The sequence below is a fragment of the Polistes dominula genome, unplaced genomic scaffold (genome assembly GCF_049000335.1).
Source record: "Polistes dominula isolate Pdom_NZ unplaced genomic scaffold, Pdom_raw_medaka contig_49, whole genome shotgun sequence".
NCBI classification, from domain to species: domain Eukaryota; kingdom Metazoa; phylum Arthropoda; class Insecta; order Hymenoptera; family Vespidae; genus Polistes; species Polistes dominula.
This window is the reverse complement of record NW_028300914.1, coordinates 4,376,761-4,437,191: the sequence shown is the minus strand read 5'-3', so window position 1 is coordinate 4,437,191 and position 60,431 is coordinate 4,376,761. Positions and strand designations below refer to the sequence as shown.

At 29.7% G+C, this 60,431-nt stretch overlaps 8 protein-coding genes and 4 non-coding genes across 15 annotated transcripts; 3 read left to right on the top strand and 9 right to left on the bottom strand.

Moving 5' to 3' along the window:
* Positions 1-4,434: 4,434 nt before the first annotated feature.
* Positions 4,435-6,740, bottom strand: LOC107065078 (uncharacterized). The gene is made up of 2 exons (XM_089169864.1): positions 6,729-6,740; positions 4,435-6,227 (listed from the first exon to the last, which is right to left on the bottom strand). Exons 1-2 carry the CDS (start codon positions 6,738-6,740, stop codon positions 4,569-4,571), a joined length of 1,671 nt encoding a protein of 556 aa, XP_089025990.1. The 3' UTR covers positions 4,435-4,568.
* Positions 6,741-9,947: 3,207 nt separating this feature from the next.
* LOC107064927 (uncharacterized) lies at positions 9,948-13,567 on the bottom strand. The gene is made up of 2 exons (XM_089169743.1): positions 12,510-13,567; positions 9,948-12,317 (listed from the first exon to the last, which is right to left on the bottom strand). The coding sequence occupies exons 1-2, from the start codon at positions 12,519-12,521 to the stop codon at positions 10,782-10,784; spliced, it is 1,548 nt and encodes a 515-aa protein (XP_089025869.1). The 5' UTR covers positions 12,522-13,567; the 3' UTR covers positions 9,948-10,781.
* A 2,594-nt stretch (positions 13,568-16,161) lies between these two features.
* LOC107065075 (uncharacterized) lies at positions 16,162-21,484 on the bottom strand. Its single transcript, XM_015318394.2, has 3 exons — positions 19,704-21,484; positions 18,392-19,469; positions 16,162-18,313 (listed from the first exon to the last, which is right to left on the bottom strand). The coding sequence occupies exons 1-3, from the start codon at positions 19,731-19,733 to the stop codon at positions 17,577-17,579; spliced, it is 1,845 nt and encodes a 614-aa protein (XP_015173880.2). The 5' UTR covers positions 19,734-21,484; the 3' UTR covers positions 16,162-17,576.
* A 287-nt stretch (positions 21,485-21,771) lies between these two features.
* LOC107064940 (uncharacterized) lies at positions 21,772-22,921 on the bottom strand. The gene is made up of 2 exons (XM_015318139.2): positions 22,765-22,921; positions 21,772-22,237 (listed from the first exon to the last, which is right to left on the bottom strand). The coding sequence occupies exons 1-2, from the start codon at positions 22,777-22,779 to the stop codon at positions 21,869-21,871; spliced, it is 384 nt and encodes a 127-aa protein (XP_015173625.2). The 5' UTR covers positions 22,780-22,921; the 3' UTR covers positions 21,772-21,868.
* Positions 22,922-24,651: 1,730 nt separating this feature from the next.
* On the bottom strand, positions 24,652-27,961 carry LOC107065074 (tRNA N(3)-cytidine methyltransferase METTL6). 2 transcript variants are annotated; one of them, XM_089179816.1, is made up of 10 exons: positions 27,398-27,961; positions 27,153-27,298; positions 26,939-27,082; positions 26,686-26,859; positions 26,331-26,492; positions 26,094-26,131; positions 25,858-25,895; positions 25,598-25,659; positions 25,321-25,388; positions 24,652-24,862 (listed from the first exon to the last, which is right to left on the bottom strand). In XM_089179816.1, exons 1-4 carry the CDS (start codon positions 27,773-27,775, stop codon positions 26,703-26,705), a joined length of 825 nt encoding a protein of 274 aa, XP_089035942.1. In that variant the 5' UTR covers positions 27,776-27,961; the 3' UTR covers positions 24,652-24,862; positions 25,321-25,388; positions 25,598-25,659; positions 25,858-25,895; positions 26,094-26,131; positions 26,331-26,492; positions 26,686-26,702. The 2 variants fall into 2 exon arrangements, with proteins under 2 accessions (XP_089035942.1, XP_015173879.2); XM_015318393.2 differs by lacking the exon at positions 26,094-26,131.
* On the bottom strand, positions 24,937-25,001 carry LOC149033334 (small nucleolar RNA SNORD44). Its single transcript, XR_016175823.1, has one exon. It is a non-coding gene; the product is annotated as a small nucleolar RNA SNORD44 (small nucleolar RNA).
* On the bottom strand, positions 25,726-25,808 carry LOC149033333 (small nucleolar RNA snR60/Z15/Z230/Z193/J17). Its single transcript, XR_016175818.1, has one exon. It is a non-coding gene; the product is annotated as a small nucleolar RNA snR60/Z15/Z230/Z193/J17 (small nucleolar RNA).
* LOC149033332 (small nucleolar RNA snR60/Z15/Z230/Z193/J17) lies at positions 25,963-26,045 on the bottom strand. Its single transcript, XR_016175819.1, has one exon. It is a non-coding gene; the product is annotated as a small nucleolar RNA snR60/Z15/Z230/Z193/J17 (small nucleolar RNA).
* LOC149033331 (small nucleolar RNA snR60/Z15/Z230/Z193/J17) lies at positions 26,200-26,282 on the bottom strand. The gene has a single exon (XR_016175820.1). It is a non-coding gene; the product is annotated as a small nucleolar RNA snR60/Z15/Z230/Z193/J17 (small nucleolar RNA).
* Positions 27,962-29,967: 2,006 nt separating the features above from the next.
* LOC107065064 (D-beta-hydroxybutyrate dehydrogenase, mitochondrial) lies at positions 29,968-45,372 on the top strand. Of its 3 annotated transcripts, XM_015318378.2 has the most exons (7): positions 29,968-30,185; positions 30,370-30,385; positions 40,255-40,469; positions 42,693-42,921; positions 43,944-44,096; positions 44,431-44,638; positions 45,048-45,372. In XM_015318378.2, exons 3-7 carry the CDS (start codon positions 40,263-40,265, stop codon positions 45,208-45,210), a joined length of 960 nt encoding a protein of 319 aa, XP_015173864.1. In that variant the 5' UTR covers positions 29,968-30,185; positions 30,370-30,385; positions 40,255-40,262; the 3' UTR covers positions 45,211-45,372. The 3 variants fall into 3 exon arrangements, with proteins under 3 accessions (XP_015173864.1, XP_015173865.1, XP_015173863.1); XM_015318379.2 differs by lacking the exon at positions 30,370-30,385; XM_015318377.2 differs by having other exon boundaries at positions 29,969-30,385.
* A 2,310-nt stretch (positions 45,373-47,682) lies between these two features.
* Positions 47,683-50,360, top strand: CPR11 (cuticular protein 11). Its single transcript, XM_015318148.2, has 4 exons — positions 47,683-48,027; positions 49,719-49,782; positions 49,846-50,067; positions 50,153-50,360. The coding sequence occupies exons 1-4, from the start codon at positions 48,007-48,009 to the stop codon at positions 50,299-50,301; spliced, it is 456 nt and encodes a 151-aa protein (XP_015173634.1). The 5' UTR covers positions 47,683-48,006; the 3' UTR covers positions 50,302-50,360.
* A 3,483-nt stretch (positions 50,361-53,843) lies between these two features.
* Positions 53,844-54,984, top strand: LOC107064926 (cuticle protein 19-like). The gene is made up of 3 exons (XM_015318124.2): positions 53,844-53,855; positions 54,435-54,669; positions 54,748-54,984. Exons 1-3 carry the CDS (start codon positions 53,844-53,846, stop codon positions 54,912-54,914), a joined length of 414 nt encoding a protein of 137 aa, XP_015173610.1. The 3' UTR covers positions 54,915-54,984.
* Positions 54,985-60,431: the final 5,447 nt, after the last annotated feature.

Here is a 60,431-nt window from a genome sequence, read left to right as displayed (position 1 = left end):
TTTATTTTTATTCTTTTTAATTATATGGAACAGTGATCAATGTAACAAATCGACTTTAAACTAACGAATTAATATTTTTTTTGTTTTTTATTCTTTGACATAATCTTCGTTTAAATCGTACTTAAAATGTCTTTTACCGTATAAAACTATTCTAATTATTCTTCTAGAGCTATTTAGTTCATTAACTTGGTAATTAGATGAGTACCGGTATTTCCATGCTTTATTCGCTAATTTCGATAAGTATTATATATATGTATACATGTACGTATTACTAAATTAAATGTTACTTTGATTACATTTATTTATGCTATAAATACATTGAAATAAGAATGATAAAAAGAGGTTTTCGATTTCTTAGTAATTTTATTTTATTTAAGATATATATACCTCTAATTTGTATGTTTTTATATGTAATTTGTCTATATGTAATTTTATATCATGGAAATATCCCATTATGTGTTTTGTCGAAAATTACTATTCCAATAATACAATTCTGAGTAATTTCGTGTCGTATTGAATGAAATAGACCGAACAAGTCGATATCTACTTTCTTTAAACAATAGTAAAAGATATCTCATTGTTTTACGATATTATTAATACTTTTCTTATAATAAACGTCTATGCGTGATCTCCGTTAATTATTTAATCTTTCTAGAAAATAACATTTCAATAGTTTAACATTATAATTAAATTTTAAACGAATGTCAAATTTAATATTAATTCTTGCAGTATAAAACAAAAGTTATTACTTCTTTTACAAAAAAAATTATTTACATAAATAAATTATATATCTATAGTTTTTAAATGAAAATTTGAAAGTAACTTAATTTTTTATTTATTTATAAAACTTAATTGAATGTAAATGAAAAAATTAATGTTTAATTAAAAGTAAATATCGTACTTGAAATGATATAATCAAAACGTTAGAAATAATACATATATGCATTATCATAATAATAATAATACTGGTATTAGGCAAATAATCATTTCAACGTGATCGTGACATAGACAAATAATCAGTGCGGAACTGTTAACATTGACACGATTTGAAAGTTAAAGTCTGTCAAGTTTTAACTGAAATCTTTGAAGAAATGGAATAAAGAAAATGCTTGTCTTCTTGTGTCAGATAAAAAATCAATAGTTGTACTTCTATAGAGGTGCGAAATGAAAGGTAAAAGAAAGGTATGAAGGAAAGGAGGCCTCGCGATCGGAATACCACTCTCTATGGTGACGGTCAAAATGATTATTTTCGGACCTGCGTAAAGGAAATAAATCGATGAACCCTCTCCCCATAAAAGATTTAGATTTTTTTTTCATTCTTTTTTCTTTATTTTGTTTTCTTTTATTTGTTAGGTAAGAAAAGCCTTGGGGCAAAGATATAGGGGAAATCAATAAATTCAAAACCGACCCTCTACTTTCTACCTCAGAATTATGGGTGTGTGTGTTAAGAATCTTCCATATGGATCGCAACGTTCCAAATTAGCATCGATTAATCACGGAAACTTTCTCGAATCTTTACCGTACATTAGAGTAACGTACAAAAATGGAAGAACTTTAGAAATGATCGCGAACTTTTCACTTTTCCAGATTACTGTCTTTTTAAAAAATAATATCATTAAGAAAGGAACAAAAAAGAAAAGGAATACATAAAAAGTTTGACATTTAATCGAACTATTTACATGATTTTTCAAACCATAAAAGAATCTAAAAAATACTTTGATTTTTACAAATGTTTTCTTCGATGTAAGGAAAAATCTTATATTAGACGAAAAAATAATTTTCTAGAACCATAAAAGCTTTTATTTAATTATTTCCATATTTTTTTATTTTATAGAACTAAAATAGAAATAATATTCTGATTATAGTTTGCATGAATATTCTAACTTTCATAATTATTTCCATAACTATTGAAGCTTTTATTGAACAACATTTATATATTTTTGTTTTAAAAAAATATAACCAAATATTTCAATGCTCCAAAAATTAATAAAATCATAACACAATGATTTTCTATTAAATATACAAATGTAGAATAATAGTTATAATGGTAAAATAAACCAAACAAATACACAGAGTTTTGAATCGTTCAATCGATCTGTCGATCAAAAAAAAAACTTTTATTATAAAGCTTTGAAAATTTTTGAATGAAATAAACAAAAATCGCAAAAAAGTCAACAGATATCGATTGGTAAAACGTTTCATAAATATGAGAAGACATATAAAAAGGTACAAAATATTTTTACGAAAGAAACAAAAATGAATAATAGTTAGCTAGTTGTGATTTACATATTCTGATATTAATCATATATGGGATGTAATATATATATATAGTATCCGTTAAAAGGTTCGTTAAACGATAGCGAACTGAAGCATACTATTTCCTCGTGTTAAGAGTTCGTCGATGGTCCTTACGCATACAAAAGAAATTCACGGCTTGATACTTCGGAAGAACTTTTCACTTTCTCCGATTCGATCGTAACGAACAACCAACAGGATCTGTTGGGTCCATTCAACGTCTCTTGGTTGGTTCTTTTCGTAAATAGGTAGGAATAATAACTGGTAAAGAAGCTTTCGAGTTGGTTGCCTACATATAGGGTGTTCTAACATTTATTTTTTATTTTTTATATAACAATTCTAAAATATTATATTAATAAAATTATAGAAAATGTAAATGCAGGTAAAATTTTAAACTGAAAAAATATTTTATACAAAATTATTCTTTTTAAAATAGAAATATAATAAAAATATATTCGAGTATTTTATTTTATTTTTTTTTTCCTTTGATTATGTGAATTAAAAAACTAGATTTTTACTTGCTGAGATGTTCTGAATTAAAAATAACTTTTATAATATAGAATTTTGTGAGAATAGATGCTGGTAAAATTTGCAGTTCAAATTTGTAGAACACTTTTTTTCTGATTTTAATTGTCAGAATTTAATTAATCATCGCGCGTAAAAGTAGGAACACCCTATATGCGGAGACGTTTGCATGAGATCGAGATCAGGTTCAACATAGCAGTAGCCGAGAAAGTAAGAGGCTTGGTCCATCCAACTTTATTTAAAACCTACCGGTAGGTTAAACTCGCTCCACTTGAAAATGTGCAGAAAATAAAGGAAGAAGAAAAAATGTTCAACATAACGAAGGAAAGGCTGGCGTTCTCACTCACCTGCCTACCAGGATATATGTACAATCTAATATACGTTCTAGATGATCTACACATTCTACCGGAACGGTTTACAACGGTCTCACTTCCCCTTTCCATATTCTTCTGTTATACTATGCCGCACCCATGCGAATTAACGATCAACTCCTTTGATCCAGATCTCTTCCTTTCTTCTTCTTTCTACTTTACCATGACTACTCTCACTTGTAGATGTTAAGTTATTATATTTTATATTTTTGTTTTTATTAATATCAACATTTCTAATCTTACCTTTGACCTTTCATAATGTAATATTAATTTTATAGCAAGACATTTTAAACATATTAGAAAATATTCATATTTATTAAAGTTTATTTCTGTATGTCTTATAAGTAATTTCTAATATTATTTTTTAATTTCTAATATTTAAATCTTTTCAAATGTAGCACCAAAAATTTTTATTCCAAAAATAAGTACTTCATTTTAGAATAAACAATTATTTTAATAAAAAGTTTTCCAAATTGTCAGGCTAAATATTATTTATAAAAGTTAATCTTAAAAATAATTTGATTCCAAAATTTGTTACATACTTTGTATAAAAATTCAAGTACCCTTCATCTGAAAAATATTTTCATCCAAGCTCAGACAAGTAATTTAATTACAATGCTTACCTAATTTTATTGCCGAGTAATCTGATTATTGAATTAAAAAGGAACGAAATAAAATGGTCATATTATCATGACTAAAAGAAAAACAAAAAAAAAGGAACGAAAGAAACAACGAAAATGGTAACAAATGATTTATTACTAATGACTATAAAATAAAAACAAAACTTATACATAAATCAACAAACATCGAAGGTACATAAATAGGAATAACAGTCGGTCATAGGTCAACGTAAAACGCGAATCTAAAAATGCAGTCTCAAATAAGCCTCTACCGATATATAATAATCGATTATTTTTTAAAGACAATTTCATAAATCATTCATTTTTATCAATATAAACCTATGTGAATGACACAAGCCTCGTTTCATTTAATTAAATACAAAAAACTAGTTTCTCTCGGAAGAACACTATAGTCACATTAATAAATCTCTACAACCAACAATAATAGGGGAAAAAAATCGATATAGTAAATGATTTATACCTAAACGTATGTTAATCGTGTGTTCATTCATTAAATTATTAATAAGATTTGATAAATAATCTATAAAGAAAGTTAAAATTACTTCTGACTTTCTTCTAAACCAGTAAAATCTTTTTACACAAGAATTTCTTTTTTCGTATAAAAATATCCAAGAAAAATAAAAACGATTTTGTATCCACAAACGATAATACATTGTTTTGTACTCGCTTTAAACTAACTTTTAAAATAATTTTCTTAAGATTTAGAATCTTAAATTGAAAAGTAAGAAAATAATGATTACCCTTTGTTATTTTGTTTCGCACCAAATTCACCATCAGTCGTTCCATCATCGTATTCTTGACTTCCTTGTTGATTCGTTGTTTGTTGAGGATGATAACTAGCATATTGATAGCTGTACGATTGTGGTGTTTGTACGGTAACATAATTTTGATTTTTATAAGAAGTTGTTGTTTGACCCTGATCATAATCTTGTTCTTGTTTTGTATCGCTGTTCAAAGTACTATCATAATTATGATTGGCTAGTTTATCTTCGTTCTCGTATCCATCGTAACTGGACGATTGTGTAGAGACTTGTGCTTTGACGGATTTATTTGGTGGAATATAACTTCCTTGAGATTGTTGTAAAGTCACCACGGTTATAGGTTTACGATTATACTGATCTTCAGAATATTTGACACTTCTTGTTAAAGGATTTTGATATATTGAGCGAGGAAGAATTGATCCTGAATTAATATTTCCAAGATTGTTAGAATTAATGGCATAACTTAAACCATTCTTAACGATTGGATTGGACGCAGTAACAAACGTCTGAGTATTCCTGGTATCGTAATCGCCCAAACCACCATAAGAAACTTCGTTCGCTTTAAGCAGCAAATTTTGTTTTGTATCATAAGTGGGATATCGAATAACGTGCCTTGCTGCATTTTCAGCTAATAATTTAGCTAAGGTTTGTCTCATCAATTGTTCCAATTGCTGAGTTTTAGCATAAGTTGCTGCAATAGAATATTCAGTATCACTAGGTTGTGTGCTAAGTTTGATTATTTTGTACGCTCCAGATCCAGAATTTTGTTCTCGAGCATCGTTGTTCGTTTGTTCCAATTGATTGTATGAACTGGCAGCTTTGTAACTACTGGATTGACTATCAAGATCTTTGGAATTGGTAGAAATATAATTTCCATTATCTACGTATTCGTTATCAGAAGAGTCCTGATTTTTATCCTCGTTTTTAGATTTAGATTTCTTACTCTTATTTGAATCCTTTTCATAGCTTTCCTTATTATCCGAACCGGAGTCCTTAGAGTAATCAGGATGGGGAAATGGTGGTGGTGGTGGTGGGGGTGGATAAAGAGCTGGAGAATAATAAGAAGGATAATAATAAGGTTGTTGGTAATAGTAACTTGAAACAGGTACGTATGGTGGTGCTTGATAAGCTGATGGACCAGCAGTGTAAGGATTAGAGGTATAAGAAGGTGGATAAGCAGTGGTGGAATAGGGTGAGGTTGTATAAGCTGTTGATGGGATTGAAGAATGCGACGTAGAAGAAGCGTAGGGATTTGTATAAGTATTGTAAACGTTATAAGGTAATGTTGAATAGGAAGCAGTTGTTGTCTGAGGATTATTAGTATAATAAGGGGAATAAGATGAGGAAGATGATGATGATGACGAGAATGTGGTTTTCGGATAAGGATCGTAATTTGGATAATAAGGATCTCTTTGATAATTACTACTGTAGTTTGGCGTATAAGAATCTCTAGCATCCACTTTCGGTGCATACAGTTCCGCACTCAATTGTGTTTCCGTTTCTTTGTCAACTCCCCTTTTCATTAATTTAGGATTGTAAGGGTATACTGGGAATATTGGTAAAAAGGGCTCGTTGTTTGGATCGTTGCTTTTTTGATGGCTCTGCCCAAATGCCAACGAAAATAACAAGAGTATCTGAGAACAAAAAGTATCAATGTTAATATAATAGATTTTTTGTTTTTTTTTTTTTTTGTGTTTTTTTCTTCTTTTTTCCTACTCTAATTAAACACAAGAAATAGAATAAAATCGAAATTTTAACGAATTGATTACGGAAAGCCTTAATTGGGCCAAGTTATACAGAAATTTAACAACCCTCTATGATCCCAAAATTGAATCAATTTGTTTAAAGATTTGATTTAAGAAAAAAAAAATAATAAATTCATAATATTTTATTTATTCGATTGAATATAACAAGTGTTACAAATAATATTATTTAAATTTGAAAGTCATCAAAATAAAATCTATAATTTTGTGTGATCTTAAAATTTTATATAGCAAAACTTGGCCCCAATTTAAAAAAAAAATAACACATACACAGATCGTATAAAAATTACAAATTCGTATAAACAATTGGAAAAATTTAGGAACAAAATGTGACAAGAATTTTTTTTTGATGAAAGACATAAAAATACCAACCAGTAATCCCATGATAGCAAAAGTGTCTATAACAACAGTCAATATAAAAGACAATCGATAAAATAAACAAAAAACACCTCGATATATAGTAAGATCTCTTCTATACGATAAAAGATCATCCAATGATCTTTCGGTCTATTAAATCAACCCTTATTTACCCACACCTTTCTATATTATAGGATTGAGATCAGCACGAGAGTTCGACGACTAATGACAGATCGATAGACATTGAATTTCTCCTTTATACCCGTACGCTTGAAAAATACCAAAAACTAGTTTAACTTTTCTCTGCTCTTATATGTGATACGTATTAAATTTATACACACAAACATACACACACACATATACTTAAAGAAACGCACACGCCCCATTCCAGGTAGAGTGAAAATATAAATCGGATACTTGTCCCGATAAGCGTACCTGGGATAAGAAGAAGAAAAGGAAGGATGAAAAAAGAAGAAACAAATGAGACCGCGGGAAAGGGAGAAGGGGGAGGGGAGAGTGGTAAGTCAGAGTTGGGTGGAAGTGGCTGTGGGATTGTGGTAAGGAGAAAAGGGGGGGGGGGAATCAAGCTCGAAGGAACTCGTCCTCGTGGCCAGGGGGGACAAATCGTTCGCGAGTCACGTGTGCTTGTTTTGAGCTCGTTGATCTGGCTCAGCAAATCGAGAGGAAACGTGACGGAAAGAAAGAAATAAATAAAGAAAAAGAGAAGGAAAGAAAAGAAGAGTGTATCACGTGAAAGCTTTCTTTTACGGAAGACACGATTCTTCCTGAGAATTGTTTTCGTTTTAAAAAGAAAAAAAAACGTCTCATAATTACTATACCGTAAACGTAACATTTTGCAAAAGAATGGAATAGACTTTAAAAGAGGGTGAAAGGAAGAGGAGAGAGAGAGAGAGAGAGAGAGAGAGAGAGAGAGAAGGACGGGATGATAAAGTGAAGAAGGGTTAAAAGGCTAGTTTATCGTAAAACACGCGAACGTTAAGTTAGTCAACGACGAATGACCCCACTGTTCCAAAGGAAAAAAAAATAAAAGGGTTTGGTTAGAGGAGAAGAGGGAAGAGTGTTTGGGCTTGAGAAAAAGAAGAAAAAGAAAAAGGAAGATGATGATCAATCCGAAGAAGAATTGAAAAGAAATCGTGAATCGAGGAAGTTGAAGAGATTGTCCTTCGAGAGTGGACTCTATCTTTCCTTTTTTTATTTCTTTCTTTCTTTCTTTCTTTCTTTCTTTCTCTTGAAGAAGAAACCTTTCCAGTTCCTTACTCACAAGATCGGCTTTCAAAGTGTCTCGGTCTGCTTTACTTTCACCTGCAAGTGCGTCGTCTTTCTCTTTCTCTTGTTATTTTTCACTTTTTTTTCTTCGTTTTTTTATATTCTTTTTTTCCTTTTATTTTTTTTTATATGGCGAATCATTACCGGAAGCTACCGACCACACCTTCTCTCTTTAGAAAGAGAATTATAGAAGCCGATCGATAGAGAACGCGTATTTTTCTTCGCTAGTTGATCCTTTCGAAAACACCCACGCACACTTCTAATTCGTTCTCTTTAATATCATGATTCATTATTTTTAACTATAAACCTTATTTTTGATAAAGTATTTATTATTTCATATATGATTTTAATATTGATTCTTCGAACTGGAACTTAAGTAAATAATTAAAAGAACGGATTCATCATTCTTAGAATAATGGTGTCCATTTACTAGAAAGAAAGTTGCGGTGTGACTCATGTTAATGAAAAGTTTAGATCGAGGATCCTGTTGTCGATCACGCCTTGATCTAACGTAGAACGTTTAGAAGTAAGAGGAAAATTTTCCCTCTTTTAGATGGTCAACACTCGTGAGAGTGAACCGTGTACAAGTATGTGTGTCACTTCGGGAAATAAGTGAAATGTTTCTGTCTAACAATGTTGCCTTTTTTTTTTTATTTTATATATACTTGAACTAAGAAATCAAGTTTTCTTTTTACGTCGCTAGGATAGAGTGCACATCTAACTATGGTGTAAAAGTAAAGCACAGTATACGTCTAATGGATGACCGATCACAACAGAAACACGACACTGATAGCCTAAGGCTTCTTAAAAGCCTTAGGCTCTCGTCTACGTTTCGCTTGGTTTCTCTTTCTCTTTCCTGTCACAGTATATTTTACTTTATACTCGTACGTGAGCATGTTTAAAAACTGGGTCAGGTGCATACTCAAAGTAACGTATATGACGTTTAAAAGTTCACGTTTAATATAACCCAAGTGACAAACTAATGTTAAGTTTACTTTATTTTATTTTATGTCGTGGAAATTAAATGTTATTTCTACGAAATCGAAATAATAATGACGAATGGGAACGGATATTAAACGTATTGATTTAAAAAAAAATGTCTATAAACGTTGATCCCCTTTTTTGTCTTTCTTTTTTTATTGGAAACTCTTGGAAATGAAAGAGAAGGAAAGTGTATTCGCTTTAAACATTTATATCCTCGAGACTCACCTAGATAAAACATTGCTAATTAACTCGAGAATCTTATATGTTCATATGTATAAGATAAAGTGATATTATTTTAAACGCTTATTAATGAAGAGGATTATAGTTATGGCAACATAATTTATCGAGAGAAAATACGAAAGGTATTGAAAATACAAAACCAAACGATAACTAATCACTTAGATAGCAACTTGGTCCAGTCTCGCATAGAAAATATGAAATATTTTATCTTTTTATATTTTTATAGAGCGATCATGCAGAAATAAAATTATTCATTGAAAAAAAATAAATAAATAATATAGTACGAGAATGCCAGTTTCTATATAATCTCGTTCGATCATTTTCACCGAATAGCAGAAGACATGAATTTTTCATTTTCACCTCTCGCTTCCAGACAACTTAAATCTGACTTATCATCAGAGTTTATTTCCTTCTATCTACAAAGTCTCTAGGTTTCCTATCTTTTTCCTTTCCTTTTTTCCAGGGTCAAATCTCTTAGGGTAGTTGCCATAAATCAATAAGTAATTCGACTTAATGCGAATTCGAAACTACCGTCTCTCTTAGGAAATTAAATTTTAGAAATTTGTCATAGCAGAAACACAAATTTAGTAGTTATTTGTATTTTTTTATTTATTTATTCACTTTATTACTTTTCACTATCAATAAGACCATTAGATTATTATTTTTCATTGTGATCTTACTTGATACGTTATTATTCAAAATCCTTGATATTTTAATTGTAGATTAAATTTATCGAACTTTCGATTTTACTATCCCCAGAGTCACGATAATACCGTCTTTCGAAATTAGGTGAACTTCTTTTTACTGATAGTATAATAACTATTATATCTAACTATCGGCTTTCCAAAATAAAATAAAGATTTAGAAAGGCCACTTTAGACACGGCCTTGAAGTAAAAGCGATCTCGTTTTCACGAGAAACGGATGACCTTTTTTTTTCTTTTTTTCTTTTTTCGTTCTTACTCTCTCATTATTTTTATTATCATCCTTCGAATATCTTGGCATCATTATACATGTCGTTAAAACAAAAAAGAAAAAATTAAAAATAATAAAAAACAAAAGTACACATTAACTTTCACGATGACGACAAACGAACAACCACTCCTTAGATATTTTTTTTTTCAAGGAACTACATTTATTACGAAAAAAAACGTATATGTTTATATAAAAAAGAACTATATGCAACAAGGATCATAAAGTCGACGTTGTACATGTAAAATATGCGTTCGATGTGTCACATAAACGATATTATAAATAAAAGTAAAAAAGACGGAGATTTACATATTAAATAAAACTATTAAGTAAATACAAATATTATAAATAAAGTAACAATTTAGTCGCAATCCTTGGGTCGTCCGTAAGTATTAACATATTAGACGGTTGACCTGCATCAAGATTATCTTTTCGTGATCGAGATGTAAGATTAAATTCGACTAACAGATCTCTGGCAAGATACAACAGTCAGGGGTCGATTGAGATCTCTCGTTGGATCTAATTTAATTATACTAAAAGATATGTATCTATATGTATATATAGATAAGTTTTATTCTAGGATTGATTAATATTTTCCATTGGGACTCGAATAAGAAATTGTATCATATTTTGAGCTACCAGAAGCTAATGCTTCGTATGCTTTGGAAGCTGGATAACTGATAAATCTAGGATTCAAATGTGAATAGGATCCATGGGATTCCGATGGGGGACCATAAGAATTAGAAGGACTTGGATAACTTGAGGCATAACCACCGGAAACTGCAGAATAACTGGAACTAGGACTGGAGTAACTGGAACTAGGACTGGAATAACTGGAACTGGGACTCGAGTAACTGGAACTGGGACTAGAGTAACTGGAACTAGGACTCGAGTAACTGGAACTGGGGCTGGAGTAACCGGAACTAGGACTGGAGTAACTACTGCTAGGGCTTGAATAACTGGAACTTGGACTGGAGTAACTAGAACTTCCACTGGAAGAATAGGAATTACCATCGGAAGATACTGGAGAATAACCGGCACTGGAATATGACCCAGAACTAGAAGATCCTGATGCTGAGTGAGATCCGGATGATACTGGGAGAGAATAGGATGATCCGTCGGAGGAACCGATGGATAAGCTTACGTGAGAATTAGGTGCGCTGTATGAAGCGGATACAGGAGTTAAAGAGTAACCGGATAGGCCACCTGAATTGCTGGACAAACTGGAAAGACCATGAGATCCTGAACTTATTGGAAGATTATATCCAGAAGATCCACCATGGGAACCGGAAGATAGGCTGCTTAGAGAAAGTCCATGAGAAGATCCTGATGATATTGGAAGCGTATAACCGGATGATGAACCTCCATGAGACGATCCTGAAGCTAGAACCAGTCCTCCGGATACTGAGTGAGATGAAGAACTTGCTGGAATGGTGTATCCGGAAGAACCACCGGATGATTGATAGGTTACGCTGGGTAGACTGTATGAAGAAGAAGAGCCATGGGAAGATGACAATGATAAAGGCAAACTGGAAACTCCGCTCGATCCACTTCCATAAGCTGACAATCCTTGACCTCCTAAAGTATAAGTATATTCATAGTAAGTATTCGAAGCAGATCCACCACTAATCAAATTACTACCTCCATGAGTTCCAAACGTAACCGGACCGTTCTTTGATACAGGAGAGAAGAGTCCTTCACTGGAACCTCCGTTTGATCCTAAACTAATGGTCGGTAAGGAATAAGAGTTGTGACTTGAGAGACCTTGAAGACTTCCACCATGACCCAGACCAGAACCCAAAGACATTCCATATCCCAATGAAGATCCTAATCCAGAATTGGAATATCCTAAACCATGTCCACCGCCTAAACTCTGTAAACTATGTAGACCAGAATGTCCAAGAGAAATAGATCCTGATGATCCACCTAGATTATACCCAGATCCAACTGCTGAATATACAGGTGAGGAATACGAATGACCCCCGGATGAATATCCCAAGGGATAGTCGCTAACTCCACGTTTACCCTTTAACGGTGCTCGGTGTGGTCTTTGAGGTTTCTCACCTCTTGTTTCTCTATTGGAGACATTTGCAAAGGCTACAGCAAATAGCCCCAAAAGTATCTGAACATAAATAAAAAATTATCATTAATAATAATTAAATATTACATTTAACGTTCAATAGTATTTTAATGTTTAATTAGGATAAATGTGTTACGTTTTAAATGAAATTTATTAATGATAATTGTGAGAAGATTTTTCTTTACATTTCGCGATACTCGAACAATGAAAAAAATTTTTTAAATGGATACTTACGAAAGTACGCATGTCACTATTTAAGTTGATATTCTTGTAACTATTTCTCGTGATCAGACGACTACTGAGTGGTTAAGTGAAATGTGCTTTCTGATGGCATACCAACCCAGTAGAGACCTTTTATATGTGGATCCCCTCTCGTACGAGAGAAAGAAAGGTCTAGGTGAAGGTAAGTCTCTCCGTGCTGATTCGGAGGAGCAGGAGAATCGTCGTTTGTGATGCTTTCAATGTGATAGTGTCCTAGCGAAAGAATAAACTCACTTAAGTCGTGAAAAAAGAAAAAGAAAAAGAAAAACGAAAAAGAAAAAGAAATAGAAAAAGAAAAAAAAAAGAAACAACTGGAGCTTACAATTCTTTCGTGCCAGGTAAAAGTCATTTTACTTAACTGATCCTTATCGTTGATTGTTTTATTTCGATCACAGGAAAAAGATTTCTAATCATCTTAAATGCGAATTGACGTCGAAACAAGGAAAAGGTTGATCCTTCCTGATCCCTTCGATGTCAGCCGGAAATTTCGTACTGTGACTTGCAAGAAAAAAAAAAAAAAAAAAGAAAAAAACTTACATTTCCTTATCCGTCTTTACAAATCCACTAAACAAAAGACTAATTTAAATCGTTACAAAATGGTATTTTAATTTACGTAACGAGATTCTTTTTAGCATAGTCATTTAGGTATTAGAAAGAATTATATTATTATATATTTCAATATCATATTATTTTCTTTTTTGTTTTTTTTTTGAACTCTTTTATCTTACATCATAGAAATTTTATGAAAAGAAAAAAATATGATACTCTAAATGATCCCTTGTTAATTATGAAAGATTGTATTATGTACAAACGTGTAACGTTTCTTTACATGAGTTAAACGTTTGTAAATGCGGAAGGCTCTTTAAACGACGACGAGTTTACTTCGCTCGTCTTTCATGCACGTAATTACGTAGAACATTCTGAAGATTGATGGATCCCGATGATTTCCTTGAAGTGAATAAAATCACCATTTATGCGACCCACTTTATGTTACCTTATCAAATTTTCGAGAAAATTCTTCGAAAAATATAAGAATCGTTTGGAAAACTTCGTGCTCTGATTTTTAGATATATATTTAATTCATATTTTCATCAAATGAATACAATTTATCTCGAATTCGGTAAAAGCTTTCCTAGTAACGCAATTGTAAATGCTCAATGAAGATTGTAACCAATTTTCTCTACGGGAAAAATATTTATCGACAGAATCTTTCATGAATCAAATATATGAATTTATTTATTTATTAATTTATATTAGATAATTTTATTAATATTACTATGGTAAAATATATACTGATTGATCCTACAATTATTAATTTATTATTTCTAATATTTTAATAGTAAAGTACAACAGTTTGTTATATAATCAAAAATGAAATTATTCTTACATTTTAATAAAATTATTAGAAATAAAGAGGATTATTTATTTATATAATAATCGTATATAAATATTTATAATAAATCGATTGAATGAATAAAGATGATATGATTATTAAATAATATTAATTATATATTTCCTAATTTTTCGAATTTATCGGACCAACATGTATTCTATATTTGTATATATACATATATAGAAAATCTATATGTCAATAAAGTAACTTAATGAATCGGAAATTCTATCTCAGAGATTCGTCTCTCATTCGAGGAAACTGAATTTTCTCATAACGAGAACGTTGAACAGAATTGAAATAGAATCGTCGTATATTATTGCCTAGAAAGTGTAATTGAATGCAAATTCGTTCAAAGTAGGAATCGTTACGATCGCAACCAGCAGCTTTTATTTCCCTCGGTAAGTCATTACGCTCATTTCCGGCTATCCATAATAAAGTGAATCCTAAACTAAACTAAAAAAGGGAAAGAAATAAAGAAGAAAGAATGAAAGAAAGAAGGTAATATAAAAGGATCATCATTCAAATTCAAATAGCATGAATCTTCGTTTCCCACGTTTAAATGATATCTTACGTTTATTCGATTAATCAACGTAAAAGTTTGATAACAAAAACTAAAATAAACAAACAAACAAACGATGGACATTTATGGATGGAAAAATTTCAATTACACGTTTGAAGCTGATTAATGAATGCTATTAATAATCCTATATCGTACGAAATATGCAAGTGTTTTTCATTTCTATTATTTTTTCTTTTTTGTTTTTCTCTTTTCTTTTTTGAAAAAGAAAAAGAAAAAATATAAACAAACTCATCTCCGGTTCGTAAAATTTACGATGTATTAGATCGTATTAAAGATATGGTAAAAGGATTCTCTTTTATGTTACTCGCATTCTTTGCTCTCTCGCTATCTTCTGAAAGTAGATTTCTGACTGTTGGAAAGTGAAATGTCTGGATGGCGAATAGAAAAACCTTCTGGTACTTGCTGAACTTTTTACTTTCGATTAATGCATACAATTGAAAGAATCAAAGGAAGAATAATAAGAAGAAGAAGACTATGATGGACGGGTTATTAGAATGAAAGATGAGTCGAAGAAAGGTGGGATATACACATTCACACGAGATACAAGATAAAAAATAATGATGTAGATAATAATCGATAATAATGTACACTTTAACTATCTTTTAAATAATACTTTAGATAGATACTTTTATATTATCATACTATTGAAAAAAAAATTATAAAAAAATTAGAATAAAATGAGAATGAAAATAATAGTTAAAGAAAATTTATGAAAAAACAATCATTCTTCTTATTTCAGATTATTCACAAAAGATATATAAATTATGAGGCAGATAATAATCAAAGAGAATTTATATCCTCAGATCAATTCCTTATTCCCTTCATCGTTTTCTCAATTCAAAGGAACATTTTAAGTTATCTGAAAACAAATGACTCATTTCGTTTGACTTTCACCGAATGAATAAAGGAAGGATATCGTTTGTTCGTGTTGGATTTACAATCAAGCACCACTTTTACGATCTCCACGAATCTATCCGATCGATGACCGATTGGTCGATCGATTTCGTTTTATTTCGATTTCGATTATCGTAAATATGAGAACAAGAAAGAAGTGAAATTGTAGTAGTTTGTAGGAGTTAGAAAATATAAGAAATCAGAAGTTGGTTCTTAGGATGAGTTTTAAAAAGGGATAACGTAGATGGAAAACTTTGTATCGAACTGGTTTCCATTGAAACAGTAAAAGTACATGATCTGAGTAAAAAAAAAGAACCGGCCGAGGATTCGGGTCACCACAGAAAGTGAGTTTGAAGACGGGTTTTAATAAGAAATGTTAAAATATGGTATGAACTCGACCTTTAACATCATTGCAACTTGACATCCAAAAAATTATGTTAACGGGTAATATCGTCCTATCATTTATATAACGGTAGTTTACTTTAAATGCATTTATTTCATTTCTTTTTTTTTTTATATTAGAAATTTTAAAGTAAAAACCTATATAAATAAAAGCTTTATTCAAATTTATTGACTAATAAAGAATTTTAACTTTCATTTTTATATTTAAATAAATAATATAAGTATCTTCTATTAAAAAAAAAATCTTACATATTTGTTTTCAATAAATATTTCGAAAATATTTATTGGTCAATCCAATATTGTAATATGATTTATTTTATTCAGTGATACTTACTTAACATTTTGATATCATCAACTTACTAAATTTTGAATTATTAATACGGAAAATATAAAACGCATAGAATACATAGAATACACAGTCAATAATAAATAAAAACTAAATAAACACGATAACTTTATTATCTTTATCAAACGATTGATTTGTAATGAAGAATCTTCTATGGAATGCAATGAAAGATTATGAAATCGATAATCAATTTGATTAGTACACCATCAAATACTATAATTCAATTATTATTAGGAAACATATTACTTTCTTATATACAATAACCGGAAGACAATATGTTATGACACAATGAATGAAGATTCTTTATTATTTATCTTCATCAAATGAATGGATCAATCGTGAATCTTCTCTTACATGAAGTCACGTTGAAAGATTACGAAATCGATAAGCAATCTTGGATACACCCGCCAATACCGAATGGTTTATTATGTATGCTTAGGATAACTCAGCACTAATCCTTTCGCGCATTGACCGTGGATAGAATTATCGAGCGACTTTCGAGGTCAGGATCGAGTGTCGAGTCAACGTCGATCGTGTTTTACTGTACGCCGATTATTGTATCGGTTAATCACGTCATGACTACGGTAAAAGAGAGTTTTCTCTCTTTCGGATTGGTTCAACCGACCGGAAATGGTCGCACTACATTTTCTCGACTTACGACTTTCCATCATGCAAAGCTACGACTTAGATTTCTTTCAAATTTCTTTTTGAACATTTTTTACTTACAAATTTTGTTCCTATGACCTTTTTTTTAATTTACAGTTTTAAACAAGTTGCCTGAAAAGTTTCTACTTATTTATTAATGCGTGTATTAATAGAAATATCAGTATGAGTTTTATGAATAACCTGATATGTCAGAATTGCGTCAAACTAGTTTTCTAACTTGATCATAGATAATAGTTTTTCTAGGACTGTTATATAATAGATTTTGATAATATCTAATGGATGAGTATATGATAATAGGAAAAAAAATAAAGAAATATATATTTGAAGAAATAAATAAAGGGTGATAGTATGTACATAGGCATCTAACGTTAAGAAATATTCATGAGAGTTCATAAGGAGAACGAACGTCATTCGATAGTCCAAAGGAAAGTGTATCGTGTATCGATACTTGAAGCTGATTTCGATAACAGTGTCATCTGAATAGCTCTCTTAATTGTTCTACTTAATAATTAGGTAATTACGTTCGTTAGATTAATATTATAATTCCTTCAGATCGTCTTGAGATTTGAATCTTATCTATTCGAACTTTTCTTCTTTTTTTTCTTCTTCTTCTTCTTCTTCCTCGTCATTTTTGAGAAGTGCTTTCAAAGTCTCTGTATTTCGAACTCTTAGAAACTTTCTTTCGTATTCAAGAGAGTAAAAAAGCCATGACTACGTGGGAGAACGAGTCCTGCTTCGTTCTAAAGGAACGGTATCACCTTATTTCCATATTTGTGCCGGTTTTGTTGATAGGTACGAGGGTGCATAACTCCATGGATAAGTTGGCAATGCTGGCTTTTGTAATTGATAAGCTAAATTCGAATAATAATAGACCGGATAGACAGGTTTTATTGGTTTATAGATCAAAGGATTGATCAGAGGTGTTTGTAGGCCATAAGTTGGATGTTGACTCGGTGTCGAACTTACAGAGGGTTGAATGTTGGTTGGAGTTGCTGGAAGGACTGGTTGAATTGGTGTAGCGACAGGATGTAAAGGAGTAGTTGGATGTGCAGGTTGAACGGGTGTTGATGTTACGACTCCAGGTTGATTAGCTGACTGTGGTGTTTTTGGAGGTAGCTGGGGTGTTTGAGGTTGAATTCCTTTATGCCCTTGATCTGTCGGAATAGGTATTCCAAAGTGAGTTGATGATGATCCTGATGATTGTACCGAAGTCACTGTTCCTGGAGCATAAACTCCATAGCTAGGAACATTTGCTAGGAAGGTTGGTACGAACCCGCCGTACAAAGGGAATCCAAGGGAAGGTACTACTGCAGTTCCTGGTTGACCCGGAACAGGAACATTTACACCGATTTGCGTGGTACCGTCATCTTTGTTAGTTGGAACAGGACGTCCGGTTGAAGTTGTGGTTGTCGTTGTCGTGCTGGTGCTCGGTGATTGAGTCGTCGTTGTGGTGAAGCCATAGCCTAAGGGGAATTTGATTGGACCGGTCGTTGTACCTGACAGAAAAGGTAATTGATTGGAGACCAGGTTTCCTCTACCAAGATTTATCGTATTTGAACTTATACATGGTTTACCTAACGGCGGAAATTCCGTGCCAATTGAACCCAAGAGATCCTGATTCTGAGGATAATTGCCATGATTTTGCGCGTATCTACCTTCATTATTAGAAGATTGGACTTGGGATTGAGCCAATGCTTGTTGCAGCTGTGCAATCAATCTATCTTTTTCTAACGACTGTATTTGTTCAAGTGTCTCTTGAGAATTCAATGTTCCCGAGGCGTAAGAAGGTAATGGTCCTCGAAATATTTGAGGATTTGGTGAGGTATTCTCGAATTGTTGAAATTGACCACTCGGATTTTGAATCTGATTATTATTTTGATCGACATAATCATTAATACTTGGCGCAAAATCTTGACTCGTTGCTGGAGCACCGTATAATTGTTCTAAAGCTTGTGCGTTTTGTGTTAAAAATAAAGCAGCATCAGATATCTGACTTCCTTGTGATTGAGGAATATTTTGATTCTGAAAATTATTATTTTGACTCTGCGACGTTGACAATGCTTGTTGAGGAGAAAAAGTATCAGCTGTTGAATAAGCTGGTAACTTTTGATTTCTAGGTGGCAAATAATTAGCTGTGTTTGATCCAAATGGTTCATTATTTTGACTAGCAATAGGACTTACTTCAGCAAAATCAAAATTTCTTATAGGACTTGGTATACCCTGATCCCATAAACCACTACCATGACTCTGGAAATTATTGGATTGTTGATTATTCGGATAACGATTTAAGGAAGATTGGCCATGATTTTGAAATTTATCTCGATTTTGTTGAACATTTGGTCTACTTAATCCTAAATTCTGTTGACTAGGTGGACCATATTTGTTAAATGGTCGAGTTATTTGACTTGGAATCCTCGTAACAATTCTTCCTCGATACCCCGATTGACCATTTTGTAATCTGGATCTCGTATTGGGTTTATTATACGAATATCCTGAATTCCTTTTTATTTGAACGTCTGATTCCTTTGAATCGCTATCAGCTTCTGCTTCACTCAATTCTACAACCTCCAATTTCGTGATATCAGAATTACTTTTCTCTGCATCTTTGGCATATACCAATGATAATAATCCAGTTATGAGAATCCATGTTATCTAAAAAAATTTTATAATAAATAATTAAACATATATATACATATAAATGAAAATTGCATTTAAACAATTAGAGATAGTATATGTATTTATAAATAAATTAGAATAGTATTAAGTTAAATGTCACTTATCTAATTCCTAACAATACATAGAATTAATACTAAAAGCTGAGACGATCTTATAATACACTTTAGCACAGTACTTGCAAGTCAATGAAGTTTACGGAAATAACCTCACCAAAGAGAATCGCATTTTCCACAATAGCATATAATCCTTCCTAACACTCGACACACTGCACTATGCAATTTCACCTGACTCTTCCCGAAGGTCAAAGAAACGTACTTATCGGCTTATCGGCATTTAATCGGAAGACCGTTGTCGGGAATTTAATTCTTATGAGGATGAACAGACTAGCACCGACTAAAACCACAGCCATACCTGCACATATATAAATACAGTCGGGTCGCGACCATTCACGAATTACAATAGACTTTCTTACTGGCTTTCATCGATCGAAACTTAAGCAATACTGTTACAAATTCTTGGTGTTACACATATCGATGTAGAATAAATCTATTTGTCGAATTTTTCCTTTTTATTCTCTAACGAATAATAAACAAAAACACACACGCACATGCACACGTGCACACATTAATTCACTTATAAAGAAATTTTTGTTGTTTTATTTTTTTAAAATACATAATTAAATGCACTAAATTTATTAAATTTTTTAAATTTGATGGATAAGTGAAATAACAAATGAATGAACAAATTTATTCGTTTAGATGTTTATTAATCTTCATATTAGGTAGACGTTCCTGAATAAATGGCCTTCAACCGAGAAGAAATTTATAAGACGTAAGAAATGAATAACCTCCCTCTCAACTTCCGACAAAAAACTTGAATACATTCAGCGATAATGTGGCGCGAATTTGAACAGTTTTGTCTGATTCTCATCACGCGCAACTTTTCAGTGTCCCAGTGAAAGTACTATCAAGTCTTCAGTCTCGAAGAATACGGAATAAGTTCTCATTCGTAGGGATTTATTCTTATTGTGTAACATAAGATTACGTGTGAATCGGACCGTAGAGGAATATCATCTTTTTACAAATAGTCTGCGAAAGTTTTTCTTCAAATTTTATTTCAAATTCTTCAAAAATATATTTGCAAATAAAAATTGAGTGAATAAAAATAATAATATTTACTATAAAGAAATGTTTATTTTATTGTTTTAATAATATTAATTGTATGCATATTCATTGGCCAATATTTTTTCAAAACGTTCCTACAGAAAAAAGAAAAGAGAAAATATATTTATTTATAACATACAACAAATTCGAATTATTCAAATATTATAAATATATAATATATATATATATATATATATTGTATACATAAAATACAATAGCATAAATTATAATAAAAGAAGTAATTAGGACACATCGCTAAGCACGCTCGAAACTTTCACCCTCTTTCTCTAAAAACGAGAACACGGCCTATTTCTTATTATAACACTTTAAGGTATTATCATTAAAACAAAAGCTTCATGTTATATCATCATCTTAAAAGAAGATTTCATCGATGATATTATTGATCGTGCCAATGCGATTAGGAATAATGTTTGTCTCATGATGTCAGAGAGTTTCCGCTTGTATTATACGTCGTGATTTGAGTTCATTATGTTTCTCTCGTGTTCAAGATAATACCGTAGATACATGCATGATGAACTCTACCATACACGTACCACAAATACACACGTATCCATGAAAAACCAAACACAATGAATATTATAAATTATTAATTTATGATGTATTCATGCGATAAGCACGTGGTTTTCTATTCAAATCTCGCAAATTAATATAATTTATCAGTGAAAATTGATTTTCACCGATTCTCATTTGTTTCGAGTATTTTTGTTTGCAAAACATATTTACAAAATTCATGTTCCTCTAAAAGAGACTCACTTTTTTAAGATAAAATTTCAAAAGAAATTTAAATGAAAAATCGTAATGATTCGATATAAATTATAAGGAATACGCTGTTTTACATAATTTTTACTGTAAAACAAAAAGATAAAAATAAATAAATATAGTAGAGAAAATGTATTGCAATTTTTCAACAATTTCATTTGTCAAACGACAGGGAGAGAAGGATATTAGATAATACAAATTTGATATACCCGTTTGTATTTATATAAACTACATACATTATCAATTAGCTTGCTTAATCCTTAATTTTATAAAAAGTAGATCTTTATTCGCCACATTAAGGGAATCTAATGAGGAATAAGAAGAACAATATACACTTTTTGTGATATGCCATGTCGTGTTATCCCAAAGTTAGGTTTTTTTTTACATGATTATTATGAACACAATATTCGTATGTTCATATTAGGGGTTAATTTAAAAGTAGTAAGGGCTGTTGTAGACGTAAGGGTAACTACGATAAGGGGAAGCTACATAAGGGGAAGCTACATAAGGGGAAGCAACATAAGGGGAAGCAACGTAAGGGTAGCCATAACTTCGGGCATAAGCATACGGTGAGGAATAAGCAGTGTAGGCAACTGGTGCTGTATAGAGTACAGTTCTTTTGTTTCGTTCAGTCAATTTTTTAGATCCTTCCTCAGCTTCAGAAACAAAATCTATTTCCCCATCTTTAACTTCAAGTGATCTTTTTTCTATATTTGATTGTTTATTTTCTTCCGAAATTTTATCATTGAGCGCAGGTATGTGCGCTGAAACTACAGCAAGCACAGCCAAAAGAACCACAGCCTGAAATGGAAATATGTACGAAAGTTAGGGAATATTTTTATTTGATAAATTAATGGTCGAGATGTAGTTTATTGGAGATGAATGAATTTTTGAATATTATCGTCAATATATAAAAATATTATTTGTCAAAAAAAGCTTAAAATTTGAAAAAGATACAAGTTTTTATATAAGGTTTTTATATTAGATTCTGTTTAATTTTTAAATAAAAAGATATAACTTATAACTTTTATTTGTGATTGTTAAATATCTTCAGAAAGAAAAGGTCAATTAAAAGAATAATAAAAAATATTTAAAAATAACATTTCTATATCGAATTAGTAATTCTATATATTCATTACTATTGTAAGCTTCTTTCAATCTTAATAAAACAATAAAATTCCTAAAATACTTCGAATTCTAAAAATGTATTTAATTGACAAAATTCGTTTATAGTTAATTATTAACATTCAAATTAAAATTAAAAATATATAAAATAAGTTTAATTATACGTTAATTTGATAATTGTGTTGATGTATTCTCATACTTACAACAAAGTACTTCATGATGTCTACTTAGAGGATTTGGGAGTCTGCTACTCTGTTGAACTAGGACCGAATGATGCTCTTTCATTTTGGTGGATAGCTTTATATACCCTCGACCAGATCATTCTGTCGACGTCATCCACGGCTTGATCAATGCATGAGGACGCACGAATCGTTCGTGATGTGAAATGTGTGCGTGTCTTAACTTTAACGTTAACGTATCTTAGCTTAGATATAAAATGGTAAGGTAAGGTGTCTCTTTGTCAAGACAGGGTTGTTACTTGTTGTGGTGTTCTATTGTTTAATCGTTTATCTATGGGCTAGCAATACCTTTGTGTATACATTAGCTTAGCTTCTTCTTCTTCTCCTTTTTCTTCATTCCAAGGAAGGTATCATGGTGTCCTATCGACAATTCCATAATCGACCCATGTACGAAGACATACCTATGTTACAAGATACACTGTTCAAAGGAAAGACCTTGGCGATCGTCCAAATACAGAGGAAAGTGTTTTACAATAGCCACGTAACGCACGATCGCACACACACAAGGATTTTATCGTAACGAGTTCCATGAACTTTCCTTACTATAAACATATACAATTCATACGATTATAATACATTCAATAATTTTGAAAAAAATCCATTATTTTATTTAGGGTTGACTGTATTTGTACAAATGGTTAAGTTAAATATATTTTTGTAATCATTATTCGAATACTTATTGCGCATAAAGTTTGATTTTATTGCTAAAAGTAAAGTATCTAATTCTAAGAACTTTTTCTTTTAGTATAATACAAAGTTTTGTACATCAGTAATGACTTGTAGACAAATTTTCCAACTAAATTAAAATGTTTTAACATACTTTCTATACATGACTCTTTGAATTATGTATAATATGTTTAAACTATTGGGATATACTTTAATAAATAAACTGGTTCGACTAGTTTCCGAAATAAAAATAATAATTGTAAATAAATAAATTTTAATTTAAAATTAGAGGAAAGTTTTATAAAAAGAATATCAAAAATTTATAAAATAATAATTAATAATAATGGAAATTTTGCTCTAATATATTTTATAATTAAAATTTTGAAAAATAATTATTTTCAATGTTGTAGAACTAAATAATTGATTTTCTAGTTCTACATCTTCTATAAATTCAATAATTTTTTATTTATAAAAGAATAAAAAGAAAAAATTTTCAAAAAATTAATAATCAGAAAGATCTAAAATAATCAATTAGTTTTTTACAAAATTGATGAGTCTCTCAAACTTTGCACTGGTCATTAAACCAGATTTAATGGTCTGGAAAGTTCCTAAAATTATGCACTTATTTTTTTTCTTTTGCTATGCAAATAAGAGGATATTCTTAAAATTTACTGATCATTTTTGTAAAGAAAACATTTGTTCAACTTGATAATGTCAAGGATATTGGACCAGTTTAGATAAAAAATTCGAACGAAAATAAAATAATATTAATAAATTAGTTTTAAATACTTTCATCTTCTTTATTCTCTGTCATTTTTTATCTTAAGAATCCTAAATTTTGTTACACCCAGACTTCTATTATAAATAACATAATTTAAAATTAATTTAATTCTTATTCTCTATTCCGGATGTAAATTAGTAAGATAGTATAAAGTCAACTATTATTTTAGTGCAAAAAAGGCTATTAAAATTTATATCGAAATTTCAAAAGACTGACAGCGTTTTTATCTCGTTTGCACGCAATCATTTATAAAGATCAAAAAGTAAAAAAAAAATCTCTCAGAAATGGTTAATGAATAAAATTTGTGACTTTTTATGCATACCATACTAATTAATAAAATAAAACAAAAAGTTAACGCATACAAATGGGTGATAAATACATAAAAAACATTTTTTTTCGACACATTTTGTATAAAATATTTTTATTTTTTCTTTTGAATCTTAAACAAAATCAATGCATTTTAATCGTCTCAAATACATCACAGTCGCATATAAGATAGAAATCTTAAATTTATAATATGTTACATGTAGATAAATTAAACAATATTTCACCGAAAGTGTTAAATCTTATAAATAAAATAGTTCCCCTTTTTGATGTGAAATGTTTTTGGTAAATCTAAAAAGTAAAAAATATTTATTTATAATTTTTCAGATCTTTGGTTGTAAGGTAATAATGTTATTTCATCCAATATTCAGTTAGAGCTAATAATAAAGTCTTCATAGATTTATACGATATTTACTTATCATCATATAATTTATATAATAATCATTTAGGTCCCAAGGCTAATTAGAAATACTAAAGCAACGCGATACAGCATTCATTACTGAAAACAAAAATAAAACTCGTCTTTTGTTATTTTAATAAAGAAAAAAGACTGTTTTAATTTTATATACAAAAAATTAGAACATTGCGATTTTTTTAATTCTTTATAATAATACAACTGGAACGAATTAAAAAAGTAAAGAGTTGATTACACCATTCGAGTGATTTAATAAGAAATCTGATGAGTTCTATATTACTTGGGACTGAAACGATTAAGGTAATTAAAACAATAGTCTATAAAAAAAACTTACATAAATTTCTTTAATATTTTCTGCGAGGAATGTTGATAAAAGAAAAATAAGATCAGATATTATTCCACCTGTAATAAATAAATTTTGTGTAAGGATGATTATTTGTGAATGTTCATAGATATTCAATTTTATTATGTCAAACTATTTTCAGCGGTAGTGACGAATAATGTGTATATCATTAATTATTCAAATATATAATTTTTCATCATATAATAGAGTTTAAAAGTACCAATAAAACATTTTGTTTGAATCAAAATTATTTCGAAAAAATACTTACAAAGACAGTAAAAGATTTCTTTGAAAATATGTGAAATTTAAATTTTGTTGTTGTTGAGAAACCTGTAACAAAATTCTATAATAAAATATCTTTTGTGATTAAAAACTTTTTTATTTATTTCTAAATAAAAATAATTTCAGATAGGAGCGAAAAACAACAATTTTGGTCTTCAATTAAAATCAGTTGAACTATGAGATCATCATAACCATGAAAAAAAATTCCAAATTATTTTAATTGATTTAAAAAATCAAAATACTCACGAAATCCAAATTAAATTATTGTTCCATTGAGTGACCATCTATAATAAAATTTGCAAGATTAAACATTTTTTGTAATAAACAATATTTTATTAGATTTAAACATAAGAATAACTTCAGATAGGAGCGAAAAACAACAATTTTGGTCTTCAATTAAAATCAGTTGAACTATGAGATCATCATAACCATGAAAAAAAATTCCAAATTATTTTAATTGAATTAAAAATCAAAATACTCACAAAATCCGAATTAAATTATTGTTCCATTGAGTGACCACCTATAATAAAATTTGTAAGATTAAACATTTTTTTGTAATAAACAATATTTTATTAGATTTAAACATAAGAATAACTTCAGATAGGAGCGAAAAACAACAATTTTGGTCTTCAATTAAAATCAGTTGAACTATGAGATCATCATAAACATAATAAGCAATACAAATATTATTTAATATATAAAAAAGAAATAGAACTTACAAAAAATATTTAAACCTTTCACTAGAGCTATCCGTTTAACCAGAGTGCTATCACGAAATGGATCTCTGATATAAAAATTCATGTTACATGCCATATATATCCCATGTTCATAATGTGAAAGGATTAAAGTAAATTTTGAGTAAAGTAAATCATTGATAGATCCTGCAATAAAATATTTCATATTAACACATAGCTTTGATAAAACAATTTCTTTATACAAAATAAATTAATTTAAAATCAGATAGGGGCGAAAGATGAAATCTTCATTAGTTTCAGTTGAACTATGGAATCATCATAAAGAGAATGTAACATTTTATAAATAAACATTTACTCTACTAAAATCATCATGCAATACCTTGGAGTCTCAGCTATTTAAACTTTTTTCAATTTAGCTTGTACAAAAATTCTTGGTACATCAATATTATCTTTAAAATTTACAGTGCGTCTTTGAATATATTCACACGTTGATACTTGGAAACCAACAGATTGAAAGAGTTCGGTCACTTCTTCGATAGAAAAATAATAGGATCTGTAACCAAATAATATTGTAAAAACTGAATTATTGAGTATATTGTTTAAAATAATGTTATTTTATAAAACTACTTTACCTAGTTCCATCTTGACGCATATAAAAATTGTCAGCAATTTTATGACCAGGTTTGAAACGCAGTTGTGCCATATCGTATAAACCATAATCTCTAAAAAGTAAAACTCCACCGATCTCAAGTACATTATAAATATTCTGTGCAACCCTATAAAAGATAAAAATAATGTAAAGAAATAATAATTAGTAATATAAGATTTGAATATCAAGAAGCTTACATTTTAAACTTTTGTGGATGTACAGCAGAGAGTACAAAAATCAATGTAGCTAAGTTAACTGAACAATCAACTTCGGCAAAACAATCATCTGTTGTAATATCTGTTTGAAATACTTTAATTTTTTCAATATCATACAACACGTGATTCTGTGAAAAGAAAGAAATACAGACAAAATCTCATGAAAATGAAAAACAATTAAAATAAAGATACAATTTAAAGAAATGTATTTAATTAAAAAATTCTACCTTTGTTAGTTCAACAGCTTTTGATGATAAATCACATGCGAATATTTTTCTAAATTTCAGTCCATCTTCTAATAAAGGATAAATCAAATTACCAACCCCACAACCTATCTCGAAAAGGACATTTTTATTCTCATCCGAACCCAAGCCCAACAATTCGTCGAATTCTCGGGTCGTCCAATGACGATCTTTGAAAAATTTCGTGTTATTTCTTTTGTAAAATAGATCCCAATGTTTTTTAGCATCTTTTTCTAATTGATTAGCACGAAACTCGGAAACTAATCGTGAATTCTGTGCTTTTATTCGTTCGATTTCTTCTTTCGTGAGACGTTTGGCCACGTGGCCTAATAAAATTTCCGATTCAGATTGTAATTCAGTCATTTTCACTAAATTTATCAAACCAATGATGAAATTTATAGAACAACGAAAAAATAAGATATATTTCTTTCAATTTTCTATTGAATTTTTGTCGTAACGGTAAAAATATCATTGATATTGATTCAAGAATACAAATAAAAATGGAAACAGTTCTTCTCACCTTGATGCCCAAAAAGGAAATGAACGAGTCTGTTGATTTGATGCTGCTATGCTTGCTATGGTGGCGTTAGTGCCGAAAACCGATGGTGCTGCCATTAGTTCACAAAATTCAAAGCGCGCGAATATTTAAACGCTCTTTTACGTATTTACGTGTGTAAGAAAATAAATCATTAAGAATTTATGGACTCAACAATTTTATAACTAAATAAAAAATATTTCTAATCTTTAATTTGGTGTAATAAATTCAATTGTGAGGTTTGACAATTAATTTGTTGTCTTAATACTGAATTCATTGCATCAAAATCGTTATCTATTGTTTCAAAATTCAGAAGTTGCTTAAAAAATGAATTAAAGTCATTAAAAATAATGGAGACTATTTTAAAGAATAACACACCTATAATTACTTCATAAATAAATACTAAATTTATTTAAAAGGAATCGAATAAATAAGATTTATTAAAAAGAAAAGTGGAATTTTTGTAATTATAAAAATTGCAGAATATTATTAAGGATTGCTGTTTGAAAAATTTAATTGAGGATTTTTTTGAAGGACGTTTTTAACTAACGCGTAGTTTACTTTTACAGACTTATAGGGAACATATAGGTAAGGTGGTTACGCTCGTTAGTATGAATTCCACGAGTGAACTTATTCGACGCTTTAATATGCAACTCCCGCACGAATCAAATATTTTCTTTCTGTATATAGTAGTACTCACAATGACACAGTATTGAAAGGGGTTAGTCGTGATTAAAATTTTATAGTCCAGTTTGTTACCGAGATTGCATATATACACCACAATATATGCACACACACACACACACACACATACATATAAAGAGTTCTATAATATAAAAGAATAGACACACAAATTTGGGTCAAATGTATTTTAAAATAAATATGCAAATACATTTTAAAGTATTTCTTTTATAAGACTAACGAAATATTCTATTATATTAATCTGACGTAATCTGTCTGCAAGTTGGATACTTCAAACATCTGTCGTATGAATAAATATATTTGCGAACTTTAGATTTCCTGAAATTTCAAATAGTACGGAAATTTAGTTGGCTGTCAGATTAAAACTCATGAAGAATCAGTTAAAATGGTTTGCACTAGTCATTTCCGTTTCCATCTCCGTTTAAGCATAGGATAGTCTCTAACTACTGTGACAAGGTCAAAAAAAAAGAAATAATAATTCGCAAAGGCGAGTTAGTAGGTCATTGAAAACTACGATTAGTTACGTCGAATCCTTGGTGATTAGCCAAGTGAATCGATTAATTGAACTAAATAAAAAATAAAAATATTAAATTTTTATAAGACCTATTCATTATTATTGGAATTGATTTACAAGTGCGTTCTGTGTTCTTAAGAAAATCCTACATATACTTTTGCATAAACTATTGTTAAAAGATGAAGAACCGATCTATTCAATAAACCATTTCATAACTCGTTGTGGGAATAAAGAAGATTGCTATAACATTGTCACAAAAGATCACGTAATAATTTTTAAATAGAGAGAGAAAAAACAAAGTTGAAATCTGCAGTTCCTGCGAGGAGTTAAAAGCTTAACTAAAGAAATAAGCTTTAGAATTTTCATTAGCTTAACGAACATAATATTTTATTAAACATTGCATAATCCACCAATCGTTAAAAGTATAAAGCGATTAATAATCGAATAATTTCTAAGCGTATTAAAATTCGAAAAAGAAAAAAAGACATTCGTATGTAAATATCATTAAAATCAAACGCAACGTTGTAATCTTTTTTTCTTTCTTTTTTCTTTCTTCTGTACTTGACTCAACAGAAAAGAAATTGCTAACGGAGCGAAAAGATTAACAACTGATTTAAAAGAAATCTAATCGAACGAATAAAATGGAAAGACAAATAGAAAGAAAGAGAGAGAAATAGAAGAGGTGGGGGAGAAGGAAGAGAGGAGGAGGGCCGGTACCGGGGTGAGAAGGGTGGGTGGGGGTTTTTAAATAAGAGAGGGAAAGAAAGAAAGGAAGAATCTTTGTTGAAAGTTGCTAAAGAGAAACGAGAGAAGCAATCTGGGCGTAGTCAAGCCACGTGACTAGTGGAGGCTCGAGTGGCAGCGAGTGCGAAGATGCCGCGGAATGTTTTCCCCGGGCCGGGTTAGCTCAACTCGACTCGAGGCAAACACGCAAACCTCCAAGAGGTCTGTCTACTCCGTTCGCGCCGTTCCTCCTCGTGGTCATTCCAATCGGGAATTCTCTAAAGCCGGTTGTGCAGCAGGTAAACGCGCGCACGCGGCCCGCTGCGGCTCGCCGCTCACATTGTAACTCATAACTATTCTTTTAAAATAACTGAGTTTCTTCTGCGTCTCACATTTTTTTAAACACTATTTATATTATTCAACGTCTTTTTTTTTCTTCTTCTTCTTTTTGTATTTATTTTTTATTATTTGGTCTTCGATCAGCTTCTTCTACAAACAGGTGAGTCATATATTATTGATTTTATCTTTTTTTTTCAGGATGCATGTTTTATTTATAAATATAATATAAGGATACTTTTGTATTCTTATAATTATTTCTGGTATGAGTCAAGTTTTTGGGTTATGCGGTATACTTGTCATGTAACGTAATAGAGTGGAATGTAGTAATAGGTATGAGATTATCTTGTCTTTTTTAAATGTAGAGGTGTTTTGTTCGATAATATGACAAAATTCGTGTTCATATGATCTTTCGTTCTTGGTAAGAATAGAGTGTATACGTTATGCGGTATATTTGTGGTGTAACGTATAGTAAGTGGAACGCATAATCGTCTCGTTAGATTAGGTTGCGTTATTAACTATGTATGTGGGTACTCTTAAACGCAATGGAATTTTTACGTGAGACTTTATATCAACTCGATTTGTTCGTGTATTTATGCTTCTTTTTTTACATTATCCTTTTTTTCTTTTTGTTTTTATAGATATATAAAATTGGTTATTACTATGAGAATATAATTATTTCGAAAGAAAATACAGGAATTCGTTGGACTGTTATTCGCGGAAATATGCGTTTATCACGTAGTGAGGATCGTATCGTGAAAGAATCGTAAACTGGAACCGAAAGTACAAAGCTTGTTTGTCGCGTGTAACGATGCCTGACGCGGTTACGGTGATAACGCGACGTAGATGCGTACAATTGATTTACGACGCGTTTAAAACAATACACACAAATTCAAAAAGACTAACTTTCCTGAATCGCCGTAAACGAATACTGATTATTGGTTTTTTAACGAATACAAAAATAAGTTATAAAATACTGATGATTCACCAAATGGTATAAATTATTGCTTAACAATTAGAGCACAAATTAATCTAAAGAAAAAAAAAGTAAATTCATTTGCCCGGTTATACTTTCAATAAATCCAAGACGCGTTCCTTGGTGATTCAATGAATGTTTTTTAAATTAATATTTGTTAATTAGAGCACGAATTATTTAAAAGAAAAAACATCATCTATCCTGCAATAACATTAATGACCAAAAATGTGACAGTATAGAAAATTTGGATCTCATAAATTCTGACGTTTGAAGGGACAAATAATAGTGGAATAAAAATAGGAAAGTTTCTAGGTTGGTGGGCACTTTCACTTAAATTCCACTGTTTCTAAGAAAATAAAATTACTAGTTGTTCAAAGAGAAAGAGAGAAAGAAAGAGAAAGACAAGAAAATAATCGATCTCTTAATCGATCTGTAAAATCTTCGCGAGAACGTACTCGTATTTTGTCGCATACTTGGTCGCGTTTCGCCAATAGAAATAATCGAAGGTTTTCAAGTGGAAATAAGCAAAGTTCTCTTGGCAAGAAATCGAGACAAAGGAATCGTTCATGTAAATGAACGCGACTGAGCATACCGAACTATGAACTCACGCGTTCTCCAAATTTTCCTGCCATTTAGATTGCGAATAAAACAGGAACGATTCTAGTCCGTTCATTTGAACGATTTTTAAATACCTACGACTAGTCATGCAAAAATTATCTTCCATTCATCCAACTCCTTTATTATTTTCTTTTATTTTTTCATGCTTCCAAGAATAATAAAAGAAAAAGTATATTTTTGTTTAATCGTACGTTTAGTTTTTCGTCAACGATATTTGACAATGAATAACAAAAATTTGTTCAAATTATTTTCTAGTTTTTTAAACAATTAAACAGTAAACCAATATTGTCACCATTTCGAATCTTTGAATAGTAACTGTGACTCTGCAAAAGATAAATTAGTTGCCGGTTAAACGGTAATGATTGCATAATTTCGATAAAATCAAGTTCTCAACGTAACGGACCACTTTTACCGTCCTGACATTTCTCGTTCGATCTGCCTTGATTTTTATATCATTTTTTTCTGTTTTTTTTTTTTTTCTTTTCTTTTCTTTTTTCTTAACTCATTTATCTTTAGTACTTCACTATGATCAGAGTCGTTTTCGATCAGGATTGGAACTTTCTTCGCTATGCCGAGGGATTTCAAATGATAAAGATCGCGTCTCGATGAGCAAGTAGGTCGAACGCCTGCCTCCTACGAGCGATTTTCAAGTTGAAAGAATTTTTTAACATCTTTGAGAAGCAACCTTCTTCAGATAAATGTAGATTATATTTTAAGAGATCTAGTAACACGCGTGAGTTAATATAATACGCGAAAGTGACAAGCATTTATGTATCAAGGTATACATATACTTATTTGATTGTGTTTTTCTGTAATGCACGCGGCGTCTAATGTAAATAAATTAAGAATAAAAAAGAAAAGAAAAGAAAAGAAAAAAAAATAAGTATAACTGTTTAAAGTATTGTGAAAGCTACCTGTTGGGTCTTGTTTTCGAATGACCAAACCATAATGCAAATAATCTTGCCGACATACCTCGATTGAGCACTGTTTACCTTTTACACACGCGGTCACTCGCGGTCAAAAACAGCCAACGGTACCGTAACGTTCACGGCAGAATACAGCAACTTTTATACATTCCTGCCGATGATTCTTAGTTATGACGTTGTGTTTGTACTTCTTTAGTTTTATCTTCTGTACGGTTGTTAAAGAAAAAATGCGTTATGGGAAAACGATGCTTTTTCTGTTGAGGGCATCGTAATTACGTCATGCTTTACTATAATATTTTCAAATAATATTTTTTTTTTTATATACAAATTAAATAATATCATATATAATAATTATTATAATATTTAATATACTCAAGATGTATTTTATTATTGTATTTAGTACAATTTTCAATTCTCTAATCTCAGTTTTGTCGTTTATCTTTACTTTTTGTTAAATAGAATTTATTAATTTATAATTGTTGTATTTTTTGGAAGATTAAATTGTATATCTTATCGCATTGAAAAAACATGCTATTCTAATATTTATCTTAACATTTATCAAACAATTTCTATTTATTCTGATAATATACATTTTCCTCTACGTTAAAGATTCATTTAATTTGATTATTTTTACTATCATTGTAAAATAATTAGCAATAAAATTTCATAGTCGACCAGATATATCGATGTTTTCCAATTGAATTAAAAATCATACTACTATTATCCTGGACATTGATTCTTTATAAAAAAAAAAAAGTCATGTCAAATTTTCACATATATTTTTCTTAACCAGTCTTTATGTGTGTGTTAAGATAAAAGAAAAAATGGTAAAGGATTAATCTCTTCATCAAATGGAAATACTGTATGTTTAGAAAAGTTCAGAGTAATTAGTCAGATACCAACTACGAGACTTTGAAATTAGAAAGGCAAGTTTTTACGATAACTTGCCAAAAAGAAACGCGTGGTTGATCAACGTAACTCTTGTTTTAAAAACTACCTCCTATCCCATTTCCGTGTGCATTTACTTTATCACGGAATTGAAAAAGAAGTCCGTTAATTTAATGCCGGAATATGTTAGACTAGACCGAGGTAATTCAGCGTAATGTAATTTAAATGCTTACACTTGCTCGTTTTCTTCCTCTACCATGGTTTTCTTGCACGCTCAATATTTGCGACTGTAATGCTCTTTAATAACATTTGCTCTCTGCTTCGTAAACGTCTATCCGACGAATGATAAAATATACGTATATTTCGTGAAAGGAACACTCGTTCGTCCACTTGTGCTTGGAATATTTTCTAAATATTATACAATTTCTACGAAATTCATCTCCCCGTCCTCTTCCTCCTACTCATCCTGCCATTGCTGTACTTTTTCATATATCAAATTTTCTAGATAAGTTTAACGAGAGTTAGTAATCGGAAATAGAACATTTCTAAACCTCGTAGAAATATACTCTCCATTAAAATGATCGTGGTTGTTTGTGACTTAAATTATGATACGTTATACTAAACTAGTTCTCATTATTTTATTCTAACTATGAAAGGAATCAAATGAAATTGATTTGTTTTATCTTTTTTATTTTTTGTTATTTTGAAGACATAGACATACGGCAAAGTTTTTATTTATGTTTGTTAACGTTAGAATTATTTATTTCGTCTTAAAGCAATTAGGATTATATTTGTTTTGTTATAATTTTATATTTAATAAACGTTGAAATGTTTTGTACGATATTACAGAAGTAAATGAATTTGATGTACATGACGTTGAGAGAGGGAAAGAAAGAAAGAGAGAGAGAGAGAGAGAGAGAGAGAGAGAGAAAATGCGCCTTTTCTTTTTGAAGCCTTCCGTTTCATGCTTCTACAGAAATTATGATTAAAATGCATTCAAATTTGAACAAAAGCAAATGGAAATTTTAAAATAAATGTCATAATAAATTTAGATAATTTTATGGTTAAAGAAAAAAAGAGAGGTCGTTCATTAAAATATATAAAAATGATTTAAATGTTTTCCTTGGTTTTTTATAATTTTGAATTAATGCACAATACAAATGAGCTTTATTTTCTTAATAACTTAAATAGCGCAAGGTTTACTTGCAATAAATAAGCAGTTGTTAAAACAGCAAACTTATTAAAGAAATTTTTAATTGGATTAACAAACTTAAATAAATTTAATGTTAGAAACATTGAGAGAATTTATATAGGGGAATTTTGTAAGTATTTATGCTTTCAATTGCTTTTAAATTTTAATAATAACAAATATTACTTAGCAATTAAATATAATAATAAATTTTAAATAATCTTAAGATTTATAGAAAGGAATAAAATCTAATAACAAATGGAGTTTCATAAATTTGTTAATATAAACTAAGAAAATTGAAATTCTAACAAATTATTTAACGATACTTATTTTCATTTTTAAATTAAAAAAATTGTTTAAAGTTCAATGAACACACGAACGAGTGACATAAATTTTCTAATACAATAATTCATATACTACGCAAGTTCTACTTAACGTAAAAGTTATATTAAACGAGTAACAGTTAATTTATCCTTTCGAACTAAACGAAGAAATTCGTTTAACTATAAACGAACAGTTGTCTAAGTAAGGTCGTCAATGTGCAATCCTTTGAACGAATCGAAACGCCCACTAAAACTCACTACTGTAATATACCTATACCTTTCGAAATTGGCACGGGTGAATAAACTTTAGCGATTCCGTATGCATGGAGACTGGAAGTACACTTCGTTGAATAGGAAAGGAAGCCACTTCGTCACACGCCTACAATACGCATAATGTCGTTCGATGATCGATTCTATAGTAGTATAATACTTACTCTTCTATAGTTATACAGGTTACCAATGATTAATAGAGAGATGTCATAAATTCTATTTCACCTAATCATTTATTCTTATCTCTCGTTTGCCTTGAAACATTATTTCTATTTTTATAACTCTTATCTATTCGAATTTCTTGTTTGTTTCTTTTTGTTGGTTTATTTCAATATTTTCTAAACTTATAAATAAATGAGTTTTGAACAAATTTTAAGATATGGGTAATACGATTATAATTACGTGTCTAAACTAATTATTAATATATAATACTTTTACTAGAATTACAGTAACATGAAAGTTAAATGAAACTAACTTTTTGGTAGACTTAATAATTACAACATATTATTAATTACTTAAATTATGTAATCTAGCCAAACCTACTCGGAACTTGATTATAAAATCATGATTTTAAAGATAAGAATAGAATAATTATTATGTTTGAGATCTACCTTAATATTCTGAAGTCTAAATTTAATATAAATAATTGTACAAAAATTAATTTAATATTTCAATGAATGGCTTCAATTATTTTATGTAAATAAAATATAACTTTTTATTAATTATTCGAATGAATTCTTGTAACATTTAATATTTGGAATAAAAATGAACAAAACTTTTCCTCGATTACGTAATTCAAAATTATTGATAAAATCGAAGTGAAATTATTAATGGGTGTGCTGTCAAATGAAAGAGAAGATCGAAAGGAAGAAAGTATAAGGAATGAATAAAGAAGAAAAAAAAGAAGATATCGATTCGAATCAGATATCGTATTGGTTTCTTTTCGGATGCAACAACATTCCAGAGAAAGTTAGCCGTGGCCATCGAAGCGAGTAGTCGTGTGCGTCCGACTCCTCATGCACAGGTTTGATGGCAGGTGCACACAAGGGCGGTTTCGTTTGTACTCGAATACCACGACGATATCTCGTTTACAGGTGTGTCCAGTGAAACGTATTAATACTGGTAACGCGTTATTCGTGTCGGTTTTCCTACTGCAAAAAGACCATTTGTAACGTGTTCTATTACTAAACCTATGACATTTCGATACCTTTAATTTCATTTCAACAATATTATTTAAATTTATTTATTTATTATCTGTTGTGTACAATAATTTATTGAAAAATTACTAATAACAAGATTTAATTATTTACTATATTATATTATATCGTAATTATTCTAATTATCAAAACACAATATTTTATCTAGAAAATGTTCTTTAGAAAATAAGTTTTCTCAAAATTGATTATAATTTTATTTCAATGTTATACGAAAATTGTTATATATTTATTATATATCATAAATTCATTTCAACGATATAATTTCCAATTTATTTATTGTATATTATTTATTAAACATTATATGGTAATTATTCTAGTTATTAAACAACGTTTTCCGTTCATCTTATTTGAAAAATAATCTTGTAAAAAGTTGATTACAAAATTTATTTTAATATTAAATCGGAGTATCGTTTCGTTTTTATTTTTTTTTTTTTTATGACAGATGTTCTTCCTCATTTTTTTATTTAACAAAAAATAATTTCACCGAACTGACTCATAAGACTTTTACTTTCACAACGGATACTTACCGGACTCGTTCCCGTTGTCATTTATGGATCGTCGATCATTTTCGAGACTTTCGATCTATCGGTTACAATTTCTCATCGATATTAATAACTAGCATATCAACGGGTATATATATACTTGGATAATAACCTATTAAATTTCTCACTGTCAATTAACATCGTCTGCTATTATCAGACTGTTACCTTGACGCGTTATTAATCATTGATCTTGAAAGAAGGGACATCATTGATGATATTATAGTTATACCGAGTATAATTATCTTCGACATATAATCTATATTGTATTGGACATTTTGAAAAAGAACAAAAAACACACAAGAAAATTTCTTTTTATGTAAAAATAAAGCTTTCTCTTGTACTAGTAACAATAGGGGCATTTCACGTGAAGCGGACAACGAAAAAAATGTGAGGTCGTGGATTTTGTTCATAATTAGCTTGATTGTACTTCTATGGGACCTCAATAATTAGTTACCAATTTATGGGGCTTCAAAGAATTGACAAAACATGAGGAATAGATTTGTCGAATACTATTAAAAGAGTCAATCTAATGGATTATATAAAAAATAAATCGTGTTTATTAGAGAATATAAATTAATTTTCTTGGAAATAAATAAAAATTTGAAATTGAACTTTTTTTCGTCTAGTAAACCGGAAGTTAAAATTAAAAATGTGAATTTATTAAACTTCGCATATTTTTAATTTTTTTATTTTTACCTTAAAAAATAGCTTGTAGTGTAGAAATATTAGGCAAAAAAAATTATAATGGTATCTCGATTCGTTTAGAAGATATGAACTAAACAGTACGAATGTTCCGTATGGCGCGCTCTACTGAGCGGTTCCTCAGGGCTGTTGGCTCACTCGCCACTTACAGTTTACTATTGTAACTAATGAATTATACACTTAGAAACCGCTCAGTAAAGCATGCCTTACGGAACCTTCGTACTATTTAGTTCATATCTTCTAAACGAATCGAGATACTATTATAATTTTTTTTGCATAATATTTCTACACTATAAGCTATATTTTAAGGTAAAAATAAAAAAAAATAGAAATATGCGAAGTTTAATAAATTCACATTTTTAATTTTAACTTCCGGTTTACTAGACAAAAAAAAAGTTCAATTTCAAATTTTTATTTACTTCCAAGAACATTAATTTATATTCTCTAATAAACACAATTTATTTCTTATATAATTCATTAGATTGACTCTTTTAATAGTATTTGAAAAATCTATTCCTCATGTTTTGTCAATTCTTTGAAGCCCCATAAATTGGTAACTAAGGTAAAAAAAAAAATAATTATGTACGATTATTGAGGTCCCATAGAAGTACAATTAAGCTAATTATGAACAAAATCCACGACCTCACATTTTTTTCGTTGTCCGCTTCACGTGAAATGCCCCAATAGTATAAACTAATATATTTTCAAACGAATTAATACTTAAGAATAAATATAATGAAAAAATGAAAATAGAAAGTTTTCTTGGCAATAATAAAAAGTAAGAAAACCCAATAAAAAATATATATTTCTATTTTAAAGGATAATCAAGATAGAATAGAGATGATATATTATGAAAGTAATAAATATAATTATAAACTAAAGCCGTAGATATTTATCTTGATAGTTGATTGTAATGAAAAACTGTTAAGTAAAACTGAGAAGAAAAAGTAATCTTTTAAATTGGAACGAGCAAATGCTTTTGAAGACACGAAAGAAAATTGTTTCTCGCTTTTCCACATCGGTATCCCTCGTGATCGATGTACCGGAAACCGAAGATATTTCGCAAATTCGATAATCTCGAAGCACGTCAACGCCCGATGCATTCGGTACGTTTCGCTGGGCAAAACGATTCGCGATGTTATCGCGTACAAGAGAAAGCACAAGAGTGTTTATAGAAAATCAGCCGATTCCCATCCGATTTTCTATTCTTTTATTTATCATTTATTTTCTATTTTTGAAGATCAATAGAAGAATACCAATAAGAATAAAATTATCGACAAGAAGAAATAAATTACACGTAAATGATTATTTGAAAATAAATAACAATAGATTGAGAGAAAATGTGTTCACAATGAATAAAATAGTCTATCATTTATTCGCGGAAGTTTTAACTTTTTCTACTTTTCTTTTTTTTCTCTTTTACTTTTCTTCAAGAATCAAAATTCCATTGCCGTATTTGAGAAGGTATAGGAGAGAAAAACGAAGAACCTTTTTCTATTCTTACCAAGAATGTCCTTGGAGACTAATCAATTCAGCACATTAACGATAACAAAATTCGAAAATTTATGAAATCGTTCGACCGTCGTGATTTTAGTTCGTATTTTTACAGGTAACAATCCTTTCTATCTTTCCTCTTTATCGATTTTTTGCTTTGACTATTTTTGAAATGCGTATCTATCATCCTTTTTCGATGAAAATATATGTAGAAAAGGGTACACAAATCCTATGGACGAAGGAAGATCGGCTTGAACGTAGTGACGATCGGTTGAGTCTCGTTATGCTCAGAAAGATACGATTTTAGAAAGGACGGTTTACTCTCCCGTTCACTTTTCACACGAGAAAACGAATTCCTAGTCGCATTTCTCGAGGCGTTTCGCATCGTTGAAGCGCAAGAGGCACACCAGCCTGGAAATTCGAGGATCAACTTTATCGAAAGACTCGGCTCAATTTCTTTAAACGATTCATTTTGTTAGATTATTTTTTATGTATGGCAATGATGGATAAATTGTGTTTCCTTGGATATTTACGGATATCAAAAGTTGAACGATTCCTTAAACAAAATAGGATTAATTTGTCAGTCATTTTTATTTGTAATATTTATTATAGTAACGTTTATGCGAATTATGGTTCTAAGATACTAGATTGAACATTTCTTATAATTTTTAATAATTTTTTATAGGTTATACTATTTAAATAAACGCTCGTGCGTGCGTGTGTATGTGTTTTAGAGAATATCTTAGTAATAATATAATATTTGCTTAACATAAATAATATTTGTAAGAATTAATTTTGTAGGAACAAAAATAAAATCAAAATTAAATGTTAAAAGAATTTGTTTTTTTTTTTATTTTAAATTATTTTTCTCTTGTTTTTTTTTTCAGATTGAAAAATGGACGTAGAGACGGGGGCTATTTTAGCCCTACAGATTTTAGCCCTTTGCTCAATAGCTGCCGCCCTACTCGCATATCTGATGCGACAATCGCGAAATGCTACAGACGAATACGAGTTGCGAAACAAATGTCACGTACTCGTAACCAACTGCGATACGTGCGTGGGTCTACAGATTGCCCTTGCACTTTCTGAAGCTGGTTACAAGGTAATAATACTCTTCCATATTCTCTTGCATTCGATGTAAATCATATTAACTTTAAATCAAAATCGTGATATCCGCGTATTGTCTGAAAATTTCGGGCTTATTTATATTTCTTTTTTATAATAATAAATTCTTCCCTTTAATTGTTAATTAACTTTTCGAACACACGATGCACAATACCAATAATCAGATATCTCGTAAAAAGTTTATTATACTAATTTATAAATAAATATTTTTAAATATTTTATCCATCAATATTTTTCATTGAAAATGTTTTCTAAATTTTTATTAAACATCGGATCGGTGCTTTCTTTTACTTTTTCATTTAATTATGCGAATACATTAGCCAAATTCTATTCTAAAATCTTTTAGTTTCGATATATTATAATTATTATTATATGTATAGGAGCAATATTGAATAATGAAATTGATAAAAACTTCAACTTTCCTACTTGTTACATAATTTCAATCTCTTAACGCGCGAGATAATTATAGGTATTACGCATCAGATGGAATATATTGAATAATTAGAGAATCGTGTAGGATAATTGAACTCGAAGCAAGTTGATCGAAGTCGAACGAGTCTGAATAAGAGAGAACCGTGCACCAGTAACGTGAGTTTCCAAGTAAAATACATGCAAAATAGCCTAACTTTAACTATCAGTTGGAATCTGCGTGGCAGATGTGTGTATATATATATACATATATATACATATACATAGATATGTATTATAACTTCTAACGAATGTACACGTAATTTTATCGATTAAGTTTGACTTATTTTTCTGTGCGCATCATTTCTTGTATGAAAATACTATTTACTTTATAAACAGAATAAAAAGTGAAAGATATAATAGTAATATTGGTTTGTGTGAATTCCAAAAATAAATGTCATTCAATTTGTTAATGTCAAAATTTGTATCTTACAATAATTAAATTTAATCTTTAAGAAGAAATCCGTTAGATGTTAATTAAAATTAAATTAAGTATCCCTAATCTCGTGTAATCCAATGTATCTTCTCGTTAGCTTTGTGACCGTGAATATTTCAACTCTCTTTACCCTATCTCTTCAATCCAATTAATTTCAGTATATTACGAAAAGCTAACAAATGATAGCGATTTATTTTTAACCTTTCCCCCTTTTTTACGAGTAAATTAATTTCATTTTCTATTTATTAAAAATACACAACCAACCGAAAATTTTGAGTCATTTACTGGATTCCATATAAATTAAACATATTATTAAACTTTGGAAATAATCTGTCGTTATTACAGCAAATGTTAAAAAGTTAAATTATGTTTTAAAAAATTTGACCATATTCTTAAGTCCAATAATACTTTTGCAGATTTTATACACTTAGTTTAGGGTAATGTTTGGAATAAACTTTTTTACTAGGATATCTTTGGGAACATCTATATAAAGCATAAAAAAATATTAAACTGGAAACACCTGAAGAACTAGGTACGAGTTTGTATTAAAAAAAATATTTTTTGATGTTAGATTTTATTCATATGTCAAGTTGTTATCAAAAATAAAGACAGATTTGTTATATAAAAGTAAAGTTTGAAGAACATACTTATTGCTTGTTGACTAAAATAATATTTAATAGAAAAAAGAAAAAAATACTTCTGGCTTTTTGAGTAATACTTTGATTACTTAAAAGAAATTTATTTATTCTTATAAATGTCTTGTTTCTTTGAATATACATAAAATACCAAACTTTTAGTCTTTAGCTTATATAAATACATAATCACTGTGTTTCCCATTTCAATGAAATACTTCGTAGATCTTCAAATCACCATATTGAATTTGATTTATGATTACCAGAGTCTACGAATTCCTTGTAATATATCTCAACGATTAAGGAGGATAAATTCAAGGTGAGAAAGCACGAATGTACGATTCCAAGCATAATTAACGCTTGCCTTCTACGTTCCCAAAGTTACAAGTAATTGTCCTCGAGCTTTGGGTGAGAACGTTAGAATTTAGACCTTTCGAACTAGTACAAACTTAGTCCGAATTTTAGGACGTTGGGTGAAGTTTAAAGGGATGAGAAATAAGAAAGTTCGTCATTCAAGTACTTTTATGAAAGCTTTTACCCTCTCTCCAGCCCGTTCTTTTCTAATAGTTTACTAATGTTTAAGAATGATCGATAATACGTATTTCAATTTGATCGATTAAAGAGAAGAGATTTAATAAAATAAATTTTTGTCTGAAAATTATAGGTATTTGCTGGTCTACCAAATCCATCGGAAAATTCACCGTCGATGAAAATTTTAAAAGCCGTTGAACAGGAACGAGAAAAAGAAATGGACAACGGTGACTCGAATCACGATAAGGTTCAAGTTCGTGTTCGAGGACAAATCGTGCCATTGGAGTTGGATCCAACTAGGGAAGATAGTCTACGTGCTTCTTTGGATGCAGTTAGAGCTAAACTTCCAGCTGGAGAAGATGGTAAGCATTTTCTCTGATTTATTGTTTTTTATATATAGAGTATACCAAATAAACAAAAAATGTATTCACAGTTCAAGCGTAGACAAATATTTGTATATATATATATATAACATAATTAAAAATAAGTAAATAGATAATAATAACAATTTGTCAAATTAGTAACTATTTATTGTATTAAAATATTTTCTCAGTTGACGAGTAAGATGACTCCATTTTTTTCAGTATACTCTCTGTATATAAATTATTTCTTAATTTTGTAGATGTAAATACAATTAAAATATAAAATTATTTTCTTTTTAAAATTAATTCATGGTTAGTATTAACTGTGGTTTATTGAACTGAATTAAAAAAAAAAAAGAATTAAAAATTACGCGATGAGTGAGACGAATCGTTTGAAATATTGATAACGATGTTTAATTAAGATGACATTTATAATGAAGCAGGAGTGAAACTGGACACGCAACGTCAGTAATAATTTCTATTTAGGTCGACGAAAGAATACATGCTTATTTTCTAATTCATCATTCATAAAAGAAACATTTTCATTACGAAACGTTTGATCTGCTTAATTATGAAACTATTTGTTAAAAAAAGAAAAAGAAACAGAGACAAAAGTTCTCCTATCAATCTTGATTCGGTGCTTAGGATAAGAGTACCTCATTAGTCGAACGAACGAATGACCTGAACTTCGAAGTAGAAATAATAAAAAAAGAAAAAAAAAGAAAAACGAAACGAAACCTAGTAACTAACGAAGTCGAGACTCATATCTGTCGACTTGAATATCCGAACGTTATTTCGAAGGAGAAAAATAGTGAGAGAGAGAGAGAGAGAGAAAAAATAGAAGAGAAAAAAAGAAAAAAAGTAAACAGAATTCTCGTGCAAAAATAAAAGAAAAGAAAAGAAAAGAAACGTATAAATAAAATAAAATAAAAAATAATAATAACTTTTTGTTTATCGGAACAGTTAGGAAAGAAGGATGAAGTTAGAAGTTTATTAATGCTTTAAATCTTTCTATGATCCAGGTCTGTGGGCAGTGATACACACCGGTGGCTTGGCGTTACCAGGTTCTATAGAAAAGCAAACCAGTTCAGCGTGGGAATCGATGCTGCGACACAATCTGGTCGCACCTCTTCGAACGGCAAGGGTGTTTATCCCTCTTCTGCGCGTTAAAAGAGGTTATTACAGTTTACCCTACTTACCCGACATCAGACTTTTTAATTTCAGGTCACTCGTCTATAAGAATTTTTATTTTTTTTTATTTGCGTTAACAAAATTACCAATCTTTCTTTTTTTGCTACATATTATTATTATTATTATTATTATTATTATTATTATTATTATTATTATTATTATTATTATTTATTACGAATACAATTCGTTTATTCGTTATTACTATTTTTTTTTATTATTGTATCGTTTGAAACGAAGATAAATCTATTCGTTTATGTATAAGTATAGGTTATTTTTTATGCTAGACGTATTAACATAATGAATATTTACTTGCACAAGGTCGTATCGTTCTCTTGGGTGACTCCGAGACAAGCTATGCTAGCAAAGCCGGAACAGGCCTTGTGGCATTCACTGCTTCACGTAAAGCCGTGGAAGGGGCTGCTGCTGCATTAAAGAGCGAATTACATTCTTCGGGTGTTGACGTCGTTCTTCTCAAACCACCACCCATCAATCCCCTTGTACTTTATGCATCGCCTCTTCTCAAGACGTAAATATCTTTTATACTGTATACTATAGGGTGGATAAATAGTATCTTTCTCTACCGAATATATCAGAATTAATTATAACATGTTAAATTATTTTGTAGTTTATATCAACAATTTTTATAAAATCAAATAAGTATCATTGTTTGTTTGTTTTTAAATTTATATTTCGTATAAAAGGTTTATCGATAATAGATTTGTTTTTTTAATTTTTTTTATGGCTTATGTTTTTGCAAATATTATTATTCGTTAATATTGTTTAGATTGTGATTAATAAAGTTTAATGTGATATGCATGAAAAATTAAACAAGTTTTTATTAAATGTAATTTTGATAATCATTTTTCTTTGAGAAATTTTATTCTATAATTTATTATATTCATTAAATAAATTATTTTATTAATTTTTTTTTGCAGGCTCGATGTTGAATCAGGTGTTACGTCTTCCGAGGGAACATGGGTCGCACCTTTATCGAATTATTCGGTTCAAAACTCTTTAATTCCTGCATTAACGACACCCTGTCCATTAAGTTCTTATGATATGAGTTTAAAAACCAAATTGTTCTGGCGACAAAAATGATAATATAAGAAGAATGAGTGTTTTTTTAGTTTATAAGGTATTTTCTATTTCTTTCTCAAACGGAAGAGAAATAATAGTCACTGTAAATTTGTAGTATTAATATTAATAATAATCTGTACAGTTTTGTAAACAATTTAAAATAAAAATATGTAGAATTTTAAATTTATGTTTCATTATTTTATTTGAAATTTTTCAAAAACATTTTTATCTAATACTTGAATATTTATATTAAAATATTTCTTATATAATATGAATAACAGACCTTATTAATTTTTAATATTAATAATAATCTATATAGTCTTATAAACAATTTTTATTGTTTTTATATAATTGTAATAAAGCATTACCAATTTTTTTTCTTCCACAAAAATGATAATTATTAGATAATTAATTTGTATACTTTTGCTAATAATTTGGAATAAAAAATTCGTAGCATTTAGAAAGTTTGATCTTTGCTTTATCTAAATTTATTTCTATTAATTTTACACAATATGTAATATCTTAATAACAAAATTTCTTTCATTTCTTTCCAACACCACAAAAAATAATAATCTCTCTCTAAATTTAAATTACTAGTAAATTTAAATTACTAGTAAATTTAAATTATTAGTAAATTACTATTATTGTTATTGTATTAAATTATATTATACAATTTTATAAAAAGAAAAAAAAACTTAAAATAAAAGCTTTTAGCATATAGAAAGTTATTATCTTTCTCTTTTTCTCATTTTTACCATACTTTTTACAAGTTCGTAACTCTCCCGTCACGTTTCTACAATATTTTTTTTTTTTACTATTCATCACGCAAACGTTACAACGTGGTGAAATTTGCACGACAGGCACGCGTTCGTAATATTTAAAACCAACAGAAGACAATTTGTTGTTTTACCTGTTTCTTTGTTTATTTTATTTATCCATTTATCAAACTCCAATTGACCAATATCGTAATTATTAGTCGATCGTGAAATGAGTAGGTTTTTTACTTTTTTTTTTTTTTATTATAATCATCGATAATATTACAAATGTAGGTTACACTTGACAAATAATACCAAGGAAGTAAATAAAAAAAAAGTTCATTAAAACTTTCTCTGTCGTTGAAATAAGAAAATCCAGATTAAAATCGGACGTTGTATGCAACACAATGATTATGTCACTTTAACAAACCAAGAACGACAAGAACGCTCATAATGCGATTCGTAACGTGAGAACGTCAACTTTTGTTAGTTTGTTAGTCTCTGGTAACAATTATAAAAAGACTGCGACGAAAATGCATACCATCTTTTCCTTTCAATAAATATAGTTTCCTTTTTTTTCTTATTTTATTACGAAATTTAATATTCTAATATATTTCACATTAATATTATCTAATAATTATTGATTCTATAAATATTTTTATTTGATCTCTCAGTAATAATTATTCATCAATATAAATATATTTTTAAAAAATTTAACCATTTCTTTAAATAATTTTCTTCAAATTATTAATAATTAAAACAATATTATTATAAAAATTTATAGATAATCTATTATTGCTCGCATTAAATAGAAAATTACAATAGAAATGAATAAGCTTGTTCTATTTGAAACAAATATTTTTATTATAAATTTTAATGTTAACATTTATTAATTAGCTGAATGTATTAATTATACTAAATGTAGAATATTTAAAAAAAAAAATTAAAGCATTAATAATAGATTAAAATATTCTTATGAGGCAATATTTCGTTTGAATAATATTATTCATTTCGATTAATACGATCTGGAGTCGAAGGAGTAGGGAGGAGATAAAATAAAAATAATTTAAAAGCTATCAGTAACAAAAGCAAATACTGACGTTATTTGTGACAAATCCGAATTTCCACATCGTTAATATTATGAATAACATTTATCATCGAATTTTCTCCGATACATTTCAATATACATAATAGGAAATAGTCCCCTCTAGATATGAATAATTTCACCAATCAGGAACACATACATTCAAATCGTACGGTAAGCTATATGTATAATCAGTTAGCTAAACTATAATGTATATATATATATCAGATTTTGGGATTAATTTTTTACTTTAACATGTAGACACAATTAAATTAAATATTTTTAATATTATAACTTATCTAAATTTTTTAAATAACAAATTTTAGGATTTTTTAAAAATTAAAATAAAAATATATTGGTAAAAAAATAAAAGAAAAAAAGAATATTTTCTTTGACACACAATATATGTATATATATATATATAAATGTAGGGAAAGGAAAATAAAATATTGTTAATAACGTAAAAAACCGAATTATTATTAAGTTTTTATAACACTGCGATTTATGTTAATGCAAATTTGTGGTTTTTCATAATCCGTATTATTTTTCTTACGAGATCAACTTACGTATCGGTTCGATTCGCTGATTAAAATCGACGTAATAAACTTACCAGTAGTTAGTCTTCTATTTAAGTATTCTATCGAGCGTATCAAATAAAAGTATTAAAAAAAGGTAAATAAAAAAAAGTTTGAAATTCTCTTCATAAAGGAGCCGCCACGCGCTACCAGCTCGTGTCTGGTGATGACGAAAATTTAGATCGTAACGGTGCTTTTAGTGGAATTAGTATCATTCGATTGACTAGTACGAAGCCCAGGCCCGTCTCTTCTTACTTGTGTTCACCACCGAAACTGATCGCTAGGTATAACAAACGAATTAGAAGGTTTATAGTTGAAACCGTCATTTCGAGTTGCTATAAAACGAACACGTTACTCGACCTGTGGAAACAGTTTATCGTTGATTTTCGTTAGGGGAGGTACTATGGACTTTGCTGAACTGAAGGTACGATAAATCGATTTCATTATTTTACTAAATTAGAAAAAAAGAAAAATTATAAGATTTTTTCTTTATTTATATTATATTATTAATTCAAATAAATAATTCCTGATACTTTATATATTTTAAACAACCAAAGATTTGTCAAATCATTTTTTTATACATGCTGTTAAGTTAATTCATTACTGTAAAAAGGTTACATATTTGTAAATAAGTAATCTTATTTGTAATCGATTATTTGTAGTCGATAATTCTAAAAATATTACATCACAAAATACGATTACATATTGATTTATAATTATTTAGATTAAACAACAAAAAAGAAAATACTTATAACTGATAAATAAAATCTTCTAATATCTCAAATCAAGGATAATTTAATTGAACTCATTGATTTTAATTAAAAACTACTAGAAATCGTAAGAATACAGAATGAAAAGTACTTTAAATAAATTCTCTTATATCTACTTTCTCGAATAACGACGCGAATTCGAATTAATATTCTACAAGCGGTCGTGGAAAGAACAAAGAGTTTGTAGAATAAGAGAAGAATCCTAAAAGAGGGTTAGAATTTTCTATTCTAGAACGTAGGAGAAGAAGAAGAAGAAGAAGAAGAAGAAGAAGAAAAAGAAGAAATAGTAGGAAGAAGAAAATTGGTTAGATGAGGTCGGGTTTAATGTCACGAACCTCGATCTCGATTTGGAGTTTTCTTCTGATCGATGAAAAGAACGTTGGTTCGCAGTGTCCTTCTTACAATTTCCTTCCTATTTCGTTCATTCGTTTCACGAATTTTTCTATCTTCGTTTTTCCTAGTAGACTCTTCTTCTTTCTACTTCTACTTCTTCTTTTCCTCTTTATTCTCTTTTACTTACTTTCTATCTTTTTTCCTCTGATCTCTTCTCTCCCCCCGTTACTCCCTTTCCGCTATTCCATAGGGAACAGGAATCGCTAACACCAACGGTGAACAAAGTATTACGCAGAGTCGTGACCGTAAAGTACGAGCACAGCGTGTTTCAGAGGTCTTTATGTGCTCGGTAAAAGCGTCTCTGCAACTTCGTTCCGCGGTGGTCGCGTATTCGTGCGAAAGAATAATGGCGACGACGACGACGACGACGACGACGACGACGACTACGACGACGGCTATGACGACGACGACATCGTCGGTGCCACAATTTCTATAGCCGCCGTTGCCAGATCCTTTGCAATTTTCTATTACATATTACCACGCTGCTACTGCTACTGCTGCTGTAGCTGCTGCTATTTTTATTGTTACAAGATTTGCCTGATGAATATTAATTCCATACTGGTGTAATTTTTTTCTTACACTGGTGGTTGATCCTTACGCTATTACTATGAATTTATATTTTCTATTTTTTTTTCTTTCGGTTATATTTAAAACAAGCAACGTTCATAACTTTTATCAACTTCGAGTATCCTTTGTATTGTATTTTATTTTTTGTCTTCTTCTTCTTTTTCTTCTTTACTGTTTTAACACTATTTTTTTCTTTGTAGCACCTTATTATTACATATAATATTAATATCATAATAACATTTCAAAATTAAATTCTACGATCATTCATTTTTCGATTTTAGCGGTCTGGCTTGTAAAACATTTTATTTTTCATTGTTATTTTTTAATTCAAGGAATCCCTACTTCTATTCTTTTTTTATATTAATATTTTTTTATTTTTTTTCAGATGTCGATACTATGCATGGTCTTTTTATTCGCAGTAGTCATGGCTACTCCAAAAGTTCACGAAGGTATAATAAATTCATTAAATTATTAATAGAAAATTTTTAATCTTTAAATATAATGTTTAATAGATGATGGAGGTAAAGAAGCAGATCATGGTGATTCCCATGGACATGCCCATTCCTATCATCACTTTTCCGGACCAGTAGTAGGTCATCACGAAGAAATAACATGGAAAGACAAACATGGTGACCATTACCACGATTATCGTGCTCATCCTAAATACAAATTCTCTTACGGAGTTATAGATCATCATACGAAAGATCATCACGATCAAAGCGAGCATCGAGACGGTAAGTGCAATTAAATTCAATCATATCTTAACCAATTTCTTTTTTTTTTTGCCATTTAATATAAAAATATGATTTTTAATAACAGGAAAAAAAGTTGAAGGAGAGTACCAGCTTCATGAACCAGGTGGTAACGTAAGGGTTGTTAAGTATCATGCTGATCCACATAGTGGATTCTTTGCTGAAGTTCATAATATTGGTGGAAACGATCATTCTGGTGGACACAAGCATGGATAATGTTTAAAAATCATTTCAATCGTTAATTGTTTCCATGTATATTAAATATCTCAATAAATTATCTTCGTTGAGTTTAAATGTTTATTTTTACATTAATGTACTAAAGACTAAATTTTATATTTAAGTCAATTAAAATTGCTAATATTTTAACGTATTACTTATATCTAATATCATCTGAAATAAATAATTAACTGAAAGACCACCGAGTTTTAAAAGAATCTGATATTTTTGAACAAAAATAAAGCTAAAAGTCAGAATATTGAAATTTAATATCAAGAACATTACTGTGGTTGCCTTTAAAATGCTAAATTTTGTTGACTGCTAAATTAAATAAAATACGTGTATCAGTAAAGGAGTATTAACTGGTTTATTAAATGAAACCTAAACCTTATAGGTATACTTAAACTTTTAATTGTAAGAATATTTGTTTTTTTATTATAATATAGTAAAAATAATCCCTCTATCTAAACCCCCTTATCAAATTTTCAAGATTTCTTTGTACGATTTATTTACCTCGTAGACGAATCCTGAGATCATTCGTCTTTCCTTTCTCAGTAAGAATTGTCATGATCTGTTGGCTACTCACGTTGCATCCAAGAACTGTGTGCACGGAATACCAGACCGAATTCCAATGAAGTAAGAGTTCTCGTCTTTTCGTGGACCGATATTTTGCTGACAAAATGGGACAAATTGTCCGATTGTCTCATGCCACCACTGTCATAGAACGAGGGAAGATGGTTTAGCCGATCACCATTTCTACAATTTCTTACAAAATCTTTTTTAGTCGACTAAGGAAGAATCTTGTCACGTTCATTACTTACCTAAAAACGACAAATCCTTTCTACTGAAACTATCGCAACGATGACAAAATCGAACCCCACGAAAAAAATCTCACCTAACATTCAATCTCCGTCATTCATGGATCATTGATCTGATGTTAAAACTACCTTTTGATAAACAATAAGAACAAAATAGTTAACTTAACAGTGATTCGTAAGAAACTTCTTAACTAAAATTCCCTTCTTTAATAAAACTATAACTTATGTATAATTGAACCAGGACACTATACAAACTTATGATTTTACGATCAAGAACATTATTTTCTAATAAAACTTTGTAAAAATATAGATATACAAAGCTTTTAACTTTTTTCCTTTGCAAAAGTAATCTTACATTTAAGACAGAAATCGAGTTAATTCTCCCTTTCTCTCTCTCTCTTTTTAGTCTAGGATAATCCGGAAATAAAGAAAAAAAAAAGAAAAAAAATTAGTACCAACCAGTGATGTGAAGGATCTCGGAAATAGAAAAATATAGGAACAAAATAGAAAATCCTATAACTCTGGATCACAGAAGATCAAAAATTGAAAAGTTTTATTTTGAAAAATAAAATAAAATTAAATAAAGAATAAAGGGCAAAAATAGTAGATGGTAACCCGTCGTACGTCGATGATACGAGAGTCACTACGTGCTACGGTGTTCGTAACATTTTTCACGCATCGCCGAGCATGATCAAATTGTCTCTGCTTGAGAAACTTGCACGTCTTCTTTCCTACTCTCTTCTATTATAACTTATCATTCCTAGAATCTTTCTAGTTAATCATTTTTTTTCTTTTTCTTTTTTAATAAAAAACAATTCTAATCCGAGATCAGTCAACCTTACTATCTATCGATTTCGATGATTCTACGAATGGAAGTTGAGGTATGTAACACCTACTCAAGCTCCGACAATCGATAACGTAACAAGCAAAACAAAAAGATAGATGAAAATAAAACGATATGAATATACTTCGAAAATTAGTTATTCCAGAGAAAATTTGAAAAATTTCATTTTTTCAATCAACGTAATCCTTCGAATTTATCAAAGTCTATGATGACTTATAGTTCTATCTGCATTAGAAATTATTTTGAACTAATGATATACTAAACTTTGATCTCGATAAAATGTACTTAACGAAAGTGCACTTAAGTAATCAGAAAATTTACACTTTTTCTTATTACTTATCTCTGTTTCGCGGAAAATTGTTTTTAAAGCTATTAAACGTGTTTATCCAAAATTACTAATCGTATAATATGGTTAAAACTTTTGTTTTAATGCAAAAGTAAATATTATCAGAGTTATTTTATAGATTTTAAAGAAATCTATGGGAAAAAGTATGAAAAAAATAATTATCTACCTAAACCAAATATAATATCTAAAGTTTCTTTATTCTGTTAAAATATTTGCTTATACAATGTTCCAATGTGTGAGAAGAAGTAAGTTCATTTGAAGGGGTAAACTTTAACGATTGAAATCAATTATAGGTGAGATTGATCCGACTTGCATCGATTAAGTAGTTACACTTAAACCAAACTTTCTTCGAGTGCTTTACTTTACTTGCATGCATATAATCTTTAGCCGATCTTAATAGAAGTTAGAAACCGTTGCATTATTAAAATGGAATATTCTCGTGGTATAGGCGATGTTCAACGAACTAATCAAATGAGTATGACGCGAGGGAAGAGTATGACTATTAATAAAATAAAAGTTTTACTTTGAGAAGTAGAGTTAGACACTGTTGATATTGCTACTCCTGCTGCTGCTGTCGTTAAATATTCGATGAAAATGATTAAAAATGTAGGAAGGTACACCATAGAGCAGGGATTCTCAACAAAAATGTTGTTCTTTCTCTTGAAGAAAATTTCAAAATTTTTAAATGAAGATAGAAACTACTATTTTGAAATTTTCAATATTTAAATACCAATGTTTGGATGAAACTTTTTTAGTTAGAATAATAAAAATTATGAGATTGAGAAATATAATAAAAAATCTTGAAAATTACTGTTGCAATACATCCTAATTCATTTTCTCTAGAATGGTAACGAAGATGATATATATTTGTATTTTATATGTACAATTACATGTACACTTTAATGTAAATTCATTTGCTTAAATTTTGTTATATAAATATTGTAAATTTAATTATTTTGTTTTCTCCTTTATTTTAATAATTTTTAATAGAATCATTAAATTTGTGAATAACTTAACCTATTTGATCATGATCCTTCTATCTAAAGTTTCATTATACGGTTCAATATTCACGTTAGTTTTTATTTGGAGTCTGACAGAAGAATAAAAAGTTTACGATTAGTGTATATAAAAGTGAGAGAGAGTGAGAAAGATAGAAAAAAGGGAATGTGAGTGAATGAGTAAAAGAAAGAATCGATCGAAAGTCACAAATTGAAATTCCATTTGGCCCGGCATATGCGCAAAGTTGATTACGTTCGTCCATTGATGGAATGCGACAGTTTATGCATAGGAAAGTTGACTGGACAACGATTTCGTATTTTTGTTCTTTTCCTTTCTTTCCTTTAGTCTCATTTCAATGTTTCCCCTCCCCCATAACTGAAATAATCACAATTGTGTATAAATCGTCCTACCGATAGTTAAATAACGACGTAATGATGAAATTCTTTGGTGACAGGACACGGTATATAAACTCACAGCATTGTCGAAGAACGTATCACTCAACGCTTAAGAATCCTACTAAATATTAATAATCAACATGGCTTTTAAGGTTTGTATTAAAATCATATTAATTATTTTGTTTTATTTAATTATTCATTATAATCAAGTTCATTTGTCACTTAAATTGTACCTTAAAATTTAAACTGTAATTCAAAGTTTAGAAACCTTCAAAGTTAAAATGAATTTTATTATTTTATGTTACAATTTTATGTTAGGATTATTATTGAGATAAGAGAAGAATTGTCAATGAATGAAAATATTACTATAATAAATAATATTTCCTTCTTTTAAAATCAATATTTTCCATTAACAGTTCGTACCTTGGCCTAAAATATTTAATGATTTTATTTATAATTTTGTTTAAATGTACTTTTTTTTTTACAAATGTTTCACAAAAAAGAAGTATTATCGTAATAAATTCATTTGTTAATTATGTGTGACATACATTGTGGTTTTGTTTCTTACAACTTTTCATGTACAATTATGTAGTTTCGAAAATGACACATGAAAATTCTAGTGAATTTTTCAAAAAAACAATAATTATAATGAAAAAGAAACTGCTTTATTAATAGTAACTTCACTAAATTTTTGATAACTTGATAAATAACTTAACAATTTTTCTTCATAGTTCTTAATAGTTCTTAGTATGCTTGCCTATATTGAGATCAGTGAAGCTTTTCCTGGGCATGCACATAGTTTCGCACATTTTTATGGACCCGTCGAAGGACCAGGTCATGAAATTACTTACCATGGGAAACACGGTCATCATATCGATTATGTTGCACATCCTAAATATGAATTTTCTTATGGAGTTGAAGATCATCATACTGGAGACTATCATGGACAGAAGGAACACAGAGATGGTAATCATTTTTATGAAATAATTATTTTCTTTTTTTATTTCAATGACAAGTTATATTAAAAGTGCATTAATTTAATAGGAAAAAATGTGGCTGGTGAATACACGATCAAAGAACCAGGTGGTAACACGAGAATAGTCAAATATCATTCTGATCCACACGGAGGATTTTTCGCTCACGTTCACAACACTGGTGGAAATAATCATGAAGGTGGAACTTATGGTGGTCATGGTCATGGTCATTATTAGAAAATAAAAAAAAACAAAACAAAAACCAATGAATCTATCCGAATGAATGGAAATCCACGAAAGGAAATAATTTAACTTTACTCTACAAACTGTTAATATGCTTATCTTTTATTCTTGTTATTATTGTTAAAATATAAAAAAAAAATAATATATACGTATTAATGTTCTATTAAAAAAAAATATTTTTTAAATGACAATATTCCATCAACAGTAACAAATCATATATAAGACAAGAAAACAATGCATTTTTCGTTCTTTTATTTTATTTCAATTAAAAAATCGTATCCGTGATTTCCAAAATGGTCGAAGTTTGGCCATGAATCTAGAAAAATATTTTACCCGTAACGATCTCAATATCAATGTAACAAAGGCATCGAACAGAAAAATATAGCAACAGAGGTATTTCTATCGATCACACGAGTACACTTCGGACAGGCCGATGCGTCGTTTCAATAAATTTCTCAGACTATATCGCAGTTGGATGAAAAAGGGGCAGTTATTCTACAAATTTCACCATAAACATTCTTTCTCTATCTTGTTTTACAAATTCCTATATATGGTTAAAATAAAAAATATCAAAATACAAGTTATTGATTCTTCGATAAAGTGTACGAAACAAAGAAATAAAAAAACATGTGTGCAGAACACACGTGTTAGAAATGAACCTTCAAAAATCTAAGTCTCCAAAGAATGAGACGAGTGCACAGTTTCAAGAGTAAGATAATTGTAGGATTTATTTATTATAATATTATTACCATATATGTAAGGGTGAGAGAAAGACGAAGAGTGCGAGTGTATGGTGTGCGTGAAAACAATTGATGAATGTTAAAGATGTGTAAGAGTATGCAGCGATATAGGTATAAGTGTGAGTGCACGCAGCGATATGGGTATGAGTGTGTCTAGCAAGAAAGAAAAGCGAGCGTGCACCCCGAAGTCTCTCGAATGTTCCCGAACCAGAAATCGGGAAGAGGTCTTTTGTTTAATCGGTCGGGAATAGTCTGGAGATTTCGAGAATGATTGACGGAAGTGATAGGGACCATTGGTGGGGTGAATGTGTATATAAGCGCAGCGAAGAAGGCGATCTGCGCCTTCTTGATTCGGTGCGACTATTTGTGAGTGAAAGAGTGTAATACGAGTGTACTTAAGATTCCTAACTATTGTTACTTACTTTTCTTTTCGATTTTTATCTCTTTATTATTATATTAAACCTTAATAATTAAGTATTTGTTCTATTATAATAAATATTTCTATTTAAATTCAATAAATCTTACATATATAATAAAGGTTACTGGTATTGGTCTCTGGGTGGAATAGTTGATAAAAAGTAAACTTATTATTATTACAATTACATTACAATTACAATTAATAATATAATTTTCTTATATGCATGGGTCAGTACATGTCTTTGGATATTTTTTATAAAAACATATAAAAATCAAATTTAATAGACATATTTTGTCTTTATGAATCAAATATATTTTATAAAGAAGCAAAATAAAAATGTGACAGTAATTTACTTGCTTTTGAATGGAATTTGTCAGCTGCTCCTAATGTATCCTATAGTGTTCTCTAATTCTTTTTCTCTGATGTATCTAGTAATCCTTCTTTTTTTAAAATATTTTAGACAATACAATTATTATATATTTTATGTATTTCATAATTATTAAAGATAATATTTTTCGAAATAACGAATTTAATATTAATTTTTCAATAAAATAGAAACATTTTTAAATAGAAATAAAAAAATAGAATAGTAAAATAGAAAAGAAATGACACGTATATATATCTCTTCCAGACTCACACAGCCTTACACACTTATACAACTTACAAAGACAGACTTCACACCTTCTTTCTTTATTTCGACCGTCGGTTCGTTTGGACCTTATACGTTTGTCGCATACCTACGTGCTTATTTCTGTTTATTCTTCTACCCTTCTATCGCTCCTACCTACAAACATTTCGAGTATCGAAATAATACGTGTCCACTCTTCGTAGTATGCAGTCGCACACAAACACACACATATACAATCAGGAGGGATAACTACGAAGGAGAGCATAAAGAAGAGACCAAGAATAGGAAAAACTATATAGCTATATTCTGTCTCATTCTTTCACAGGCTCAATCCTATATGTTTGTCTCTATTTCTCTTCTTACTAAATATCGTGACCGTTGCATAGCGGCCCGCCGCTCCGTTTGCTCTTTTTCTCTTCTTACTTAGAATCGTGGCCGCTACATTTAATCGCTGCATCGCTGCTGTGTTTCATTTTTTCAAATCATTCCTATTCTAAAGAAGTTTTCACTTTAAAAAAGTTTAATTACTATTAAATATTAGGTTAGCACGAAGGTCAAATAAAAATAAGCTCAAACGTGATAAAACGAATCTTGTGACCAAAAATTTGCGTATGCTTTTGTAAATTCGATCGAAAGAATCAAAGTAAGGAAGAGAAAAAGAGTTAGAAGGAGAAGAAGGAGAAGAAGGTGGCTTGGGGGAATGGGGGAAGAGGGAAAACTGGGTTGAAAAAGGAGGTGCATATTGTAAGTCCGTTCGGATGTATTAGGTCACGTATTCGGGTCAGAACAACCTCCTATCTTTCGTATGAGGACAGTAGAAATTGAATTTCTCTCGTGGATGCGGGACATCGGGCCGAAGTGAAACCTTTCGTTATAGGATTAACGAACACTGCTGATGGATCTCGAAATACCTACTATAACCATACTATTCACGCAATGTTCTGGTAAAAGCGACCATTTTCACAATTTAAGTTAACAAATTATCAAAGAAATTTCATACAATTTTTTTTAAAGTGAAAACTTCTTTAGTATGGGGATGATTTGAAAAAATGAATCACGGCAGAGATGCAGCACAGCGATGCAGCACAGCGATGAAAAAATGAATAAATATATTTTATCTGTAGGATTAAACTGGGTGTACGTTAACCTCGCATCTCTACACTAAACTCAATCCTACATGTATATATACAGTAAAACCTGTTTTTGTGCGGAGGATAAAGACCGAATAAAAAAAAATCATACAAAAAAATATTCGGAAATTTTATAAATACTTACATTACATATAATACATACATAATTACTTACATATAATAAACAACTTTGTACGATATATTAAATAAAATTTTTTTTATACGGTGGACAGAGACAGCATAAAAAAAGTCACGCTTAGAAAATACATCAATTATTTACGAAATAAAGCAGAAAATGCTTTCCAACAAATTAAATAAGTAAATTAGACCTGGAAATATTTTAAAAACACTTAATTTTTCATTATATACATGCAGAAATTTTCAAAATATACCTAAAATAATTCACTACTACTCGTAATCCAAAACGCGCATTTTCTTGTGACGAATTGGTTTAATATCGCTTTCGTCGCTTAAAGATACGATTTCAATTGATTTTGGCACCAGAAAATCAATGATTGTGATGATTGAATCAATGATGAAATTTGTGACGTTGGTCGATTGTTCAGTTGCTGGTACACGTCACAATAGCAAGAAATGCATGATCTTAGCTTTTTTCGGAATTTCAAGTTTTTTAAAGAATTAATATCTATTTTAAGAAAATGCGTTTCCAATTTTTTAAAAATCCGGATCCCTGCATATATTTTCTCGACTGTAATAGATTCCAGTTCTTCTTGTCTGTCCTTATAATCTATCAAATTATTGATAATGTCACTATCGTTGATAGTTTCGTCCTCAATCATTTCGTCCAGATCATTTTCGCCGAAAGTATCAAAGCCCTCTCTGCTGATCTTACCATATGTGCGAGCGCAGTAATTTCAGATAATAACGTGGACATGTTTTTTCCGGTTATATTTCGATTAATTACACATTCAGGCCAGATCGCTTTCCAGCACGAATTTAATGTGTGTTGTTTTATTTGACCAATTGCTACAGTAATGTGGTTTATGCAGTTTAAAATTGAGAATTTTTTCCAAACTTCAATCAGGCTAATTCATCGTTCTCTAAGTTTTTCAGAATATAGCTAAAAGTTAATTTGAGATAATGTTTCTTAAAATTTACGTATATGCCCTGAGCCAGTGATTGTATAAGGTTCCATTATCGTCAAGGAGTCCACGTAGTCAGGGCTTTTCCATACATGTATGTGTATACTGATAGGAAACATTAAACTGGTGCCAACGGCACTGAGATTCATATACCGCATAAAAAAATCGCACGAAAAAAATTGTATAAAAAAAAGATCGCACAAAACAAATCTCACAAAAATAAAATTGCATAAAAAAGGACTGCACAAAAACAGGCTCTACTGTATATATATATTGTTTTTTTATCTATTAAAAAACAAATCACAAATATATATTTATATACGATATACCGGTGCACTTTGATATATATATATATGGTAACAATATTATAATAAATAAATCATACAATTATCTTACTCTTGATACTCTGCATTCGTCTCATTCTCTCGAAACTTAGTTTTTTGAAGGTTTCACTTCTAACATGTGTGATCTGCACACATGATTTTTTATTATTAACATATATTTATTTACTTAATTTATGCATATAATTTATGAGATCAATAAGTTAGAAAAATATAATCTAGAAAAAAAATATTGTCCACATGGTCAACAAACTCGCTTTATTGTCGGGCGAATGCTCTCTGTCCATCTGAGCTACCTAACTAAGAACAACTCTGGGATCAAATTATTCAAATATTTTATCAAAGAGGCAAACGAATGTATCGATATTGTTTCAAACACTACTTTCAACACGAAAGGAGTTAGGACCTTCTTATAGATACAAAACATTTGTCTCTTTAGATAAAACTATTGAATAATTCGGGCTTCGGTTGTCTAGGACTGGGATTCGAACACAGGTCCTTTCGCTTTCCGAGCGAGCGCTCTAATATCTGAGCTATGAAGACACATGTAATCGTAATTCATAATATTGTATTAATATGATGCATCCGATTATCCAATAAATCCGTACCGTTTAAATTGTATTTTTGTACTTTTAATTAGAAAGTACTAACGACCTATAAATACGTTTACTGAATAGATTAAATATTTAAATTTGTTTTTTGTAAATAGTCACCGAATCAATTTCTACGCAGAGACTTAATTTAAACAAAAATATTTTTACACGATTTATTTATATGATTTTATTTTTACACAATTATTTATATTTAATTTTGTTTGTTTTTTCTTATCTGTAAATATTTTATTTCTATTTTTTTTTTTTTAGTTTGGTCGCTTCTATCAACATTTCAAATAAAATTCTTATAAGATAAGACATCAGTAACCGTGACACGATAATGGTCTTAACGGTGAGGATGACGGTGCAATAATAGCGGATAAAAGAGAGTATTGGTAATAAAAATGTCAGTGAAGTATAAAAGGTAACCGTAACAATTCATCCCTTATCCATCGAGAAAGAACCTTGGAAAAAGAGTTTCTTCTTTTTTTTATTCAGAAAGGAAAAGGAGTCATCGAAAAGAACTCTACCTGGCTGGTATCCTTTCTACTTGTTTCT

What these genes read in the sequence shown, in the direction of transcription:
- LOC107065075 (XM_015318394.2), bottom strand. Translation starts at nt 19,733, where the DNA reads ATGCTATTGTGGAAAATGCGATTCTCTTTG. An exon ending in GGAAAATGCGATTCTCTTTG is followed by an intron (nt 19,470 to 19,703) that starts GTGAGGTTATTT and finishes AAATTTTTTTAG; the next exon opens with ATAACATGGATTCTCATAAC. An exon ending in CACGGAATTTCCGCCGTTAG is followed by an intron (nt 18,314 to 18,391) that starts GTAAACCATGTA and finishes CTTTTCTGTCAG; the next exon opens with GTACAACGACCGGTCCAATC.
- LOC107065074 (XM_089179816.1), bottom strand. Translation starts at nt 27,775, where the DNA reads ATGACTGAATTACAATCTGAATCGGAAATTTTATTAGGCCACGTGGCC. An exon ending in AAGCTGTTGAACTAACAAAG is followed by an intron (nt 27,299 to 27,397) that starts GTAGAATTTTTT and finishes TTCTTTTCACAG; the next exon opens with AATCACGTGTTGTATGATAT. An exon ending in CATCCACAAAAGTTTAAAAT is followed by an intron (nt 27,083 to 27,152) that starts GTAAGCTTCTTG and finishes TATCTTTTATAG; the next exon opens with GGTTGCACAGAATATTTATA.
- LOC107065064 (XM_015318379.2), top strand. Translation starts at nt 40,263, where the DNA reads ATGGACGTAGAGACGGGGGCTATTTTAGCCCTACAGATTTTAGCCCTT. An exon ending in TTTCTGAAGCTGGTTACAAG is followed by an intron (nt 40,470 to 42,692) that starts GTAATAATACTC and finishes TGAAAATTATAG; the next exon opens with GTATTTGCTGGTCTACCAAA. An exon ending in GCATCGCCTCTTCTCAAGAC is followed by an intron (nt 44,639 to 45,047) that starts GTAAATATCTTT and finishes TTTTTTTTGCAG; the next exon opens with GCTCGATGTTGAATCAGGTG.
- CPR11 (XM_015318148.2), top strand. Translation starts at nt 48,007, where the DNA reads ATGGACTTTGCTGAACTGAAG. An exon ending in TACTCCAAAAGTTCACGAAG is followed by an intron (nt 49,783 to 49,845) that starts GTATAATAAATT and finishes AATGTTTAATAG; the next exon opens with ATGATGGAGGTAAAGAAGCA. An exon ending in TCAAAGCGAGCATCGAGACG is followed by an intron (nt 50,068 to 50,152) that starts GTAAGTGCAATT and finishes TTTTAATAACAG; the next exon opens with GAAAAAAAGTTGAAGGAGAG.
- LOC107064926 (XM_015318124.2), top strand. An exon ending in ACAGAAGGAACACAGAGATG is followed by an intron (nt 54,670 to 54,747) that starts GTAATCATTTTT and finishes TTAATTTAATAG; the next exon opens with GAAAAAATGTGGCTGGTGAA.